At 45.9% G+C, this 55,749-nt stretch overlaps 4 protein-coding genes and 2 non-coding genes across 18 annotated transcripts; 3 read left to right on the top strand and 3 right to left on the bottom strand.

Annotated features, from left to right (window-relative positions):
• Window positions 1–1,375: 1,375 nt before the first annotated feature.
• On the bottom strand, window positions 1,376–23,419 carry bcorl1 (BCL6 corepressor-like 1). 6 transcript variants are annotated; one of them, XM_028960862.1, is made up of 12 exons: window positions 23,361–23,419; window positions 16,366–16,458; window positions 13,724–16,126; window positions 11,919–12,063; window positions 11,353–11,835; window positions 7,982–8,193; window positions 7,507–7,773; window positions 7,248–7,414; window positions 5,477–5,622; window positions 5,040–5,117; window positions 4,631–4,805; window positions 1,376–3,590 (listed from the first exon to the last, which is right to left on the bottom strand). In XM_028960862.1, exons 2-12 carry the CDS (start codon window positions 16,369–16,371, stop codon window positions 3,218–3,220), a joined length of 4,455 nt encoding a protein of 1,484 aa, XP_028816695.1. In that variant the 5' UTR covers window positions 16,372–16,458; window positions 23,361–23,419; the 3' UTR covers window positions 1,376–3,217. The 6 variants fall into 6 exon arrangements, with proteins under 6 accessions (XP_028816695.1, XP_028816697.1, XP_028816698.1 ...); XM_028960864.1 differs by lacking the exon at window positions 23,361–23,419 and adding an exon at window positions 23,208–23,244; XM_028960865.1 differs by lacking the exon at window positions 23,361–23,419 and adding an exon at window positions 22,549–22,761.
• A 1,719-nt stretch (window positions 23,420–25,138) lies between these two features.
• On the top strand, window positions 25,139–25,211 carry trnav-uac (transfer RNA valine (anticodon UAC)). Its single transcript has one exon. It is a non-coding gene; the product is annotated as a tRNA-Val (tRNA).
• Window positions 25,212–26,500: 1,289 nt separating this feature from the next.
• On the top strand, window positions 26,501–26,573 carry trnav-uac (transfer RNA valine (anticodon UAC)). Its single transcript has one exon. It is a non-coding gene; the product is annotated as a tRNA-Val (tRNA).
• A 2,079-nt stretch (window positions 26,574–28,652) lies between these two features.
• Window positions 28,653–35,235, top strand: cstf2 (cleavage stimulation factor, 3' pre-RNA, subunit 2). Of its 6 annotated transcripts, none has more exons than XM_028960207.1 (15): window positions 28,653–28,744; window positions 29,019–29,097; window positions 29,663–29,832; window positions 29,954–30,090; window positions 30,352–30,471; window positions 30,603–30,719; window positions 30,987–31,083; window positions 31,238–31,288; window positions 31,665–31,724; window positions 32,953–33,049; window positions 33,148–33,320; window positions 33,443–33,540; window positions 34,154–34,234; window positions 34,505–34,645; window positions 35,007–35,235. In XM_028960207.1, the coding sequence occupies exons 1-14, from the start codon at window positions 28,666–28,668 to the stop codon at window positions 34,625–34,627; spliced, it is 1,482 nt and encodes a 493-aa protein (XP_028816040.1). In that variant the 5' UTR covers window positions 28,653–28,665; the 3' UTR covers window positions 34,628–34,645; window positions 35,007–35,235. The 6 variants fall into 6 exon arrangements, with proteins under 6 accessions (XP_028816040.1, XP_028816039.1, XP_028816037.1 ...); XM_028960206.1 differs by having other exon boundaries at window positions 33,431–33,540; XM_028960204.1 differs by having other exon boundaries at window positions 32,902–33,049; window positions 33,431–33,540.
• Window positions 35,203–42,138, bottom strand: nox1 (NADPH oxidase 1). 3 transcript variants are annotated; one of them, XM_028960203.1, is made up of 13 exons: window positions 42,078–42,138; window positions 41,779–41,812; window positions 41,255–41,365; window positions 41,084–41,168; window positions 40,131–40,276; window positions 39,666–39,847; window positions 39,456–39,582; window positions 38,582–38,674; window positions 38,265–38,506; window positions 37,624–37,786; window positions 37,356–37,502; window positions 36,584–36,708; window positions 35,203–36,481 (listed from the first exon to the last, which is right to left on the bottom strand). In XM_028960203.1, exons 3-13 carry the CDS (start codon window positions 41,312–41,314, stop codon window positions 36,355–36,357), a joined length of 1,497 nt encoding a protein of 498 aa, XP_028816036.1. In that variant the 5' UTR covers window positions 41,315–41,365; window positions 41,779–41,812; window positions 42,078–42,138; the 3' UTR covers window positions 35,203–36,354. The 3 variants fall into 3 exon arrangements, with proteins under 3 accessions (XP_028816036.1, XP_028816034.1, XP_028816035.1); XM_028960201.1 differs by having other exon boundaries at window positions 41,779–41,874; window positions 42,078–42,132; XM_028960202.1 differs by lacking the exon at window positions 41,084–41,168 and having other exon boundaries at window positions 42,078–42,132.
• Window positions 42,139–42,691: 553 nt separating this feature from the next.
• On the bottom strand, window positions 42,692–53,383 carry xkrx (XK related X-linked). The gene is made up of 3 exons (XM_028960152.1): window positions 52,443–53,383; window positions 45,699–45,958; window positions 42,692–44,539 (listed from the first exon to the last, which is right to left on the bottom strand). Exons 1-3 carry the CDS (start codon window positions 52,805–52,807, stop codon window positions 43,734–43,736), a joined length of 1,431 nt encoding a protein of 476 aa, XP_028815985.1. The 5' UTR covers window positions 52,808–53,383; the 3' UTR covers window positions 42,692–43,733.
• Window positions 53,384–55,749: the final 2,366 nt, after the last annotated feature.

Below are 55,749 nucleotides of genomic sequence, written 5' to 3'. Positions count from 1 at the left end.
CCTGGCCCCACATTTAAAATGTCAGTGCATTTTGCAGAGACGTGCCCTAATTTTAGGCCAATGAAATGCCTCCGGCCCACGGCGGTTGTCCAATGAGAGCGGCAGCAATGCGGGGGCTCGTTGGAGGGGGTGGCACTGAAACCAGAATCTGCGTGTGATGTCACTGGGCCAAGCACGGCGGAAAAATGTCAATCCCTGGAGCAGCGTTCAGAATCCATTGGTGGGCTTCGTTTTACCCCGCACGACTTTGGACGCTGCTCTCGGTGCGGTTTCCGAGCTGAGAATTTGACCTTTAGACCCCTCAACACCCATTCGTCCTCCTTCCATTCCTCATTCCGTGTGATTCTGGCCATTACTTCAATTCGGTTATTTATTTCTAACTAACTAGCCTGTATACCAGGAAATACCTCATGAACTATAGTAACCCTGCAGATGTGCCTGCTGAGAGAACCCAAGTGTGCGATGGCCATGTGTTCCAAAGCTTTACTTTGAAGGAAACCAAACGACCTTCATCGCCACCACTGAAACCATCGGAAAAAATGGCAGACTTTGTTGTATGGATCTTCACGCTTCCCGCCCTGTAGCTGAATAACTGGTAATGACTGTGGCGATTTACTTTGTGGCTTTCTCCGCTGTTGCCAAGGCTTCTGCCGTAAACAGCTTTGTGCTAATGTTCGGACATGTTTAATCCTGTTTTAAGACAATTGAGCAGAGCCGCCCAACAGCCCAGCCCAGTATCCAGTGACCAGAATGAATCAGACAGACCTGAATCCTTCACCACCCATCAAAAGGTCCCGATAACACACCCAACACCCAAACACCCAGCGCTGTTCAGCGCTGTGCAGAAGACTGCAATGTTACTTGCATTTCTTAAAAGCTGAAATCTAATTTTTGCTTTCTGTCTGCAGACCTGAGACTTTTCTGATTTGTATTATTATAATTTGTGTGCGTTTGTACCATATGGTCCATTTCAGAACAATTATTGTAGTCTGACATTTTACCATAAAGTCGGACAGTGATCAGCGTTTATTAATCAGATGAGTATTATGGCTCGACCTATTGCATCACGCCCGGTTTTGCAATTGAATTACATAAATGTCGAGCTGTTTGAGACGCTTGGTGCTAAAACCAGGTAGGCCAGCGCCCCCACGTGGTGGCTGCTGCTGGTGCGCACGTTCAAAGCTCCGGAAGGATCATAAATTAATTCCAGGATAAATTACAGCCAATTTAGATCTCCACGTACTTGAACATGATGCTTTATTCTTGTGGACTTTAATAATAATAATAATATTCTATTAATACTATCATTATTATTATTAACAATAAAAAAGGAGCTTGCTGTTGCCCAACATAACTATACTCTCTATAACGTTTCTGTCTCTTCATTTAAATATCATTTATTGTTTATTTCATTTCAAACAAAACTTCATTGATTGTCAACACAAAATCTATCTTAGCACCAGTACAATAAAACTGTACTCTTGCTCATTAAATACTGTCTGTAATGAAGGGAATAACCAAAACCAATCTCTGGGCAAAGGGATTGTTACATTTTGTACATTTCAAATAAAGCACCAACCATACAGAGCAACTGCAGTCATGTTCATATATAATCTGTGTTTCCACAAAAGTCCAAATATATTACTGACTATTAAATAAACACAAACAAACTCAGCAGTGTACATTATGAAATGAACAGGTAAAAACATTCCACAGAGCATGATCACACACACACACAAAAGGATGGAGGGAATAAAGGTCACTGATGGAGGTGGCTTAAATTTAAATTTCCGTGTGAAGGTTTACAACGCAGTAAGGTGCAGATTGTGGTGTTCCGTCAGATATAGAACCCCGTTGAGAGGGGCAGGGCAGGTAATCTTTTCCACAGGATTCGTCGATCAAACCATGTACAGCTTGAACAGTAACATTCTGAAAAGGAAGAAAAATTAATCCAAGGCCCGATCAAGTACTGGCAACTCTGGATTCTTCCGAAGTAAATGCACTGCAAACACAAGAAGGAGATAAATATGGGGGGAAATGAAGAACGGGTCTCAACACTCGAGACTCGAGTTCTACACGAATGCAGTCGCAGAGCTGAGGTGAACAGATGAGCCAGGAGGAAAGGGAGAGACTCTGGTCTTTTCCCAGCAGTCCTCTCTTCTCCCCATCTGGTCCTCTTTAGAATCAGTGCATAGGAGAAAGCACCACGAATCCTCCAGGTTTTATTTAGGTATATGTAAGATAATAATGCTACTTTAGAGCAAGGAACGGGCCAAGATGAAGAATGGCAATGTGCAAGCAGACGGCCATATTGCTTAGTCTCGTCGCCGTGGCTCAGTGGAGGCAGGCCTGAAGGGCATTTCGGTGAAGTGTAATGAGGTCGCCTCGTCTGCTGGCCTCTGCTCTGCTCTCTCTGGGTCTTTTCTGAATGAAAGCCTCTCCCAGGTTAACCGAGGGAAGCATCTGGCCTCACGGCGCTCCCTGCCACAGTTAGCTGAGTGTAAGCTTCTTAGTCGCTTGCGCACACGCATAAGATCCCAAACATTTCTACACATTTAATAAAAAAAAAAAAAAAAAATTGGATTATTTCACAATGAAAGGAATATTCAACTCAGTTTCACAAACCCCAAAAAATTAAAATCTAAATCAAAATATGAAGTGTACATTAACACCTAAATGCTCACCCTGATGACAAGATATACACATAGTATAGATTTACACTTAAATTTATATATAGATTTATAACTATAAAAAAGGGGCATCGAGGAATAATTACTGAGTCATGAAAAATATCTACAGTTTGGAACCTGAAAGTTGCTTTCCAGAAGTTTCTTCTGTTTTTTTTAATGTCCTTCGTGGTCAATCTGACAGCAATTAACATTCTGCAATTAACATCTCCCCACAGAACCCCCCCAAACATCTGTCCCCCACCCTTTAACAATGAGGAGGTTAAAGGTCAAAGGTGAGCCGGGCCTGCGAGCGAACGTGAACTCATCACCAGTCAGTCTGGGAGAGGAGACCCAGCCTCGCCACTTGACACTTGTAGAAAGTGCTGGTACTGCTAACAAGGGTCTTGGTTGCCACAGCAACCAGCGTCATCTTGCCTTCATTCATCCGGTCCTTCCTTTTGCCCACAGCCACTCCTCTGGACGGAAAGCGAGCCACTGTTTCGGTCAGAACGAGAGATGGGAGGAAGGTTTCAGGATTTGAGGAGGAGCTACCGCTCACTTTTACTCTTCTTCCTGTCTCGCTCCACCCCCTCTTCATCCTCCTCCTCCTCCTCCTCTTCCAATCGCAAGAGATGTAAGGAGGAGCCCAGGAGTCTCTGCAGTTCTGGAACGCAGCGCACCAGTTCCACCAATGTCGCATCACCCTCGTCAGTCTCCTCCTCCTGTTCCTGTTCCTCCTCCTCCTCCTCGTCTGTCTGAAGATCTGAAGGAGCAGAGCAGGTCTGGCTGATGGACACCTGCCTCTTTAGCTCCGCCCTGGAGACGCTTGCCACCTCCATGTGTGGGTAGCGTGCCCGGAAAATCCTGGCCGACATCTTCATCCTCTTCAGAACGTCCGGCATCAGGAACCAGTTACAGAAACTGCAGAGGTCAGATTAGGGTCTTAATGATCAAGGCATAAAAAAATGTAATAACAAATTGCCCCAAATTTGGGATTTACAGTGGAAAACAAAAGTGATCACATCAAGTCTAAATAATATTTCTGCCAATTTCCCACCGTACTTTCTGCACATACACCGCAGTTAACTAATGCACTAAGGGGGAAATCTTCTTTTATTTTTCTCTTCTTATTATTTTTGTGATGTGCTGTTATGAATAAAACCTGACATAAATGTTGTAAACGGATCTCTATGCAAATGAAAGGCCAACGAGAGGTGATCTCTGCCAACACCACAGTCAGTTGAATTTTCACCTCAAATTGGAATTTTCATTGACGCGACCAATAGAAACAGGGAAATGAAGCCACTCTCAAACAAAGATGGAGGTTTGAGGGCCGAGTTTTCTTCAAAATTGAAGTACATTCTGTCTTTAACAATAATGTCCGGAATTATTAACAAGCCACGATACATCGAGTATATGCAATATATCGGCCAGCCCCATTCATAACAATCAAGGACTATTTTAAAATGCTAAATATACTGATCATTAGACAATACAGGCAAAAGAATGTAAAGCCTGCCTCAGGAAAGTGAATTGATTGTCCCTTGTGATGCACAGCAGCACAGCACATGGTGCACACAGTGAAATTTGCCCTTTGCTTTTAACCATCATCCTTGGTGAGCAGTGGGCAGCCATGACAGGCGCCCGGAGAGCAGTGTGTGGAGACGGTGCCTTGCTCAGTGGCACCTCGGATCTTCAGCAACCTTCTGATTACGGGGCCGCTTCCTTAACCACTAGGTCACCACTGCCCCTCGTTCGGATGGTACCGCCACACACCTTTATGAGTTTTTAGCGCAGCATTTGGAAAGATAATTTAAGACCACAAAGCTTAATAAAACCACATGGTGGCAGAATGAAGGCTCTGAACGAGGATATGTACTACATGGACTGGTGCTTATAAATGTCTGGTTACTATGTGATCACTGTGTTTCCAGTGTATTTGGGGCGTGGCCGTTACTCACCCCTGCGTCACTTCTACTTGGATGTGGTAGCAGGGCAGGAGGGGCTCGTCCGAGAACTCAAACAGGAGGCAGTCGCTGTCCATGTCCCTCTCTTGGTCTTGCTCCTTCCTCTCCTCTCCATCCTCTTCCTCGGGCACAGACAACAGGAAGTCCCAGCAGGGCTCCTGGTCAGTTTCTGGAACAGAAAAAAAAATGATTAACAAATAAATAAACAACAAATCACAATGCCTCACATGTTTTATATCTTCCCCCCATAGTCTGACCTCGCTCACTTAGGGCCGCCATAGGCAAACAACAAAAAGGTCACAAAAGCACCCACTTTCTTGTGATTTGTTTGTTGTAAGCTTCCACAATCTCCCTCCCTCCATCTAACGCAGAACGTCAGAAATGAGGCAGTTCTGGTTCTTACCAAACACGGCGCTGCTGTAGAACTCCCACTGTAGCCCAGGGTCCTGGTCTGCGCGACCCTCCAGGTCAGTGAAATACTCTGGGGAGGAACAATTTGTGCCTCAGTGACTTATTACCTCTCCTCAAAACCATGACCATGAAACAATCTGTAAAGCGTTGTCAGCCGTTCTCACTTCCTAATCATTCCCGGATTTGCAATTTCAGTTTCATAACACAGTTACAGTGCAAAATGAACACCGAGCATGTTTTGATCAGGAGCCGGGATCAATATTAATTCAATTGTGCTTTAATTCAAGCATCAGAAGAAAAATAAATAAATAAAAAGTGCTGCTCTTCCGCTCGCTATTAATTTCTCCATCTGGCTGACATGGAATCAAACCCCATCACTGAAACGCAATAACAACTCTGCGTCCAGGCAGAGGGTCCCTCGCCTCACACCTTTCAGGAAGGTCTTCATGCTCGCGCTCTGGGCCAGTTTCACCGCAGTCTGCCCCGAGTAAGTGGCGAGCGTGGGGTCCGCACCGTGGTTCAACAGCATCCAAACCGCAGGCAAGTTGTCCGCTGCTACGGCGTCGTGAATTGGCCTAGGAAATACAATACGAAGCTTTTACGAAGGTGTCTCACTCACACATAGTATATATATAATTATGCTTATCTCAAATTGTTACAATAGTACCAATTATATTGCAGATATTATTAAAACTATTAGAACATTACCTGTGATTATATATCTAAATACAATTTGTGTGTGTGTGTGTGTACACATATATATTTATAGCCTCTAAACAAATGTCTCTAATAAGTACAGACATTTCTGTTTTTAATAGTTTTAATAATATCGGCAACTACATTTGGTAATATTCTAACAACTTGAGATAAGCATAATTTTCTGAAAACAATACTTTTGGTGCACGCAGACTGAATGTATCATACACAAAAGTTTGATTATTTAAATTCAATTATGAAAACAAATGACCTATTTCACAATTCTCCATTTTTGGTGGTGCATTAGTATACTCTTTTCAGTCTGAAGATGAAAGATATCTGCACTGCACCCTGACCAGAAAAGAGCTTTGTGTTCATATTTTTTCTTGCATCCTTGTGATGCTTGTCTGATGCCTCCACAAAAAAAAAAAATATCCCAGTGTATACTGCACTGTTCGGATTATTTCCATCATTGACATTCCTTCCCACATTTAAACAGAAGATAGCTTTTGCCACCCTACCTGCAAGAGATGACCAATTCTAATGAACTAATTAAATGATCAACATCCCCCTCTAATGCCCAGCGGAAAACAGACATGTCTTTATTAGACCGAGAAAAAAAAAAAAAAGTCCACTCGTCTCTGGCTGAATGGATTCTCTGGGCTTGGCTGGGTATTAAGATTGGCTGTTTGGACCGTGTCTGTAACAGGCACAGCTGAGTATGTGCTGACTGTTTTTGGACAAAATTTTGGACACACCTTCTCATTCAATGTGTTTCTTTATTTTCATGACCATTTACGTTGGTAGGTTCTCACTGAAGGCCTCAAAACTATGAATGAACACATGTGGAGTTGTGTACTTAACAAAAAAAGGTGAAATAACTGAAAATATGTTTTATATTCTAGTTTCTTTGCTCTGATTACTGCTTTGCACACTCTTGGCATTCTCTCGATGAGCTTCAAGAGGTCGCCACCTGAAATGGTTCTCCAACAGTCTTGAAGGAGTTCCCAGAGGTGTTCAGCACCCCTTTGCCTTCACTCTGCGGTCCAGCTCACCCCAAACCATCTCGATTGTGTTCAGGTCCGGTGACTGTGGTGGTCAGGTCTCCACTTTTTGATAAGTACATAACTCCACATGTGTTCATTCATAGTTTTGATGCCTTCAGTGAGAATCTACCTATTGACCAGGAGACCCAGGTTCGAATCCCACTTACTACCATTGTGTCCCTGAGCAAGACATTTAACCCTGAGTGTCTCCAGGGGGGGACTGTCCCTGTAACTACTGATTGTAAGTCGCTCTGGATAAGGGCGTCTGATAAATGCTGTAAATATGTGTAAATGGTCATGAAAATAAAGAAAACACATTGAATGAGAAGGTGTGTCCAAACTTTTGGCCTGTACTGTACATACATATAATAAACACTGCTTTTAATAAACAAAAATACATTTCTGTATGGTGTGTGTTCTTCAGTTATGATGTTTTCCATCTTTTTCTCAGCCCATACCTTGTTCCATCTTGGGCACTGCAGTTGACATCCGCCCCATGTTCCAACAGCATTTGTATGATGTGGGTCCATCCTCGGGCGCACGCTTCATGCAGCGCCGTGTAACCTGCATTGTCGCGCCGATTCACCTCCCGCACGTCCTTTTCTAGGCAATACAGGACCACTTCCTGCAGAAACCAAAAAGAGACACAATTAAAAAAAAAATGCTTTTCCAAATCCTGAGGTTCAACATACAGCAAATTATTAAGCAACCAGGTACCTGGTAGCCGAGCCGGGCGGCTCTTTGTAGCAGCGTCTCCCCTGCGTTTTTATTTACAATGAGCCTCCGGACCTCTGGAGGAACTGGACGTCCCGGGGTCAGGTCGGGAGCCCCTCCTTTGCCCACAGATCCCTTCCGATCAGGAGGCGAGGAGGGCACAGATTTGGGACAAGCAAAAGGAACCGCTGGTTTCTTCACCTCCGGGCTCTCCTCGTCTATAATGGCAGAGGTGGGGTGCTTACCCAAGCTGCCTCGTTTAGTTTTTAGCTAGATTTAAAGATAATAATAATGACAATAATATCAGTAATGATAATAAACAGAACACCAGCATTCTGCAGAAAGGAGATTTTTTTTAAAGTACGTTTTGTAGTGAACGTTTAAGCCACAAGATGGCAGCACAAGACCGTAAGAAGGAACTTCTGCTGTGCCGCAACACCAGAGTGACGATTATTAACATCATTAATACGACTCCCACCTTCTTCTGTTCCTCGGCGTCGGAGATTAAATGCTTGCTCTTAAACTTCCTCTTCCCAGCGGGCTTTTCTTTGGGCTCTGGCAGCATCTGGCTGTCTAGGCGGCGTGCCGAGCCCGAGCGGGTCAGCAGAGGTCTCCTGGGGCTGAGGTCCGGGCTGGGGGATCGGTCGCCCGGCGAGGTGTTTAGCCGCGGATACACGCCACTCCTCCCATCTACGGCAGTTCAGATAAACAGATAAATATTCAATAAACAGGCGTTCAGCAGCGCTCAGGAATATACGATTCCAAGTATGTCATTAATCAGGCCAAACAAGGCCTCAATTTAATTATAAATCTTTACAAAACTTATTTAACATCAATAAGCCAGATATTTTGCTATAAGATGCCATTGAGAAAAGTAAAAAAAAAATTTGATATCTTCAAACAGGGAGTGGCTTCCAACGTAATTAAATATACATTTCAGGGGTTTGAATGGCACATGACAAATAAAACTTTTTACACCACAGCTACTTCAAAACCTGCCACTGTGATTACATGATATCACCACTATGAACACAACACTCTAACTATCACTCTGGCATTACTATAATGTTATTCACAGTCACGAAACAACTGCAGACCGAATGATGACATTTTGCGGTAATACCAGCAGGTGGAACGTAAATCTAAAGTTTCTAAGCAAGTTCGTTTTTATCTCGCCGCACAGCACAACCTCCTGTGTAATATTGCATAAGCACAGTCTGAGTTTCGGGCTTTTACACAAGGATCGAACCAAAACGAAGCTTGCTGGTAGACCCACACCAGACAGAACTTTTATGTCGTCAGTGTTATTTGTCTAAAAGACAGAATGAATAAAGAATGAATGCGAGCAATTTATGGAATTTGCATACCCTTCTTCACATCGATAAACTCAATAATGCTCATATTAACTCACATACTGGTTTAGATTCTGATATCTGTGTTCAGTTATAGCCCTTTACAGTTTTTTCTACTGTTGCAAGGGCTTTCAAATTAAAAAGCTCTTCCACCGAAAACCTACTAAAATATCTATAATTATAAAATTACAAAATACGAAGAAAAAAAAAAAATTTTTTTCCGTGTAGCAAAAGACATTCAAGAAAGTTTGCATGCTAAACAACGCTGGCCCAACCATATTCTAACCTCCAGTGAGTCATGTTAAAGGTGCTGGTTATTAATCGGTAGTCAGTAAACACATTAAAGGCTCTTGTTCCTCATCCTATATTCCCATTCAAGTAAACAGGTCATTGTGAAATCTAACAATAAAAAAAAAAATACTTAATCGCTTTTGAAGGTGATGACGAGTGCTGCCCGATTTTTAAGTGACAAAGTGAAGTGATTGTCACATGTGATACACAGCAGCACAGCACACGGTGCACACAGTGAAATTTGTCCTCTGCATTTAACCCATCACCCTGAGTGAGCAGTCGGCAGCCATGACAGGCGCCAGGGGAGCAGTGTGTGGGGACGGTGCTTTGCTCAGTGGCACCTCAGTGGCACCTTGGCGGATCAGGATTCGAACCGGCAACCTGATTACGGGGCCACTTCCTTAACCGCTAGGCCACCACTGCCCCTTTATCTGCTGGCTATGCAGCAGTTTCATTTTTGATTTTGTCTTCCGGTGCCCACAGTTTACAGGTTTGAGCATTTAAACAGCATCTACTGATAACGGCTGTCTCAATTCACAAGATAGGTCCTTCAAAGGACACGATCGATGAAGGTCTGGTTTCGTGGACTGCACTTTTTTTTTTTAAGCTGCAGGCTCCTGTGCATTGTTAAATTAGTTCATCTAGCTTAGAAATAATTCTGTGTCTAGACCCTAGACCCAGAACACAATCACTATTGTGTTTTCCCTTTTTGTCTGAAGGAACATGCAATATAAAAGTGGTTTATTAAGCTGATGTTCTGCCATGTTCAGAAAACTCTCTGCATCGGACAAGTCTTCTTGACCTAGGAAAAAATTTTGAAGGACCCTGCCAATGGAGCCTGATTCACTCATCGATGGGTTCTCCGAATTTAGATGTGCAGTACATAGGATCCTGTTTTGTGAATCTTTATTCACCTTTAATGTGACCTATAACCTGTACAATTCAACAGAAAAACAAACAGACCAGTTGGGGGCAAAAAAAAATAATTAAAAAAAAGGTTGCATAATTATTCATACGTATAAAGTAATACTTTGTTGAAGCATGTTTTGATTTAATTCTTCGGTCGAAATCAATCAGCATGGCATATCTTGTCTTAGCAATATTTGCCAACTTGCAAAAGTCTTCCAAATCGGTCCGATAGCGAGGGAATGTCTTGTGCACAGTCCTCTTCACGTCACCCTACAGATTGCTGTTGATTTTGGTCTGGGCTCTGGCTGGGCTATTCCAAATTTTCCATTTTCTTTTGGTGAAGACCATATTTTGTTGTCCTGTTGAAAGGTCACCTTCCTACCAAACACCTGTAGTTACCGGTATTTGGAACTGTTCCCTCCAGCTGAAGAAAAGCAACCCTATGATACTGCCACCACCGTGCTTCACCATGGCTATGGTGTTCCTTTGAACCAAAACACATTTTCCACATACTACTGGAACATTTTTTGGAGGAGACTATATTTTTTTGCCAAATGTAGCCAGGCCTGGAATTTAAAGGCTTCCATCTAGAAAACATGTAGTACACAACCAGTACTGTTCCTGCTTCGGTGTTACTGTAGGTCTCTTGGCAGCCTCTTTGACCTGTTTTAATTTTGTCCTTTCACAAATTTTGGAGGGATACCTACAAATTAATTAGGGGTTATTTTCATTTATGTTAGGTATGTACCCATAACTGAATGCTTTGATTGAGTCAAAAAGGTGCTTCGCTCTGGATAAGGGTGTCTGCCAAATGCCGTAAATGTAAATGTAAATGTATTCGTTTTTTTTGCTTGTTTTTCAGTTGAAATTCAGTTTTTTTTTCCATCATGAAAACCTGCCGTTTTATAATGGTTAGGTAGGTCCACCATACCTATATTACCCTATATAATACGACTATAAATGACACATTACACATTCGGTGTAATAGTACAAAGCACAGCAATGTAATCACTCACAAAAATGTATATAAGAATTACAAAATTACAATATTGACCCAAATACACGGAATATAATACAACCAACCATTTTTTGCAATTCAACACAAAATCTACCAAAATCTAACTTAGTAAATATAACACACAATATTTTCGAATCACTATTTCTTTCAGAAACTTCTGAACTACTTCTGATGTTTTTCATTGTACAAAAAATAGATAAACACATTCAGCGATGTTTATATATTAACCAAAAGACTATAACTTGATTGAATTTTAATAAACAAGAACGCATGGCATACCTGTAATCACTCGTGTGCTTTGTCTTGTGTTCCTCTCCTCCTTGTCTAAGCAGACAGCTTTGTCCTTCTCCACAATGTACTCCCCATTCTGGTACTTCCTGTTCCGACATCGTCTCCTCTTCTTACTCACATGGGTCTCCACATCAGAGTGTTGGGCTAGCCTGCCTCTGCCCACCTCGGTATCTTCGGGCAGGGGGTTGACCCGCGGTCTGCCCCTGCGCCGACGCAGTGGCTCTGAATGGGTTTGGGAGGGCGGAGGCCGTGCAGCAGAGAGAGGATTAGGGTGGGGGGGGAGAGGAGGAGAAGGAGGGGTGGTCAAGCTCCACTCATTCCTTAGCGCCTCCTCTGGCCGCTTGTGGCCCCTTCTTGGTCGGGGGCTGGGGCTCTTCGGGGAGTCTGCGCCTGGCAGAGCAGGGCTGACCACGGACCCCAGCTTGTCTGCCAGTCTCTGGGGGCTCTTGGCCGTGCAGGTGTCCCCACCTGCTGGAGCGCGGAGAAAACCTCATGCATTTAATGGCATTATGAGAGGTCTCCTTATTCTACAAACTCATGGGTGACTGTGTTACCTGCGTTGGCGTGGGAGGGGGAGAGGGGCTCGGTGACGTCCCGACCTCCACTCTTGCCCTTACAGGTCTTTTCTGCCTGCTCTTGAGGGGCGGAAAAGGCCTCCTTAGAACGACTGTTTTCCTGCGCCAGGCTGGGAGACTTCTTCTAAAGGAGTAACACAGCGAAACAAAAAAAAAAATACAATTACAGCAGTTACAGCCACTTTCCCACCAAGGGTGGGAAAAAGGTTACGGTCAGGGGTCACGCTGACTTTTAAAGTTTGTCAGACGGGCCGGGTCAGCACCAGATTCATACATATCAGACATAAACATAAAAAAAAGCCATTACAGTGTTAATATGGACATTCACATTGCGTTGCCGATCAGCCTTTGGAGAAACTGAGGAAGAAAAGGAAACGAGCGGGTTGGATGTAAATAGTTGAATGTTGAGATGTGCGTTACATGGGGGTGCGTTACACAGTTTAGTGTAGGTGGGCGGTTAGGCTCCGTCTCCATTGCGTGGTGCCAGAGAGTAAGAGCAGCGGCGTTCTTCCTAGTCAGTAAGTAAAAAATGGGCGCGTTGAACTGTTCAATTCGGCTACCAGCTTGTACAAATAAAAAGCTCTTATTCCAGCCAGAATGAGCACCGTGCGAAAGCCCGCCACGTTATTCCAGCTCTCTTACTGGGTCAAGAATATGTCGTTCATACATTTATTAACATCATGGTCAAAGTTGTTGAAACCAAAACGATCGGCAGAGGCTAGAGTCCGTTTCAAGTCTGGTTTTTACACGGCCCGGTTCAGGCAAGGACCTTCAGCTCCATCTGCGCCTGATCAGCCACCTGGTGGAACGCCAGGCATTACAGGACGAGTTCAAATGAGAGCAGTCATAATTGTGACTTTATTTCGGCAATCCTACTCCAAACTTCAGCGGGCCGGATTAAAAAGACCCGCGGGCCGTAGTTTGTCCACCCCTGCAGTAAACTAACAGATAGAAGAACATGGAAAATGCATAACTCAAAATATGTTGGGTTTTTTTTATTTCACACTTCTCAGGAGTAGACTTTGGTGGGAAACTCTAAATTGCATATTCTATACCAGATAGTACTTTAAACATATTTGACAAACCTAAATGATGCCATGTTGGAACATTAAAAGTCTATATTCTCACTTAATAGTCCATTTGGTATAAATTCATTCACCGTTCTGTTCTATACCTGAAGACACGGGCAAAACTTACAAATTAGAGACTAGACTTCATAAAGAAAGTTCAAATAAGCACATTCCCACCCATGAACATCATTATAATATGAATTTCTCTTCATCAGTTTGTGCGTGTCATCTAAATACAATGCACACTTTTGGTGCACAACAGTAGATATTCTGTACACACGAAACGATGTTCTGGGTCAGGAATCCCAAGGTATTTAATTCTTTATAACAGTTTAGCCTGCTTTTTTACCACAAATCAGCCATAAACATCACCATTACCCTGTTCTCTAAATAACAAACCGTCTCACTACCCTCCGTCCCATTCGGTTTTATTCTCTAAAAGCCTGGTGGCATTTATGTAAAAAAAAAAAAAAAAAAAAAAATTGATTAAACAGAGTGGAACTGTATAATAATCCAATTTGAATAGTGATATTCATTCTGTCTTTTCTTTACATACAAATAAACACTTAACCCTTGCGGCTGAACTGTGTCACAGAACCATTTGAATTTCCACGGGGAAATTGTCAAATCTGGGAATGCCACTCGTGAGATATTGCTATTTGCATGCCTAATTCCAATAGAGAGCTATTATATGCGATCGGTCTCATTACTTACTTTCTTGGGAGTATTTTCCTGTTTGCCGACCGGTTGCTTCAGCACCGCCGTCTTCTTCTGATCTTCCGACGTGGTTTTTCCCTTGGAAGTCTTTTTAAGACCGGGGTTCTTCTGTTTGGACGCTGCACCTTTTCCTTTGGAAGCAGGGTCGTCTTTGGTGCCGTTAGTTTTCCCCTCTTCCTGCGTTTTCTCTATTGCACTTTTCCCCTGAACGACAGAGAGCCCGAACCCCTCAAGCTTCCTCTGCGAGGGCGGAGCCTCTTTTTCACTATCTCCACACAGCTGTTTAGGCAGGGACCCCTCCGCCCCCTCCCCGAGACTGCCGCCACTGCCGAGCGGAGTCGGGGGTGGAATTTTCTGGAAGTACGGTCTCTCCTCACCGTCTCGCAGGTATTGTTTCTCCTGTCGCTTGCCGCTTGGCGATGGATCCCCCTGAAAGGCGAGCCTCTCCGGCTTTGGCTCCCTTTTGTCTGCTGGTCTAAACGGCAGGAATCCAGTGGCTGCCGTCTGCTGGAACCCCGAAATCAAGCCGGGGTTCTCCGGCCTTCTCGGCCCGGGCGTCGCCAGGCGACTGCGGGCCTCGCCGGTCAGGGCAGAAGTCTCCATGGCTTTCTGCTTAACTATGGACTCCAGATTGGACAGTGGAGACTTGTTACTTCCCCCCCATGTCTCCTCCTCCGTTCGGGTTGGGCTGGTCGGCCGAGGGCTCCGGAAGACGCCGCCGTCGCCGCCACCTGCGGTCCTCTTGACCTTCGGGGTTCCCTGGGGGACGTCCCTCGGGGCCGAGGTGGCCAGCCACGACGGCTTGGGGGAGAACTGGACGCCGGCTTTCCCGACTAGGGACTTCCGATGGCCGTGGGAGTTGGCAGGACCAGAGGGGGCCGAACAGGCGCTGTTCGGAAGCTTGGAGCTTTTACCGTGCTGGGTGCCCTTCACCGGATGCGGTGGCTTCTTGGCTCGGGCAGACAGCTGCTCCCCTTGGTCGATGATGGAAATGGTCTCTTGCTTGGCGAGAGCCTGGAGGTCGTCGAGGAACGCCGCGCCTTTGCCGTCTCTGCTGCGCAGCGTGGACGCCAGGATGGGGCTGGCGACTCCGACGTACGTGCCGGGCGGGCCGGCGGCGGGGAGCTGGGGCGAGGCTTTGGCGCGCGACGCAGCGGCCTCGGGGGTTTGGTGATTGGAGTGCTTGGCAGAGTGCGGCTTCAGAGCGGCGGCGTGCCGCTGGGCGTCAGGTGACAGGGGGAAGGAAGGTGAGACGGCGAAGCCGGCGGACTGGGCCCGCTTCCTCTGGTGGGACTCCGTGGCCACGTTATTCTGGAGCTCCTTGGTGCCGCAGCTTTGCCGTTTAGACTTCGAGGACAAGTCGAGAGGCGCGTCCCTCGCCTCGTTGGGAGGTGCGTCCGGGTACTCCTCAGAGGGACGCGGCGGCGTCTTTAACTTTAAATACTGCGCCGTATCAGCGGCGCGGTACGGCGAGGCTCTCTCCGCCGAGGCTCGGCTCTGAGGGGTGACGTTGGCCAGGACGGCGGCAGAAGGTGAAGGCGCGAAGTGCGTCGGGGGGGCGGAGCCCGGAGCTTGTGGCTGGACTGGAAGGGTGACGCTGGGCGGGGCCACGGACGCGGCGGGGGTCTTCACCTCTGGCGCCAGCTTGGAGCTTTTCCCGCCACAACCAGAGCCGCCCCGGAGCTTCGACGCCGGTAGCCTTTTCTCCGAAGCGGGGCCCCTCCCCACCGAAAAGTGATACGGGTACGAGCGGAGCAGGGACGCCTCCGTCTCCGGGACTTTTTGGAACTGGCTGCCCACCGCCTCCCTCAGCGTGGCGATCTGGCCCAGCCCCGGCGGCAGCGTGATCTTGCAGAGCGGCGAGGGGAAGTTGGTGGACGGGAGGAAGGCGACGGGTTGGCCCGGTTTGAAGAGCGCTGAACACTGCAGGCCTGGGGGCAGGCTGATGACCGACGGCGCTGCCGCGTGCGGCTTCTTGTTCGGGGCCACGCCGCCGCCCTGGCACGAGTTCAGGGCCGCCTCGGGGGCAACCTTTTTACCGCAAGTCCACTGGTGACCGTGGAAGCCTGGCCCGCCCTCGGACTTGGGCTTGAGGCCGCCCGCTCTTTCGTGCTGGGTGGCGTTTAGAGGGGGCGAGCTGGGGTCGCCGTTGCCCGCCTGGGTAGAGGGCGGGACTTCGGGGCAGTGGTTGGAGTGACCTGCCTCCGAACAGATGTCCGGCATCTTGCAGTCCGGGGCGATCCTCAGCTTGCCCTGCTGGCTGTGCGGCACGTCTCCTCTGAGCTGGGGGGGCAGTGTCTGTGGGGGGTTGCCCACCATGGCCCCAGATACCCTGTTTGGAGCTCCGCTCTCTCTGCTCACTGTCCCTCCATCCCCTACATTCATTGGAGAGGGATCAACCTGTGCCAAGACAAGGCCGCAAGCTGATCGAACCGAAGACATTAGCATTTTAATAGGCTTCATTCCTGATTGGACGTTTTCTAATATATACAGTTTATTAAATCCTAACTTCCTAAAATCCCCGGGCTTGGGCATAAACCCGAGTATTTACTGAAGAAGAAATGATCTGTTTTCTGCCTTTTTTTTTGTTAAATTTGCTCCCTGGCAGCCATCATTTCACTTGGGGTAAAATGTGTTACCTGCATATGCGTCTCTTTAGCACAGCATTCCTCAGGTGAGGTGGAGCTTCAATCGTGAACAGAAATGGGATTTCTTCTGTATCTGGCACAACGCTGGAAGATAAATGGACCGCATTAAAAAAATGAAGGAAAAAAAAAAAAAGTTTTTCCTCCAAGTGACACTGGACACTTGAGAACTTGCAATTACGTCTATTAATTGGCTACGAATACATGTGCTCTTAGTGTAAAAAGCCTGTTTATGGTCCTTATTGTCGTTAAATGGCTCCACTGAGAATATTTGTGTTCTTTTTGTGCTGATTTCTTTTTTTGAAAGAAATGCTGACATAAGACTGCATGGTAACCAATGGGCCCCTAAATAAAGACTACGTTAAGCAAGCCTGATGAGATAAGTACCACAGGAAAACAGGGAAGGGAAAGTAGCAGAGATTATAAAAGCAGACAGGGCAGGGTTCTAGACTGGGCCAGAGGGACAAAACAAGACTGAACGTTCAAAATGTCCTGAAAGGGACGCAGACATGAGCAAAAGAAATAACTTCTCACAGTTCAAAAGAAAAAGGCCGTACAGAAAAACAGAAAAACAAATTATTTGTCCACAAGAACCTTGTGAAAACAAGCAAGGTCATTTTAAACTCAATATGCTGTATGTCGATTTATTTTAAAATGTAAAAAAAAAAAAAAAAAAATTAAGTCGTCCATTAGTAAAAAAGAAAGTAAAGTGACTGTCGTCACACAGCACAGCACATGGTGACACAACGAAAGTGTGCCCTCTGCATTTAACCTTCACCCTTAGTGGGCAGCCATGAAAGGGGAGCAGTGTGTGGGGACGGTGCTTTGCTCGGTGGCACCTTGGCGGTTCGAGATTCCAACCAGCAACCTTCTGATTACGGGGCCGCTTCACGACCCGCTAGGCCACCACTGCCATTAGCAGCTAAATCCGATTACACTTTTTCCTAAACAGGGAAAAACATTCACAGCATTTACATTTCTGCCATTTACCAGATGCCCTTATACAGAACGATCAGTAGTTACAGGGACAGTCCCCCCAGGAGACACTCAGGGTTAAGCGTCTTGTTCACAGACACAATGGTAGTAAATGGGGTTTGAACCTCTGACTAAGTTCTTATGGTTCATACAAATGTTCAGAATGATCCAATTAAAATGCTCATAATCATTCGGCACGGTTTGGTAATGGATGTGGCCCGCATGTCATGTTTTCCCCAATTAGGAAGCATGACATTTCTCAAACTTCCCAACGGGCTCCTCCCAGTTTAAACTTTGTTCATAAAAAACATCATTAAAGTTCATGCAAAAGTGGGTAGTTAGTTCCTCCCCTCACTAACCAGATAACCAGCAAGCAGTCACCCCCTGTTCTCTGTTCATTTCAATACAGACTTCGCTATTGCTGAACTATTCACGAAAATCACGGCACAAAGCCAACATTTCACTCCCCTAAAAAACAAAAAAACCGATCGGCGCTGCAGATTCTTTCGAGCGCTTCGGATGCTCCTCGCCCATTCTGTTTGATCAGCGGCCCCGTGTTGGGGGATGTGATCGGCTGGTGACCTTGCTCAACGCTCCCCCTCCTGTCTCCTGTGCAGGTAGGACTACAGAGGCTCGGCACAACCTCGCTCTTAACCCCCGAGCCGAGGCAGACGGAGAACCAGCCCTGCGCAACGACAGGAGGGCCGTTCTCTCAATACGTTCTGGGTGCAGCATCGGTCCAGAAATTAATACACCGACGTGAATAAAATCCAGCAGTCAGCATGCGATCTTCAAAACATCGGAATAAAATAAGATTCATTCGTTAATAATAATAATGATGATGATATCCTGAGTGGGTGGTAGTAGCCTAGTGGGTAACACACTCGCGTTTGAACCAGAAGACCCAGGTTCAAATCCCACTTACTACCATTGTGTCCCTGAAAAACACACTTAACCCTGAGTGTCTCCAAGGGGGGGACTGTCCCCGTAACTACTGATTGTAAGTCGCTCTGGATAAGGGCGTCTGATAAATGCTGTAAATGTAAATGATAATGATAACACTGACAGTGGCCTACGCGCTGGGCGTAATATGTTACTCGCATGGTCCTTCTCGTTCTGGTCATAGTCATCATCTTCATCGTTAAATAGTCGCGTTTCGAACTGGGACTCGGATCACCCGCACAAAGGCGACGCGGCCGGGGGAGGGTGCCGAAAACGGGGCGGGCGTGGAGAGGCGGGATCCCGCGAATAATCGGACGTTGAGAAGCCCGGACCGCGCGAGGGACGCACGCACGCTCGCGGGGGTCTTCGCGCAGCGCGACGCGCGTTTATTTAGAAGTAGACGATCGCTCTCACACACACACAAAAACAGGATTTCCTTTTTACGAGCCCCGAAAGCACATCGAACAAGGGGGGGGGGGGGGGGGGGGGGGACTACGGACACGTTCCTTCCACGCGGGAGGCGCAGCGCTATTATGTCGCGAAATAAACGTGGAATAAAAACCGAGAGAGAGGCAGAGCAACGTCAAGTCGATATCGGGGAGGCTGACATCCCCCCAACACACACACACACACACACACACACACACAACCCCCCGCCTCGAGGAGTCCTCAGACTCGACACGCAACTTATTATTTCACAAAAACAAAAACTTGTTATTACCGCTGCAGACGGGAACGCGTCGGCGGCCCACGGAAAGACGTAACAGCACTTCACACACACACACACACACACACACACACACACACACACACACACACACGCGGTTCAGATCCCTGCGCAGCGAAGTGTCCCCCGAAGCGAGTGTCGGGCTGCGCCGCGTATCGCTCGCCACGTCCGACCCACGGAGACAATCGCACGTAAAAGAGCTTCAAAACGACACGAGTCCCTTTATCGGCCCGTGTCGTGTCGTGTCGCCTTCCCTGTTCGAGGCGGGGGGGGATAAGACCCAGACGGCTGCGCCGCCGCTTTCGTCCACGGGCTCCGAATCCCGGAATTATTTCCAGGAGGTGATTAGCGGCGGGCAGCGGTGACAAATGACAGAAAGGAGCCACGAACCCGTCCGTCCGTCCGTCCGGCGACGCGGGGGGGGACGCGGACATCTGGAGGCTGGACGCGAATCGCCCGGCCGCCCGCTGCGGTTCACCCGTCTGGTCGGGGCTTCTCGGTTCTGAAAGTCCGGGGGGGGGGCGGCGGAGAGGGGAGGGGGGGCTCGCCAAGACGGTCCGCACCGTACCTACTGTCTGCTGGTCTGGAGGGAGGGGCGGGGGGGGACCGAGGACCGGTGCAGCATGGGATTTGTAGTGTTCCGGCCGTCGCCGCGCGCGAGCAGGGAGGGGCGGGGACTGCAGGTACCGGCATGCAACGCTGGAGTCCAGCCGCTCAAGGGGAAAGGGGATCGCGACGGTGCGCTAAACTGAGAGAGAGAGAGAGAGAGAGAGAGAGAGAGAGAGAAGTGAAAACGCACGCGGATACGCAAGGACGTCGCGATTGTCACGAACGCGCACGTGGTGTCGTGAAACGCGGACGGCGGAATTGCCTTCGTGCACGTCGGGGACAATTTCGACCCATGCAATGCAAAGCGAATGAACACACACACACACACACACACACACCAACATAAAAAAAAGAAAGAGTTTTGTGAAAGCCAGTGTGTTGTAAGGCTGTAGCAGAATAACGTGGGGGGCGATGTAGCCTGTATGGGATACATGTTGCTTTAACACACACACACACACACACACACACACACACACACTATTATTGTTCCAGTATAATACACAACAACAACACACACGTATTATATACACACACGTACGCATGGAACTGGTGGCTCGGTTTCTCCGATACGATAAAATCCGCTTCGCGGGGTTCGACCCGAAGACGCCCAGCGCGCACCGATACTGGTCACACTGGAGAAGTGCTGCAGGGCGGGTTCACTACAGTGGGGTGGCCAGGCCGGACAGGTAGCCCGGCTGCAGGGCGGGTACAGTACAGTGGGGTGACCAGGCCGGACAGGTAGCCCGGCTCGGCGTTTGATTGAATCGGCGCATGCGCGCCAGCGCCCTCTTGGGTCGCGGGGACGTCGACGCTTCGATTGCGCGACGTGATTGGTGGTCGCTCGAACGGCGCAAATTTACATTGCAAATAGAACATGAGAACAATGGAAGTGAGTGGGTTTAGGGGGGCGGGCGTAACGAAAAATCGGGTGAGGGTCGAGTTACTTTTTAATCGAATTTTATCGAATTATCGGGACGGTTTCTCAAGACGCTGGTTTTGTTGCATAGCATCCCAACTTTGTTTAATCCATGGTAATGGATTTTAACACATTGGATAGGTTCGCACACACTTTTCACAACGCAGGCTCGTCATCATTAAAATTGCAACAAAACAGACGATTTATTGCAGCCATTATTATGCAATGTTTTAACCAACCTAATAAAAAATGAAGTGAAAAACAGTGCTTGGATGCTCTAAAGTTTACCGTGTTGAAATTAGACCATCACCATCACTGGCCATACGTGGCGCTTTCTTCCCCCCTTGGCTTCAATCTCTTCACATCTTTGTGCTGGAAAACAGGCGGCCAGGCAACCGAGCAGCTGACATTTTTGTGTCGTCCTACACAATAATGCATTCTGACCACCGGGCCCCCTGCACCCAAACACAGGCCGCGGACGCCGGCTCTGAATAATGGATACGGGGTAAAGACGACAGGAACCGGCCGTGTCGTCCTCACACAATCCAAACTCACCGCAGCGGTTGCGAAAAGTGAAATGACTTTAGGCAAAGTCGCCAGCTTGAGCCTGGTGCTACGCTGTTAAACGTAAACGCCGGGAAGGGCACGTCAGCCCTCGTAAATCAGTCCGGCAGACAGGGATCTACGTGCCGACGGTCTCCCAGAGGCCCGAAACCTGAATTTATAAACGCTGCGTGCTCGCCGAGAACCGCCCGCTCGGCCTCTTCCATTCCCGCTCCCGTTTGGTTCATTCGTCGACTGTCCCAGCCAGGCTCCACGAAGGAAACGTCTCAAATTTGACCCGGACGGCTTTCCACGTCCGTCTCCATTTCCGCTAACCCTCAAACTCCTCAAATTGGAACTCCGGATGGAAAAGAATATTTATAATAGATGAACGTATTCGCTAGCCTGAGGCGCGTCTACGCATCGCTGTGACGTCTGTGTTTGAATCGACGTTTCAACAAGGGACCCGCTCAGCCATCTTACTACAAGGCCCCCCACACCTGCACGTCGCCTCCATTACCGGACCCTGTCGCCGCCGCCGTTCCCGTAACTCCTGACCTTCACTCCCTCGCGCTCTCCCCCCTCCTTCCACGCCATTGTGCTCCTCCTCGCCGACGGTAGCAGGTTGCATCGCTTTAAACTTGACACACGGGGAGGTTCTCGCTCCGGATTCGGCCAGGGGAGACAGATGGTGCATGTAATTCTATATTTACACGTTTCGTACCCACCACCACCACCACCAGCCTGGCCACAGACCTGCTCGTTTTCTCGGTAGTCGCTGATTGGACTAGATATTCCTCCACAGCCTCGGATGCAGTGAGATTCAGATACCCGATGGTGCTGAAGACCACGTTTTACGTTCAACGTTCAAGAAGAACGTTCCAGAACATGAAGTAAAGGACGTAGAACCTCGGGGAATCTGGCGGCGCAGACGTCCCGAGGTCACTCGGACTCACGCCTGCCCTTAAATAAAACGGGGACGTGCGACGTGGAAACAGGACCCCCACCCACCCCACGCGGTGGAAAGTGTCGAGCTCGGCCGACGGCGCGGCGGAGCTGGCGGGAAACATCAAAAAAACAAAGTACCGGGTGGAGGGGAGAGGGGGGGGGGAAAGAACAATCCCGTGAAAGGGTGACCTATTTCTCCACGATCCACTCCCGGTTTGCGGCGCGGCGCCGTGGGCTCGGTGCGCGATCGGCCACGATAGCAGCGCAGGCTACATGAACACGTTTTATTTATTATTATTATTATTAATTATTATTCTGTAATTAGCAGGCTCTCCGACTCGGGGACGTTGGTGGCGCAGGAGACCCCCAAAAAACACGACGACGACAACAAGAAGAAGAAGAAGAAGCAGCAACTGTTCCGGAGCGGATGGAGGGCGGACGGTCAGCGGGGACTCGACTCGCGCCACCCGGTCACCGCCTTCAGGAAGCCCGCGGCCGCCGCACAGCCCCACTCTACCTGCTGGTTGTTGTTTTGAACACCGTGGGCTGGGGCGTGGCGTGGCGTGGCGTGGCGTGGCGGGGCGGGGGTCGGCCCGGAAAGTGACTCCGTCGCCCCCGAGCAAGGCCTCGTCAGGACCGAGTGGCCGCGTCCCGACGTCGGCGCCGGAAGGCGCCAGGTGCAGCCGGCGGGACCGGGACTCTCCGTCCGGGCATCTGTCGGGAGCGGCGGGGAAACGAGAGCCGCGAATCGCGCCGCCGCTGCGCCGGGGCCGCGGTAGGAAGTGACAGGTCGTTAAAGCTCCCCGGTCACCATCCCCGCGACCCCGCTCCCCCACGTCCCCCTGGCTCCGCTAGGCCGAGCTGGTCCGGCGGCGCGAGGTGTCACCGTTTTCGGGACCCCGCCCCGCCCCGAAAGCGGAATTAAATAAAAAATAATGAATAAAAGCGGGTCGCCGCGTATTGCGCGGTCGACCTTAAATGACACGAAACGCGCCACGCGTGGGGTGGGGTGTGGGGGGGGGAACACCGACGTCGGGCGCGAGTTCGTCAACTTCCACGCGCTCGGAAAGTTTCGGGAGTTGACAGCCGCCCTCCGTGGCGTGGCGCGGTGCCCCCTTTAATGCCCCCCTCGCTCGCCTTTGTTATTAGTGATCGCATGGTGTCGCGGCGCCTTACCTCACATCCCGAACGGGCTCCCCCCCCGCCGCCACTTTCAAAAAATCCACGCGTGTCCTCCGGCCGGCTTTCCGTCCCGCGGCCTACCCCCACCGCGCGCGCCTCGCGGCGTGGCTTTCGGCTCGTGTTTTAACAGGGAAGAAGGGAGCGTACCGGATCCGGCGTGAAATTCGGGCTCCTCCGCGCAGTCTTCCCCTCAACGCCAGTTTTCAGACCGCAGCAGCTGGAGAGGAGAATCGCGCACCCAGGGTCCTAACGCCGACCCGCCTTATACCTGCGGGCTCGGACCGACGGTCCCCGAGCACTCCGGTCAGACGGCGCCGTGGGCTTCTGGGTGGGTGCATAACGTGCATCACCGGGGTTAAGCCGTCCCCAGACGGGACACACGCCTGACTTTTATAGTAACGGTACACGTACACTGTATTATTATGGGTTTTTGCACAATAACCCCAATTTATGTGTGATGATCCTTGTGGCCACTGATCTATATGGGAAATTATAAGGGAAATTCAGTGGATTGTAATTACAACCAGTGGACCGATTTGTTACATTTTAACAAGAGAGAAGGAAATTTCCAGCTTCTTGTGGACTGTTATGGATATGTTAATCTCTGATGTGTTTACAACTAAAGCGCTGTTCTATCATGTTGTCTTTACTGCTAAAAATAAGCTTGACCCTATAGGTTGGTCTGGCTCATCCACAGTGAAGGAAATCTGTTTTGTGATTGAATTTTCTGTCTATTATCAAACATGCATGCATGCATATTTAATGTAAACAATTCTGCCATTACCCCCCTAACACCCATTATTATTACCCAAATTGTAACATGGGAAACATCACAAATGCAAAAACACTGAAAAATCATGAACAAAACAAAATTATTGTAACATCACAAAAACTTTGTAACATCACGAACAAAACAAAATTAGGGATTTTTAAAAGTACAAAATATACAAATATAGTACAAAACGATTTCTACCTCATTCTAAAATCCTCATATCTTTTAAAATTAGACAATGACCCAACTAAACAAAAAATACTGTACTCATTTTATGTCGCTCTCACTAGAGGGTAAGCTTTGGTTCAGGTGGTCAAAGACCCAGGAGACGGGCTACAGAGCAGCTAACATGAAGAGTAAAGCTTCCAATTTGCAGCCTCATATAACACTGATTGCATCTGGAGGAAATATGGAAGGACCTTCATAGGTCCTGTCTCCTTGTGGACCTCCTTAATGGGCAGCAATGTGCCAGTGGAAAATAAGCCATTAGTGCAAATGTGGCCAAGTGTGCGGAAGGCCTTGTCTGGTTTGTAGGCTCCTTATCGTTGTGTCTCATGAAAGACGTATGTTGGTTACATAGATCTTTAGAAAATGCCAGTCATTAGGAATGCCTATGCTTCTGGAAGCTTGGATCCGTGGTATTGGATCACCATTGGTGTGGGTGTGTGACCCTGTCCTCATTTGGATCTTGGGTAAAGGACCAGAGGACCTGAAATTAGTTTGGGAACTAGCTTAGATGTAAGCCTGCAGACCACTGGTACGGGTGGAAAGTAGTAAGATGTGTAAGCTGAAGCAATGGTGGGCGACCCATGGCACACAGTCCTTCTCCTAATCTGCTGATCCAGCCATAGCACCTTTGTAAACTAGCACTATATTTTTCTTTTATAGGACCAGGGGTGTGCCTTCCTGGCATTTGAAAAAGACGAAGAGGAGTAATACAGCAAATGTCAATATAATCAGATGTATGACATCTCAAAAACCAGGAAAAAAGGCCAGGGAAAATCATCACATGTGATGAACAAGTACTAAAACATGGGATTTGAACCAACCAACCAAACCAGTTTGGCCTTGTGGATCCAGAAGGACGGGAAGTGGGATCGCAGAGATGATTACCAGGGACGATCCCCCTCTGGAAAGTGCACTGCCACCACCTGGTTCCATAGTGTAGCGGTTATCACGTCTGCTTTACACGCAGAAGGTCCTGGGTTCGAGCCCCAGTGGAACCAGCCTGTCTTTTTCCATCAGTTCTGCATGCTTAACCTGGTCATTGTTCAACATCTAGAATATCTCATACATGTTCACTTATTAAGAAGTAGCATCAGAATTGAATATATTTTTAATGGTTTTATGTATGTATTTATGTTTTCAAATCCTTCATTAAACCAACCGGCGTCAATGAATTCAGTCATATTGATAATATTGATCCTGCCACAAGAAATGCCAGCAGGTTTACTCACCTTTACATGTAATCTTGGGGTCATTTTTGAGGGCGTTTTCATGTCTATCATCATGTAGGGTAGTGTAGTGCTTTATGGTGTGAGTCCCAGTGGAACCATTGTGTCCCATTTTCTATGCTCAGTATGCATACATTTAAAAAAAAAAAAAAAATAGTTATTGAACATTCTATAAACAAAGTGCATACGTTTCAGGCAAGCAGAAAGACCCTTTTATATCAATTTTAAGAAATGCAGTTCACTTAGAATGTGTTTGCTTGTATATTTAAGGTAAATTCCTTCTTTAAGCCAACTATAATTGTTTAGAAGCATCTTAGGATCCCTCTGATCTACGCATACTGCATTCAGTAATATTTCATTATACACACACACATATAAAGTATATATACAGTACAGGGCAAAAGTTTGGACACACCTTCTCATTCAATGTGTTTTCTTTATTTTCATGACCATTTACGTTGGTAGATTCTCACTGAAGGCATCAAAACTATGAATTAACAAAAAAGTGGAGTTCAGCGCTCCATCACTCTTCATAGTTTTGATGCCTTCAGTGAGAATCTACCAATGTAAATGGTCATGAAAATAAAGAAAACCCATAGTTATATATATATATATATATATGTGTGTGTGTGTGTGTGTATGCAGTGATTTAAGATGGTGATGTGAGAGCAGATTTTTAAAAAGCTCAGTTTATATGGTACTGAGATCAAGCGTATTGCATTCTTTGGAAATTAATTCCCTTGGCCTGGCTGGAGCCTAAAGGCCACATACAACACACGCAACATCCAGTGGCTGTTAGATGCCAGACATCGTTTCATGACGAAGACGAGCAGCCTTCATCCCATTGTTCTCGCATTCTCCAAGTCGACTGCATGGCCAGCGCGGAGCCGGTTAGCCGGTAATTCGTGCTCCTGATCTGACGCCGCTGCAACGTGATCGCGCGATCAACACGTGTCAGGCGACGTCGCCAAATGCCGCTCCGGTCGACAGAAGTTCGGGGCACAAACGACGGACCGGTGCGCGCATGGCATCGGGGCTTTCCGCCGCCAGCCCCGCCGTCTGGTTCCATAGTGCAGCGGTTATCACGTCTGCTTTACACGCAGAAGGTCCTGGGTTCGAGCCCCAGTGGAACCACGGCGCCGCGCGGCTTTTCCGTTTTCCGTCGGTATCGTACGTCCAGCAGAAAGAGAGAAAGGGTCTTTCTCTAATTAAACCTCTCCTCGCTCGTCCGGCCTGGAAGCCCCGGAAAACGGGGGACCGTCCGTGCGACCGTCGTTTTAAAACGACATTCCATATTATTTAGAATAAAATGTCACCGGAGCATGTTCGATACGATTAAAAAAATTGTAATTTCATCCGATGGCGATGCGCTGGTTGTGCCGGGCCTTTTTAAAAAATGGACGCAGGACGGGGGCCGTTGTGTCTGTGCGCCCCCTGGCGTCGGGCTCGGGAACCGCGACCATCTGACCAGCTCCGCCTAATGAGCCTCGAGTTGTGTGGCGTAATGGCTGTGAAGTGTTGGGATGCAGCTGAATTATACAAAAACATTACGCAACAGTTACGAGAAAACATAAAGAATAAATAAATGTGCTAAATAAATGTAACTGCTTATTTAACACATTATTTAAACATAAATGGAACAAGACGACTGGTGTCGTCTTTGTTGCACTGACTTTGACGATGCATATGAACATTTGCTTTTTCAAATAATTGATGGGAATCTTTGAATCATCTGTAATAAAGGCATCAGTTCGATTATACTTACATCACATGTTAGCGAAACATGCATGTTACATTGTTTTCTATTTCTGTTTTCTTCGAAGGTGAAATGAGGGGTGTGAAGTGTTGTGTAGCATCTGCAATAAAACACGTACAATTGTTCTGGCAGTGCCAACAGGAACCCTGAAATGCCATATTCAGTCAAATTCACTAAAGCACCAAATGCTTTATTTACAGGTTATAATAATCGCTCCCTGGTCACGCTCAACTAAATGGGACCTTCCAGCCACTTCACACAGCAATCGCTGCATGAATCTCTGCTGGACAGTGTAACCTCAAAGACTCTCTTCATGTCTAGCTATCTTTGTTGGGACTCCATGTCCTTTTTATTACAGACTAATTAAAAAGGGAAGGACCCCTCTGCTTGGCTGTATAGTTTTCTTGTGCTTTGGCTGGTTTCTTACATTCACATTTCACTAATAAGTTAAGGGCACTCTGGGCTAAAAGTAAATCCAGGTGTTTACGAACTGTCGTTGCTGCTATTTATCAGAATATCTTTATATTGTCGTTGTAACAAGCACAACGATATAAGGCGAGTCAGAGATGTATCACAAATACTGTGTGTAAAAAAATGCAGGCTTAAAAACAAGACATGTACTAATATAATACAAAATATAAAATTAAAGGCTGAAGTAGAATCCTTACCAGCCCCAAAGGATCCACCTATCTGCTGCTACCCATGGTGGCTTAATCAAATTCATGGGAAAAACAAAGGAATGGCTGTAGAGTAACTTTATGGCTGCACCAACCGAATGGCATAGGATTCTAATCCTTCTCAAACACTGTGTTTTGTTTTTCTTTGATTGACAGGGATATTTTGCTGCCTGGTGACTTTTCCAAGAGCATATTTTTTATATTTCAATATTTTGAAAATATATTGTGAATTTTGTGTGTTGATGAAAGTGAAGTGATGGTCATTGTGAAACACTAAAGCGCAGCACACGGTGACACAACAAAATGTGCCCTCTGTTTTTAACCATCACCCTGAGTGAGCAGTGGGCAGCCATGACAGGCGCCCGGGGAGCAGTGTGTGGGGACGGTGCTTCGGGGTTCGAACCGGCAACCTTCACTTCCATACCTGCTGGGCCATCACTGCCCCAGTTATAATTCATGCAACACTTATGCTGACAATTTGCTTTGAATATTAGTATTAAAAGTAAAAAGTGACTGATCCATGCATGGCAACCCTCCTGGGGATTTTACCAAAACTCCTGATGGGAGTTTTTTCCTCTTTGTTTTTGGTGAATAAAAATAGTTTTAGTTTGTATTCAGCATTGTAAAGCACACTACTCAGTATGGTAAACTTAAAAAAATATTTACGTTGGGGACCCTCAGTCTTAATTGAGCGAAACAAAGCAAAAAATGTATAATAAGCGGAAACGCCCACCCGGAAGTAGTCGCAGACGGCGCGCTATTGTTTCCGGGTGGCCGGTCTCTGCTAGGAAAGATGGCGGGTGTCGCAGCCGCGGTCGCCGCAGCTGCTGGGAGGGACCCGGCGGTGGACCGCTCCCTGCGCTCGGTCTTCGGTACGCGCTTCTCTAATTCCGGGGACTTGCTGTGACATTTACGCGTTTATGTCTTGACTTGTTGTTTGCCTTTGCTGACAGTAGCGGCCAGATGTTACCCGGTCGTGTTAGCCACGGCGCTTGTTAATAACAAAAAAAGCACGTGATTTGTGATATAACTCCGTGTAACCGGGAGGTTTCGCTACCAGCAGGGCTCCGGTGTACCTGGCGTTCCTGCCATGCTTTGACCGCTCCTGTTGCTCTTCACGTGTTCTGGCTCGTCTTTTTGTTGCAGTGGGGAACATCCCGTACGAGGCTACAGAGGAGCAGCTGAAGGACATCTTCTCAGAAGTCGGACTCGTGGTCAGCTTCAGGTTAGCGCTTGTCGGGTGTTTAATGCGTCGCCTGTGTAGATGCGCCCCCGAGACCGTTTCTCTGGAGGCTTCGGCCGATGTCTCTTTATTTTGTATTTATGTCGGGAATGAAAAAAATACAGCTTTTTTACTCTATTATAGTGTAAGAGGCTGTCAGCTTTCTAAGTCTGAACATTTTTGGCTGACTCAATAGTCTCTTTATCCATGATATGATTTAATGTATAGCTAAGATTGTGGCTGGGCAATTAAAAGATAAAGATAATTATATGGAAATGGATTTTTTTTACTTGATTGATATATAATTAGGTCTAGTTTGTGTCATTCCAAGAGAAAAACCCTTATTGGACTCCAACAACAGGCCATTGATTCCACTTTTGCTAGCTCCATGCCTTTATGGCAAAAAAAGCAGAGATGTCACAATTACAATAGCCTGCTTTAATGCAAAACACCTCTGTTAGAAACTAAACAATTGTAATACAAATAGATATTGACTGATATGGATTTTTTTTGCATAACACCCAGTTCCAGCTATTTTTGATAAGTGTATAACTATATATTCTTTCAGGCTTGTGTATGATCGAGAAACTGGAAAACCCAAAGGATATGGGTTCTGTGAGTATCAGGACCAGGAGACGGCCCTCAGTGCCATGAGAAACCTGAATGGAAGAGAATTCAGCGGTAGAGCCCTGCGCGTCGACAATGCCGCCAGTGAGAAGAATAAAGAGGAGCTGAAGAGTAAGTCTAATAACAACCATTTCAAATGTACACCTTTACATTGTGCCGTCTCTGTATGATCCTTAAGCCTGCAGGTTCTGTAGAACATTTATTGAGTGGTGACTTGATCTGTTGCCTTCAGGCCTGGGAACTGGCGCTCCCATCATTGAGTCTCCTTATGGGGACGGCTGTGCACCGGAGGAGGCCCCTGAGTCCATCAGCAGGGCTGTAGCCAGTCTTCCGCCTGAGCAGATGTTTGAGTTGATGAAACAGATGAAGGTGAGATCATCAGAGTGGCACCAGCCACTCTGTAATGACTATTATTCCAGACCCATGTTCATATATTACTTGGTGTATTGAAATGCTAGATTTTGTAAACTCTTGTCCTCTGTCTCCTGGGGACACTCGGGGTTAAGTGTCTTTCTCAGGGATTCTGGTTTATTGATGGGGGTCTTCTCCACTAGGCTACTCGTTCTTATGAAGCTGAGATCTTATAATCAGAAGACATATATCTGTTGTTTTTGTGTGCCGTATCTTCAGGTGTGTGTGCAGAACAGCCCTCAGGAGGCCAGGAACATGCTCCTTCAGAATCCCCAGCTGGCCTATGCCCTGCTGCAGGCTCAGGTGGTCATGCGTATTGTCGACCCAGAGATCGCCTTGGTGAGAGTTGGCCGGACGTGCTTAGATTTTGATGTGAATGGTTACATTTTTTTTCCTGAGCTGAAGAGTCTGTTTAAAATTCAAATGTGAAGAATGTTTTGCAGCAACTTTGATTCTGCTTTGGTCCATAGAAAATGCTCCACCGTCAGACCCCAGTGCAGCCACTCATCGGCAGCATCCAAGCAGGGGAAGCACCACCCTCCAACCAGCCTCTGCCCCAACCCACTGCCCCTGTGTCTCAGCCGGTGGTCAGTTGTATTACCAATTTTATTTTCTTTTTTAAACTACAGAACTATACAACAACTTGCAGTTGCTTGGTTCCAGTAGTGTCTAAGATATAGACAAGTGTATAAATAGCACTAATACCTCTGGTAGTGGACATTGTATGCCATGTGCTATGTCTTATGTAGCTTAATGAAAATATCCATCTAAAGGTACCTTGGCGTTGCTTCACTTGATAATCTAATTTCTTTTGTATAGTGTGTAACTTTAATGTCCTGCTGTGTGTTCCTCAGCCGGGGATGCATGTGAACGGAGCCTCACAAATGATGCCCCCTCAGATGGGTGGTGTACCTGGACCCATGCCAGGACAGGGCCCAGTGGGGCCGTCAGGTACTTTTTTAATTTTATTTATTTATTTTTTCATTCGTTCCTGAGGGAAAAAGTACACAATTCCTGAGGTCTGTGTTCATGGTTCATTGTTTAGTGCGGTACGGCTGAACATGTTTGTTATTTTTTTTTTTTCCTTCCACTCTGTGCTCTTCAGGAGGTTTAGGGATCCCCCAGGGAGGGCCTATGGCTATAGAGAGGGGGCAAGGTACAGAGTCACTTGTTTGTGTGTTAAAAATATAAGTACACTTCATCCCTCCATCCCATCACTCAGACTCATGTTATAGCTGCTTTTGTTTGCATCCATGTAATGTCCATTAGGGGGTGCAGTAACTCCAGTCGGTATTATCGTTTCTCCGTCAATGGATTCTTATTCATCTGTTCACCCTGGTAAATTACTTGTAAAACAACTCCCCTTTTGCAAAACCCAAATGGAAAAGCATGTGTATCTCTGGAGGAGTACCTCATTTGAGGCTCTTTACAGTGTGGCTGTTGTGCCTTCGTCCTGGACTCGTTGGTTTGTGCGTCAGTTCTTAACCATCTCAGCCTGTTTCTCCTCTGCTCTTTATTTAATGCTGACCCAGGAAGCCTTCAGGACTCTCCGGTAGGAGCAGCCGGTCAGGTTGCTATCGAGCGGCCTCAAGGTATCACTGTCCAACTTTGGCCATGTGGCAGAGTCAGACAGCAATATAGAATTGGACAGAAGAATCAAAGAAAACAATTGTGGTTCCATGTAGGGTTTCCAACAAGCCTTAAAACACTTAAAAATAAGGTTTTATGGCATTAAATAGCTTTTAAAACACACCAGGTCTTTTTTTTTTTAGGTGTTAAATGTCATGTGTTGACTTTATTCCCATAATCAAATGCCAAGCTCGATAGTTTGTGAAGTAACATGGCGTTTTACTTTTCTTTTTGGGGAAAAATGTTCCAGTTTGATAAATGTGATCAGAATTTTCCATTCGGGAAGTTTTTAATTGTTGAAAGCTTACAGAAACCCTATAAAGGTAGTGATATATTTACTACATCAGTGTAGCATGATTTTGTATTAAGCACTTCAGTTGTGGATGTTATTTATGGGCATGTATCTGTTCAAATATGTCCTACATATGGTGGTCAGTCTTTTGTCTCAGAATTCTTGTAGAAAAATTGTGCACTTTTCGTTTCTTTTCATTTCTTTTATAATGAATTTTTCAAATTCATTAAGGTGGTGTGATTCCAAGTGCCAAAGCCCCACTCAATTGGCTGGGAACTGAATCAGTGTTAAAAGACTGGTTTAGTCTGATTTACTTCCTCCACTGCACATAATAAATATTTGTGGTGCACCAGAAACCAAAATTGTAATGATTAATCCACTTTTGACATATCGTTGTTATGTGTGTGTGCATGGTGTGTGTTTGGTTGAGAGCCCCTTTGTGAATCATAAACTCTTTCCTTATTGACACAAACAGTATATCTGGGAAATGACTACAAAGTCCTATTGAGTCCTCTGTGATGAATGCATGGAAAGTGAAACCGCATCTTGTTTTTTCAGAACATGAAATCTAAGAGAATAAGGTCCTTTGTGAAGGGATTCTTTCTCCATGAGGTGCCTACAAGGTCACTGAATGGACAATTGAAATCTATATTTTCTTCCCTTAAAAGCGCTCTTGGATGTTGCCGGACTGGTGACTAGTTTGGGTCAATTGGAAAATTATTTTGGGTTGAAAGAAAAAAAGAACGGGAGTAGCGTAATAATTCTGACCTAACGATATGTAGTCTAGATTTTCAAAGTGGTCCAGTGGAATCAAAGCATTTTCACTGGATACGCTTTCCTCCCCGCAGTGCCCATAACTGACCCCCGGGCACCAATGCGATCTGGTGTTCCTCCTCCAGGACCTACAGGGGTTCCTCCCAGGGGCCTGCTGGGTGATGGACCAAATGACCCTCGCGGCGGCACGTTGCTGAATGTCACAGGAGAGGTGGAACCCAGGTGAGGGTGGCACGCCGGCTCTTATGCACCCCTAATTTGTTTCTTGGCTCTAGTAGGTCATTGTGTGTTTTGCTTTTTTTTTTTTTTTATGAACACAGCCGTGGCTTCATGGGAGCTCCGTCCCACCACGGCCCGCCTATGCACATGGGCCCACCGGACATGCGAGGGCCACATGACATGAGGGGTGCACCCATGGTAGAACCCAGAGGAATGATGGGAGAACCCAGAGGACCCATGATGGATCAGAGGGGCCTGCCAATGGAGGCCAGAGGTACCAAGTATAGACAGAAACCAGCCACTTCTGTATATGAAAGTTTTTCTTTCTTTTTTTCTATATATGCTTGAAGTATGACCTGTTGTGAAACATAACCGAAACTTTAGCACCAATGCCAGGCCGTGACCCTAGAGCTGTGGATACTCGGGGTTCGGTGTCAGGCCAGAGGGTCCCTGTAGCGAGCGGCATGCAAGGCCCCGTTCCCCACTCAATGCAGGCAAGTGTCCTCCGTCAGTTCGGCAGTTATAGGACCTTGTAAATGGAGGATTCCCTTAAAGGTCCCCTGACATTATTTTTTTTTAAATTTTATATTAGTGGTCCCCTAATACTGTATCTGAAGACTCATTCAGAAATTTGGTGTGTGTAGCTTTAAATGCAAATGACGAGGAGGAGAGATCGTAAGGGGAAAGGTTACCTCCCGTAGCTCACACATTTCCCCACTGGTTCTTCAGAGTCTCGTGTGACGGAACTAAAAAAACTTGTACTCATATTTACATCCCATCACAAGCAACTGCAATGGAGATAATATTTGGGTGGGAAATGTGTGAGAAACGGGAGGTAACCTTTTCCCTTTCGATGTCATTAGGGGACAAATTCCATTTCTGACCGTCTGAGCTGCCTATTACTGTTAAATAATCTCACAAAGTGAAATTTCCATTATACGGGAACTTTTAGATATGAGCGTGTGAATATTACTGTGCGTATGCATAAATGATACAAGAAGCTAATAGTGTATTTTTGGAACCTGTGATAAATTGTCTTATTTATTTATTTATTTAAGCCTGTATTTAGCCATCCAAACTTAATGATTTAAGTGTTTGTACTTACAGGGTCCAGGCCTCTCTGGAGTCCCACAGTCAGGAGGATTCAGTCCAGGCCAGAGCCAAGTCTCATCTCAGGATCATGAAAAGGTGCTGAATAGGCTCGTTTGTATTTTATTCATATATTATGCCTGTTGATTTCTTCAAAAGTCAAGTGTATCACGCTGCTCTCAGAATGGTGATATAACAATAACCTCAGCCGTGCAGACAAACTGGATTACCTGGCTGCTTTTGGAATGCAGTACTGGGAATACTCACTCTGTGGCATTTCATTCTCGCCTTTTCTTTTGGTTGAGTTTAGCATCTTGTAACTTTTTTTTTTTTTTTTTGGTGTGTGTGTGTGTGCCCCCCTCCCTGCAGGCTGCCCTGATCATGCAGGTCTTGCAGCTGACCCCAGAACAGATTGCCATGCTGCCCCCGGAACAGAGACAGAGCATCCTCATCCTGAAAGAACAGATTCAGAAAACTGCAGGAGCACCTTGAGGTGCATCTTGGACACTGGTACTGGCAGCTCATTCATTATAAATCTAAATAAGTACAGTAAGCATAAATTGTAAATGAGTTATAATATTTGTACACGCGTCACAAACCTTGCGTACTACACAAAGCAGGGAATGCAGAACTCATTTATGTCTTCAGCAGCTCACGCAACTCCAGACGTTGCTTTTTTTGTTATTATTCCACAGTGGATAAATAGGTTTCATTTGGGAACAGGCAGTCAGCACAGTGGAAAAGGGGTAGCGCAGGTTAAACCGGAGTGTGTCTGTGTGAGTCTAGTTTTCATTGAGGGGGTTGTACTACATTCCTGGAATGTTTTTTTTTTTTTTTTTTTTACTCTGCATTTTGTTTCTGTGTTTTACAGGAGTATGATGCCAATATTTCTATCACTGATGTCGTAGACTTGTTTTGTACTGGCCAGGAGGCATATACCTTTTTTTTTTTTTTGTAGCTTTTGTTGTCTTTAGATTATACATCTTGGAGATGGTGAGAATTGAAGGCAGAATATGAGCACATTGTGGAGTTTACATCTGGATAAACACAAAGCAAATTATTCCATGTTCACACAATAAAACTAGTTTTATTTCTGGAAAGTTTTCTCATTTTAAACAGTAAAAGATTGTGTGTATGTGTATTTGTAATATATATATAATTACACACACACACACACACCGTAAACAAGTTTAGTTGTCCGATCAAAGGGCTTTTAAGTGTGATCTCATCCATTAACAGGTAGTTATGTCAGATTCCTGATGGATCGCTTATTGGTTGTTGAGACTAATTTCCAGTAAAATGAGCACCACTTCCTACTTTCCGTACATTGAAAGCACGTAAAGGGACTCTTTGCACAGTTAAATAAATGTCAGTCAAACGCTGTTTCTTTGCAGCAGGGTGTTGCCCAAGGGAGCATGAATCACTCACTACAAAGAAGATAGTAGCCGATATACAAGTGCCAACACATACATGTAAGTGAGTGATGCACAGCATAGCACACAGTGAAATGTGTCCCCACACAATGATCATTGGACACCATTCATGACTGCTCATTAAGGGTGATTGGTTAAATGCTCTGCTTTAAAAATGTGTGGCACCTTGACTGTTAAGGATTTGAACTCACAACCCTATGGTTACACGTCCACTTCCTTACCCTCTACGCCACCACTGCCCTATATACAGTACCAGTCAAAAGTATAGTCACACCTATCCATTAATGGGTCTTGTATTTTACTGCTTTTGCTGTATTTCACACACTTTGCATCTCTGCACCACCTTAAGATGGACAATGGGGGCAGTTTCCAACAGTCTTGAAGGTTTTATACTGAACACTTTATCAGTCACTCATGCTCATGAGCATCTCAAGCGCCGTTTGATGATGACAACAGTGAACAAAGCCGCCATGAACGTAAAACGAGGCAACTGATAAACATGCTCAAGCATACTTCACTTACTCCTGATTCAACAAACAATAAATAAATTTGTTTCTTGCATCGAATTCTTAAAACGGGCTCCATTTTTGTCTCCATACCCGCCACAGAGTAGATGCATACAAACTTTGGTCTAGTAGTGTAAATATGTGGTCTAGTGGAGGCTAATTATCTTCCAAGTTCATCACCTAAAGATTTTGTGGAATCCAGTTCCATTATCATGGAAGTATGTGCTATTCAGTCCTCTGCAAAGATCAAAGCCATTTTCTTTTTGCACTGGCGTGCTGCTTAAAAATTCTCCTTGTTGAAGTAAAACTTGGTTTTCCGAGGATCTACGTTTGAGTACTTCACACATTTCTTCTCCAGAGTTTTTGCCAGAGCTTCAGGGCCACACAAGAAAGTTCCCACCACTGACCTGCAAACATTGATGGAAAAATAGTCAACATTTCCCGATACATCACTGTAATAGGGATGTTGTTTTTAATGTAAAGGTCTAAGCGAAATAAAAAAAACATACGTGGGGTTGTCTTTGCGGACTTCTTCAAATTCTTTGTCCCAGTTTGGTCGCCCATAGTGCGTCTTCTGTTTGAGTCCAGTGATTACGTCCGTGTCCTCGTCGAAATGAACCATCACATGAGCAGCCTAGAAAAGTGAAGAATCTTTCAGCGGTCGAAGGAAGCTGGTAAGGTCCTTGCAAAAAGTTGCGCTTTTTGAAAATATTCATAAACAAACATGCAGATATGGGTCTTTGTACTTTAAATAGGACTAGAAAGATCTTTTGATATATTTTCTTCTGAAGCATTTGTATTTTAATATAGCATGTTATTTCTCATGTGCCTTGAGAAGATGACATGCAATTATCTCCTGATCTGGAACGATCTGCGCTACCAACTGCTATTTGAGCAGCTCCATCACTCTTATCTTCTACATTTTATTCCCCACTGTTGCACTCTCTTCACTTGCCTTCATTTACACACACTTTCATGAATAAAGAAACTCATATGCCCATCTCCTAACCTTTGGATAAAAGATCTATGTGTAAGTAGGTGGTAGAGGCCTAGTGGGTAACACACTCGCCTATGAACCAGAAGACCCAGGTTCAAACCCCACTTGCTATCATTGTGTCCCTGAGTAGGACAGTTAACCCTGAGTGGAGAAACCCTGGGAGGGGACTGTCCCTGTAACTACTGATTGTAAGTCGCTCTGGATACATCATGTACATACTGTAACATGATGAGTTAACCGACACTTGAAAGTGTTAAGAACGTGTGGGGCGTTCTTGTACGCACGTGACTCTGGTCCCAGCCAGTGAGGTAAAGTTTGTAGGTGAGGAAGTTTCCCATTCCTCTCTCCTCCATTTCCTTCTCCAGGCCCTGCAGGAGATCGGCGAACCACTCGAAGGAATGTGTCTCCCTGCACAGCCAGTAGAAGTAGATCTGGAATGAGGAAGAATACACAGACTGCGATAAGAGGCCTATTACAGGACAAAAAGGAAAAAAAGACCTTGTCCTTCAAAGCAGTGATATGGCAGGTCAACTGCAGAAATTGTCAACGTACTTTTCTGGTGCGAAGCTTGGGGTTTGAGTCCTTGAACTTGTACCATACGGATTTAAGGATGGATGCAAAGGGTGTGACGCCGATCCCAGCTCCCACCAGCATACTGACCTCGTAGTCAAACACGTCCTCACTGGCTGTGCCAAAAGGGCCGTCCACCCCCATTCTGGGAAGACCAAGAGAGCGACCCAAAGATGGTTTTTCATACCATGTACACTATGGAATTGTTGGTTTTGTGCATGGCAACAAAAACAGGTAGAAGAACAGGAGGAAATATTTGGTGGACAGATTACTAAAGGAAGTAGGTTTCATTTGTACCTTGGCATAATGCATGTGGCCTTAAGGCAAAAAAAACCCAAAACATAATTGCGGTTTTGAAAAAATCAAAGGTGTGACAATGGCTTCACATTGAATACTGATCCTCCACAATGGTGCTGGATGTATTCAGCCATTTTATTGGCACACTTTTAGTAGACTATGCAGATAAGGATCTACTGTGTACATAATGTGAACTGTGGAAAGAAACCAAATCTAACTATACAAATGAAACTAGAACACTCATCTTTTTCTGAGAGCAAATCATTTCCAGTTTGGAGCAAAATACAACTTTTTTTTTCACTTTCTGAAGCTAAGCTCTGACTTACGTAGGCCCTTGGCTTCCTTCAGGCAGCTGCTCTGCCATGGTGATCAGCTTTTGGGTCCAGTCCCCAGCAGAGCGAATGTGCACACTGAAGAAGTCCTCCTCTGGGGCAGAGGTCAGGGTAAACGGGTGCCACTCCAGTGGCGAGATAGCAGGACAGTTGATGAAGATGTACTGGCCAACCTCCATCTTGAAGCCATTCTTCACCAGCTGCAGTTCAAGAACTTTGGATGGCCGAATCACAATCTGATTCAGGGAAACGAAGGCCAAAATGTCAAAAAGGAAATTCAACACTTCCATATCTATAAAACGTTTGCTCACCTTTCTATATGTCACTTTCTGGATGTAGCGGATGAAGCGTAGAAGACGCTCAAATAAGTAGATGACCATGGGACCGATCACAAACATCCATGTCTAAGTGGAAAAGAATACTTTTTATTTTATTCTTCCACTGATAGCCAAAATGACACCAATGGTTAATTTTTTAATTTTTAATCTGGTCTGTTTTAAAATGGATTTGTAAGCATTGGTGCAGGCCTATGAATATTTAAATGGATAGGGGCTGAGTTGCCTTGCAGAAATGTTCAATGAATGCAAACCAACCAGACCTCTGAGATCTCTGGTGATTGCAAGTGGATCCCCCTGACTAGAATATCATCTGAATCACCGTCTGTATGATACCAGATCTTCTCAAACACCACACATTTTTAAACCCAGTCACAAAACAGTCTTGTTCACTGATGCATTTATTTCGTCGCTTTTTAATAGTTTAATAGTTTTCTTTTTTCTTTCAGGCTTTCTCTAAATTATTTTCAGATTTGTGTATGACTGAAGTGCTCCTGGGAAGGAAATATCCTACAGATATACACTACCAGTCAAAACTCATATTTGTGTCTTGCATTTTTGACGTTATAGAACAAAACTGAGGATGTAGGACTATGAAATAACACGTCAGGTATATGTGATGGACAAAAAAATAGCAAACTAGGCAAAAAGTTGAAGATTTGAGTCTCTCCAAATCAGGGATCTTTTGCTGTGATGGTAGCATTTCACACTCTTGGATTCTCTCGACCACCTAGTTTTCTAACAACCTGCCAGCACCTGATCTTCAATGAATATGAGACAGAAGGAACCTCAGGAACCGAATGCAGAACCCATGGAACTGTATGTCACTAGCAAGAACAGATCTGTTTACCTGAGGGAAACCTCCAGCAAACTGGGGTATGGGACACGATGGATCTTGACCCCACTCATCTGGGATATCTTTACAGTAAGAGGTGTTGTGTGGAGGATCGGTGGTGACCTGACCTCGTACAATACGCCTGAATGAAGGAGAACAGTGGGCCATTAATGGGTATTCTACACCCAGAATTCCTCCCCAGGACATCCAGCATTCATCACTTACCCAGCACCGTGGAAGACCAGTCCTGCAAAGAACACGATGAACAGGTGGTGTGTGTACCAGAACACCTCAAAGTAGTTGCGGCGGATCACCTCCATGGAGGAAGTAACGATGAGGACGAGGGCGAGGGTGATCACCACTCCTGTCAGACCCGCAATCGATGTAAACACAAACATGGTAGGAGTCTGTAGGGCCAATTCAGCAAAATCCATCAGTCACTCACTCGTTCTGCAAGCTGGGGTTAAAATATATGACGTCTTTGCCATGTTTTCTGGCATTGCATGATCAGCTTTAACTCGAACACACAATGCCATCTTACATTTGTGTTCTACAAAGCCTTGAAAGAGCGGAGTCGTCTTATATTCGGTTTAATACAGTAAAAGTCATGCAGATAGCATCGCTGGTACACAATTTTGAAGGTTCTGGACCAAAGCTAAGAGCCATACCACCGAGGACAAAGTGACATACAGTGGTGGTGGAGCGGATGGGGTTGAGGTAGCTGGTGTTTTGTTCATCTCCAAGCTCGGACAGAGTTGTGCTGAGCTCGTCGTAAACGCCATGCCTGCTGTTGTTCAGCCACTCCACATTCAGCAAGTGGGCTATCGTGTGAACAGCTAAAAAAAAAAAAAAAAAAAAAAAAAAAAAAACACAAAAGTTTTTTTTTATATTTTCTTTTTAGAAGAAGAAAATGAAGAGATTGGCAACCTTCTGATTACGGGGCCGCTTCCTCGTCCACTTTTAAGGTCCACTTAACAGAAATTTATGAAACCAGGGAGGTAGTATCCTAGTGGGTAAGACGCCTGCCTATGAACCAGAAGACCACCAGTCACAGGTTCAAATCCCACTTACTACCATTGTGTCCCTGAGCAAGACATTTAACCCTGAGGAAAGTAAAGTTTCTTCAGGTGCCTGATAAATGCCTGATAAATGCTACATTTGCATATTATTGAACATGTAATGAAATAAACACTCTTACAAAAAGACAAATTTTTTTCATAGTCCTACATAAGATAATATTTACCTATTCTAAAAATTATTGAGGACAATGTGCCTGCCATCATTTGGTCAATGGTGGGGCAGTGGTGGCCTAGCGGTTAAGGAAGGATCCCCCGTAATCAATCAAGGTGCCACTGAGGTGCCACTGATAAAGCGCCGTCCCCACACACTGCTCCCCGGGCGCCTGTCATGGCTGTCCACTGCTCACCAAGGGCGATGGTTAAATGCAGAGGACACATTTCACTGTGTGTACCGTGCGCTGCGCTGCTGTGTATCATAATGACATTCACTTTATCTTTATTTGAAGTTTGTGGTTCCTGCGTACTGGAACCGTGAGTAAACCTAAGTAGTCACGCACAATGTCTTGAGTTTTGAGTCACGAGCAATAAAAATATTTACCACTTGCAATGCAAATTTGTTCATACCTGTCATCAAAGCAATCATGTACGCCACCAGCTTGTGGAAAGTGAGATTTTTATCGAGCTGTTTCCGCAAACTTCGCCCGCAACACTACAGTTTTCAGAAGGAAAAAGTTTTAATCTTCCTAAAAAGCGACTTGGTCATGCTGTAAGGTTTTCCCGCCTCGCTCCACTCACCATGAAGGATCCTCGTATGAGAGACAGCAGGTTGCGGCAGACGGGCAGGAGGATGAGCATGCAGTTGAAGTTGAGGACCGCGGCCGGGGCCCGCGCCCAGGACAGCGCAGACTGTGGAAGGCCACACATGACAGGTGACATGTTTGACAGTGCCGCAGTCCTGCAAGCTGCTGCCAGTACATTTTAGAAGATTTGTGAAGTCATCCTCACAGCTTAACATTTTCTTACTGTGTGTAGTTCAATGTTGCAACATTTCATACAGAATACTATTTTAAATATTCTATTTTCCCATAAATTACTTTGCACAATTAGCATTTCAGTGCAAGTTCCACTATGTATGACTGTGTATGTGTAATAAAAAATGTATTTACCACCACAGTCTACTGTCAGTTCAGTTCTACTGAGATTTCTTCCCACAATCACTGAAATCCTGATTCACTACTGAAATGTTACCACCTTTAAAATGACACATTTTCCCAAAGAAAACTGCACAAGCATGCAAGTGGAAATGGTGAGAAACTCACGCCCAGAAGGTGACGTGTGTACAAGAAGCGGTCGCTGGAATCGTAGAGCAGGAAGAAGTAGACAAACAAGAAGATATTGATGCCCATCCAGACCACCTAGAAATACAGTCACTGAGTCAAGTGTTTTTAAAAAACGTAAGGCTAGATTTATTTAGTACTTTAGTACTATTACAACTATTGTTACAGCATTTACTCCTCTTTTAATAATAGATTGTCAATTGATTACAATAATAACGTTTAAAGAGAGTTTTTTTTATGAATTATATGCCCAAAAGATAAGATTTGGGTAGAGAACTCACCACTATAAAGGTACTTAATCCGTGGTTAACCACCCAGTTGCCCATCTCTGCTCCCTCAGGCGTCCTCGAGTGCGCCGCATCCTCCTACCATTAATATGCCGGAACGAGCCACGCCCCGTCGCCACCAAACCCCGCCCATTCCGCACAAGCCCCACCCACCACGCACACGAACGGACAACGAGGAAGCGCGAGATTTTAATGTACATCCCGGTTGCGAAACGAGGGGTATTTTCTGTCCTTTTCGAACGGAAATTGGAGCGTCCACCAAAACGAGGATTGTTCAAGTGTCTCTTACACTGTTCCGTCGGACAATGTGGCTTTTCATACCCGGAATGGAGAACAGGTTTTCCCGCACCACAATATAATACTTTTCTTTACAAAAAAACAACAGCCGACGTCTAAAAACTCATTTATTGAGGTGGCGTAACAATCCTTCCAGGAAGGGTTTATTCATATTTATGAATATATTTATTACAAAGAGCCACTTTATTTCTTTATGTATATGGTTGAGAGTATATAAAATATTCTTAAACGGTAACTGCACTCAAAATGTCTTTTATTATTAATTTATTAACAGTTATTTCAATCAGTAAACATACATTCAATTTTAGCAGTTGCAACCCAGTAGTTTTTTTTTTTTCATATAGGCACTTCACAATAAAATGACAGCATATTTACACAAACCAAAAGCAACAAGGACACAATATCATTGTCACGTTAAAAAGAATTGTTGCATAATTAGATTTAATAATCGATCAATAAAAAAATTAAGGCATAAACATAGCCTACAGTTGCTTGCGGTGTGTGTTCATTGTAGAACCTTTTTTTAATGCCTCTCCTGGGTTCTGAAGTTCAATCTTTCAAAGTTCTGCATAGTTCACATAGCTGCAACATACAGCCTACCAATTCTTTTCTTTTCCTCTCATAACTTCAAAGTGTAGATTAGAGGATTTCACCCTGTTAGGACCTATGCAGGTAGATGATAGACTAGGGGAAGCCCCTGGTGTGACATGTTATTCCCTTCAAATTCCGAGACTCACTTGGCACTTTCCCCACACACCTGGACTCAAATTCCTGGTCCCGTTCTGCCCAGTGAAGGCCACCTTTGTGTATCTTACAGACCAAACACACACACACACACACACACACACACACACACACACACACACACACACACACACACACACACACACACACACACACACACACACACACACACACACACATTAGGGTCTCAGGGTGGCATTTAAATACTTGTTTCCAATATTTGCACCTTGAACTGGTAAACAAGAGGACTGATCATTAATAATATACATTCTTGACTATTTAAGGCAACCATTAGTGTACTCCCAGCAGCTGTGGTGCTGTTTCTCTCGCAGTCCAGAAGGGGGCAGCAGAACCCAACTGAGTAGAGACCGGCCACTGGTACCTTATTTGGACTTTCTTTGCCCGCCTCAAACTATGTTGGACGACACGATACCACAGTTCATCTCTTTTTCCCTGCTCTTAAATGGCACCACTAGATGCGAAAATGTGCGAAATTAAACACCCAGTTTCAGAAGTAGTGAAAAGTGCAGGAAATGATCCCCCTCTTGCCCGCAACGAAGCATCACTGAGGCACGTTTTTGTGCAAATCACACTGCTCCAAAGTCAAGGTCAAACTGCATCTAACAGATCATCGAGAATGTCCGTTTCACGATCAGTCATCAGAGGGTCGCTGTTGGGCTCCGGCGGGGCCGGTTCTCCGGGCGCGTCGGGAGCCGCGGGTCCAGGCCGGGGCTTCCGCCTGCAGCAGCAGACACAGCGCAGGCAGTCCTCCACGTTGTGCCTGAAAAGGCGGCGGCAGGGGTGGCAGAACTGGTAGAAGAGCAGCATGAAGAGCACAGCCAGGGCGTAGCACACCAGCAGCTGCACCACCAGCAGCGGCGCGCACACGTACTCGTAGAAGTCGGTCTTGAAGAAGTACCACAGCACGGTGAGCGCGGCGTTCTCGGCAAAGCGGCCCGCGTAGTAGAGCGCCACCTGACTCCAGCGCGGGCGCTTCTCGATCAGGTCGTGGTCGGCCAGGTTGAGCTGCACGGCCGACCAGCAGAAGACGTTGATGCAGGCGTACAGAAGCGTCACCATGACCAGCACCACGGTGGTGCCCAGCTTGCTGTAGTTCTTCTCCACGTTCTCAGGCAGCGAGCCTCTACGCACCCAGAACTCCACCCAGGGAAGGAAAAAGAAGAGCAGGAGGTTGAACAGGCCCACCGGGATGATCCAGCGGGGGACGGCCGTGCTGAAGAGGACCAGGGTGGTGACCCGCGTGGCGATCTCCAGCCCACGCCACAGCACCATGCAGAGATATGCCATGGGGCGGATGCGGAATTTGTACTCATCGTACTTGATGTTGATGGCGAGGACGGTGCAGACCAGGGCGCCGTAGGTGATGGAAATGAGCGTGATGACCATCAGTGCAACTGAAAGGAGAGTACATTTTTACAAACTTTTTTCAATGGGGGCCACATATAGAAAAAATGTAAAACAGCTGGGCCACCCAGTAGAGATGAGGGGGGGTAACACACTCGCCTATGAACCAGAAGACCCAGGTTCAAATCCCACTTACTACCATTGTGTCCCTGAGCAAGACACTTAACCCCGAGTGTCTCCAGGGGGGGGACTGTCCCTGTAACTAATTGTTAAGTCGCTCTGGATAAGGGCGTCTGATAAATGCTATAAATGTAAATATTGGCTCACGTACTTGGCTTCGTAGTGTTGGTTTCATAGGTGTAATTTTTGGGGGGTCATGACACCCCCCAATAAAGCGCATCATTCCAATCGATAAATATATGAATCATCTTGCATTAATAATGTGTTGGTTTATCTTTATTCATTTCATTTGCCAGCAAAATAATAGCACGATATGGGCATTTATTTAACATGTCATATCATTAGCTACACGCCTAATCCTGTTAGTGGATTTTTTAACACAAGAACGCCGTTCTGGCATTTAATATAAAAACAATGTATTTTAAGCCACTATTTCAAAAAACTCACTTCGTAAGTGGTGAACTGTGGCCGCAATGCCGTACCGTACATTCAACTCAACACGACCTCGCCCCATTCACACATGCTGAATCCATATCACTATATTATTTTCCCACCACGTCTGGAACGTTCTGCACATGCTTGCTATTCCGCATTTCGTTTAGTTCTGCTCGGCTTCAGTTACATTTTTCTGTGATTTCTCTGCCTTGATCAGGGCAAACGCTCCACCTTGTGTTGAAACTAGGAAGTGCAGTTGAGAACAAATTTTATGTGTGGGCCATGTTTCATTATATTTTTTTTAATATGCTGCCGGCTAATCCAACATGGATCACGGGGTGTATCTGGACACGCCTGCTTCAAATAGTCTGATCGATGCTCCCTACAAGGGCCAAACAGAAGAGCCAATTCAAAGCAGCTTCAGAGCATAATCAGGCATTTGAGAGCACGAATACGAAAAGCAAGCCGAAGCATGATCTGCCGCAGAATATCAGAATATCGTCTCAACATCAGAAGCTGCTTCTTTGAAATGCAGCCGCAGCATGAGACGTACTTAGTGTCATAGGCTTTAGTACGGAGGCATTGTACGCTTACCCCTGATTTTGAGGAAATATTTCTCCTGGATGGTGGCGTACATCTGGAGTGTGAGCTGCGGGGTGGAGCCCAGGAAGGCCTGAATGACCGCGGCGCGTTTGAAGGCGTTTCGGTGGACGGCCAGCTTGCGCTCAGAGTGGCCCACCTCCCACTCCATGGGCAGCCCTTGCCCTTTTTTAAGCGCCATCTTCCTTGAGATGGTGACGTACGGCTCCTCTTTCCTGCCGGCTTTGAAGTAAACCACCAGCGCCTCAATGCACCTGAAAGGGGAAATGCAGATTCCCATCAATCACACACACTACCAGTCAATAGTCTGGACACACCTACTCATTATGGAACAAAACTGAAGACGTAGGACCATGAAATAACAGACATGAGGTTATGAAATAAACAAAAAGGCAGCATTTCACACTCTTGGCTTCTCTCCACCACCTTAAGTTACACGATGAGGACGGTTTTCCAACAGCCCTGAAGGTTTATACTGAACACTTTCTTATCATTCTTCTCATGATAATGAGCATTTTGATGATGACAATAGTGAACAAAGCCTCTGAAGGTAAAAAGAGGCGACTCTGAAAACCACTCAAACATACTTCACTTACTCCTGATTCAACAAATACAAAATATGTTTCTTGTGTTGGACTCTTCAAAATGGCTCCATCTTGGTCTCCATAAATACCACAGAGTCAGTGCATCAAAATTTCTGACTGGTAGTGTACATAACTGCACTACGCAAAATAGGCTCAAAGAATGAAAATGTGAACACAAAAACAATTAATTATTTTATATATAATTCCTAATAACTGTGTGTTATTGCACACGACAAATATGCACCTCACTGCTGCACGGTGAAGTGTCTTCTGGCCCCGGTGGGCTTTTTCTAAAACATTAGATCCAATTATTAATGAGAAAAGAGGCTTTACATTCACAGCATTTATCAGACGTCCTTATCCAGAGCGACTTACAGTCAGTATTTACAGGGACAGTCCCCCCCCGGAGACACTCAGGGTTAAGTGTCTTGCTCAGGGAGACAATGGTAGTAAGTGGGATTTGAACCTGGGCCTTCTGGTTCATGTGTGTGTGTGTGTGTGTGTGTATTTGTGTGCCTGTTACCCACTAGGCTACTAGCACCCCTGTTTTAGAACACTGGAATAAAATAATTTCTGTTTATGCCATCGTGTGATTTTCTTGTTGCGTCGTTACTACCAACAGTCACAAGAGGGCACGCGTATGTAAAAGGTGTCCACAGGGTGCTGCCGTTACAAATGCCGAAACGCACGGCCTGCTCGCCCACACAGCTCGTGCCGGGTCAGTACCATGTCGTCATTTTTCTGACAGCGAAGAGCCTGGTGGTACCCAGAAATCAAATAAAAAAAAAAAAAAAACGCTGGAATTCCTTTCTTCACAGTTTACATTTTGGCTGGAGTTTGTTTTTTTCTGTAGATCGCATACGTCTTTCTGGATATTCGAAACGATCACCCTCTATCAGGGCAAGAAATGTCAGCATCAATAATTGTACACAGGCACACACACATGCTTTCATATTAGTATAGTTTCAGATGATTCCGTACAACCGGCTGCACCACAACAAACTTTGAAGTCAGCAGAAGCCCGGGGTGAGTGTGTGTGTGTGTGTGTGTGTGTGTGTGTGTGTGTGTGGTGTCTGGGAATGCACATGTGTGTGTGCGAGGTGGTGTCAAGTTCAGTGCCATGCCCTTTGCTATCTTTGTACGGATCTGGGTCATCGTTTACTGTATTTTACGGTGTGCCGCTGAAGGTCTATTTAATGCACGCACCAGACTGGGCTCTGCGTTCTCCTGGCCGCGCAGACTGGGACGAACCAAAAAGAGACAAGAAGAGAGACAACCACTCAACAGCCTGTCTTAACAACTCAAGACAACCGTCGCATCAATCGAGGTTATAAAAAAAAAAACTATTTACACAAAAAATTTAACTTGTTCATTCAGTCCCCATTTAAACTGCATGTGGGTGAATTATGAAATCTGCCATATTCATTATAAACCCATTAAAGATGGGGTTGGGGTTTGACTATGCATGGCAGCTCCGCTCGCAAGATGACGCAAGATGCTGGGTTCACAAGAACGAGGCGAGGCGAGATTTTTAACACAATTTTCAGCACCAACTGGCTGTTTGTCTGGCCATGTGAGGTGCGTCTGCAGTACAACATTAACCACTTCCCCATCACTGTCCACTGTTCAGTTCGGATGCACCTACTCATTTATGGGTCTTGCATTTTTTTTTTTTACATTTTAGTACGAACTAAATGCAGAAATGCATGAAACAACACGCACAAGGTTACGTAATAAACAGACAAAACATTTTGCTGCTTTACTTACTTTACTTTACTTTATTTAGCAGACGCTGCGATGGCAACAGTTCTCGCCATAATACATGGAAGCCATGCGGGCCAAAGATCAAGTGGAGGAAACTTAAAGGCAACATCCACACGGCCCTGCATCCTTCCTTTAAGAAGCCACCAGGGCGTACATAACTTCCCCAAGATGCATTGTACGAAGCTCCACTCAACAGAACAAATATAAAGGGAAGTTGGGAGTTCATGTGGGATGCGGTCTGTACACCCATGGTTTCAATTCTGCAAAAAAAAAAAAAATTATAATAATATCCTTACTGCCCTTGACCTGAATATGTAGAGTCTGTATGGAAAGTATTGCGCATCACTTTTTCCTCATTTTGTTATGTTACTGCCTTATTCCAAAATGGATTAAATGCATTTTTTTTCTCCATTATAATTTGTGAATAAATGTGAATAAAGTTTACTTGCGGTTTTGGCGTATTTATTAAAAAAATAAAAATTGGTTGAATGAGGTAGGTGAAGAAGTGGACGTGCGTTTTTTTTTTCTTAAGCACCCAGCGCTTGGCTCCTTGTAATTCAGCATGGACCATAACTCACGCCACGAAATCACGACGCGCCGGACCCCGCCAATGTGATCTGGACGCACAAAGCCAGGCGCAATTTGAATGAAATGAGTTATGGAGCAGCCGGCATGTCAGGCTGCATCAGAACCTTTGGCCCACGCGGTTGCCGGGGCAACAGGTGATTATAGAATAAGAGGCGCCAGGGTGGCTGTGCCGAAAGCGGAGCTCCAGCAGACAGACGCGTCTCTGGACCAGGCGCTTGTTTGCGGAGGAGACAATCACGACCACCAAAAGGTGTTCATTGAAAAAGGTGCGACCACATCGGCCTTATTTAAATCGAATCAAAGTGGCTGATTTGGAAAGTCTGGTAACGCGAGAGGAATTCATCAGCCTCTTAACTCAGGCAAGATATTCTTACCTCAGTTAATATTTAATTGCCATCATTTTAATCACCCATACATCACATCCCATGATCCATGGCGAAACATTTCCCTTAAATTCTGCAACAAGGTCAAGATCGCAACTCTCCAGCGGCTTCTGTGTTTTAGAATGTATTGCGCTCAACAACGAATGCCTCTCCGTATTTAGTGCACATGTAGTCGAGGGAGCAGCTTTCCAGGGAAGGGTAAACGATCAAGGGGACAAAAATGATCCAATGATCCCTGAGGATGCGTTGCAAGAAAGAAAAAGAAGAATGGGTGCAGCGACCTTAGGATCGTCTCTTTATCTGAATATTCAAATGATCGCTGGGAGAAGAGGAGGAAAAAAAGAATAAAAAAAAAAGAACCAGATTTACACATGGAAATCCTCCACCCAGCCACAGTTGTGACATGTGACACATTGTGACAATAAACCTCAGCTGTGGGGTCACATGGGCTGTGGATCTCTGTGGTGTCCACGCAGGAAGCTCACCTTCACCTGAACTTGGGTAGGGCAGAGTTGAGATTCAGGCCAAGAATCTGATCAGGCCAGACACACAGACACACACACACACACACACACACACACACACACACACACACACACACAAATTGCTGTCAACACAGGGTGTCGTTCTGCCATTTTCTGATGCTTCACCCCTCAAGGTGACCACCCCCAGGGTGGTAGTAGCCTAGTGGGTAACACACTCGCCTATGAACCAGAAGACCCGGGTTCGAATCCCACTTACTACCATTGTGTCCCTGAGCAAGACACTTAACCCTAAAATTGCTCCAGGGAGACTGTCCCTGTAATACTAATTGTAAGTCGCTCTGGATAAGAGCGTCTGATAAATGCTGTAAATGTAAATGTAAATGTTTATCAGAACTGCCCAGCATTATGCAAATACCCCAGGAGGTAGAGAGGGGCGGAGCCAAGGATCCAGTCAAACATCCTTGACCTCAGGAGGCAGACGGACCCGAGCGTGCGGGAGGAAAGCCTCATTACATACAACAATGGGCCCGATCCGATACCACGCCATTCTCGCCGGTAACGCAAGCGGTCATTATCGGTCAGATGGAACGCGACACCCTCGGCATTACATCAATATCACATTTCACAATTAACAAAAAGCACAAACGAATCAGCCGAGCCAGCATCAACATTTGAATATAACTAGCGGCTAAAAGGTCACATGGAGGAATAATGAAAGAAGGTAACAATAAGCTAGAGGACAAGCGCCCGGAGCTCCGGGACCAACGCGAGGCTGATGGTGGTCCAGTAAAGGTCCTGCAGCCCAAAAAACGGGAACACGGTTCGAGGAGCGTGGGCGTCACAGCGTGGTGGGGAAGTGAAGCACCGCGGGCGCGAGCGGCCTCCGCCGCAAGCCCACCTTCCACCTGCTGCTGCCATGCGTGTAAAACGCTCAGCTTTTCTTCTTTAGCTTATTCGATCATTATTTATGTGGATTATGGATTTAATTAGTCCCTCTCTCGCACGCCTCATCTTTTCATTACAAGTTTGAAGGGCTTAGACTCACAATGGAGCAACAGGCGTGAAATTACTGCGGCTGTTTTAATATTTTATTCTACAACAAAGACGCTTTGTTTCACGAGCAAAAAAAAACACACAAATACAATAAAAGAAAAATTGTTATGGCCTGTGGGCTAAACTGTTCTCTTACCGGTATCAGCGCATCTGTATTAGTTGGGAAAGATATTAAAAAGCAGAATTATGAATATTAGTGTGGATCCAATCAAAATAAGTGCAAGAACTGGGCCTGAAAGCTATGCAAAAAGTAATTCAGGAAACGAGTACTTAATTATAAAGGGCGCTTGTATTTGAAATTTACCAGTCAGTTATAAAGTACAGGCTAAAAGTTTGGACACACCTTCGCATTCAATGTGTTTTCTTTATTTTCATGACCATTTACATTGGTAGATTCTCACTGAAGGCATCAAAACTATGAATGACCACATGTGGAGTTATGTACTTAACAAAAAGTGGAGACCTGGCCTCCACAGTCACCGGACCTGAACCCAGTCCAGATGGTTTGGGGTGAGCTGGACCGCGGAGTGAAGGTAAAGGGGTGCTGAACACCTCTGGGAACTCCTTCAAGACTGTTGGAGGACCATTTCAGGTGACGACCTCTAGAAGCTCATCGAGAGAATGCCAAGAGTGCAAAGCAGTAATCAGAGCAAAGAAACTAGAATATAAAACATGTTTTCAGTTATTTCACCTTTTTTTGTTAAGTACATAACTCCACATGTGTTCATTCATAATTTTGAGGCCTTCAGTGAGAATCTACCAAAGTAAATGGTCATGAAAATAAAGAAAACACATTGAATGAGAAGGTGTGTCCAAACTTTTGGCCTGTACTGTGTATCTCTTCAAATGTAGATTAAAGTTCTGTGACAGTCTCCTATTCAAACTACATAAAAATATGTAAAAAGAATTTGTATCAGAGATTAATCCAGGCCAACAAGAAAGTGATGGCTGGAGAGCAAGAGAGGGGGAGAAAAAGTTAGGAAAACTTCCAATTATATATATTTTTTGTCTTTGTACCATATTATTCATTGAAACTCCTGTACATGCCTGAATCAACAGCTTGTGAGGTCATGTGAGAATTTGAAAAATGCAACTCATTAAGAATTGATATGATTTGTTCATTTTAATAATAAACCTAATACAAACACACCAGATCAAAACCTTATTCTTTCATTTTAATTCTGCTCCCACATCTCCTGTCCTGGGGTTAAAAATAAATAGCAAAACAAGACACCATCCAGGTCAAAGGTAAGTCCCGACCATTCCACCTGGAAAGGCCCAAGACTCCCACTGTTTACATCATCCCTCTGAATTCCAGAGAAACCGGGCTGAGAGATCCACGCCGCTTCTTTGAACTACCTGGCGAACCTGCCTAGACTCCGCCCCCCGCCCACACCCCGGCTGAAACTGGCTGAATTAGCATAATAACAACACACAGGGATTGTGAATTTATTTTTTTATTTTTTTTTACATTTGAAAAAGGCCTGCAGGGCCCTCTGGGAGTTTGAGACTGAACACGCCCAAAAACAGAGTTTTGGTGTAAAGGCGGGCGTGTTAGCCACTAATTTACAGCTGGAATCTCGGATTCTCAGATTCAGCTGGTGTGGCTGCAAACTAGAGGGGAACACGCCCGCCTATACACCAGAAGACCACAGAGACCCAGGTTCAAACCCCACTTGCTACCATTGTCCCCCTGAGTAAGACACTACACCCTGAATGTCCCTGTAAATGTCCTCCAGGCTCGGAGTCGGAAAGCCCAGAGAAGGTGGACTTATTTAAACTACACAAAAATGTGTAAACCGACCCCTGCAGCTGTCAGGCCAGCAGCGCGCATGCGCACAGCCACACGCCCCAAATCGCACGTTTTCGACCCCGGTTTACCTGATGACGGGTCCCAGCAGCAGCATGTGCATGAAGAGGACCAGCGGCCGGTCCATGCCCAGGTCCCGGTGCACAAAGGTCAGCGTGAGCTGGGTGAGCACGGCCGGCACCAGCATGAAGGTGATCGTCAGCCCCATCCACACGTAGTCCTGGCTCCTGCTGTAGAAGGCGCAGAGCACGGAGGCGCACACGATCTCGGCGCAGTACAGCGCGGCGGAGAGCAGCCCGCTGAGCGGCGCGTGGACCCGGCGGCGGCGGCGGTCGACGGCCGCGACGACGCACCCGTTCTCGGCGGCGGCGGCGGGGGGCGGGCGCGGCTGGACCTCCACGATCTCGCTGTCGGCCGCTCTCCCGGCCGCCTCCATGGCTTGGCTCAAAGTGGCATCGCAGGTTCTCACTTGTTATGTCCCCGTGACCCGCTCCACTGCCGCATCCCGACCACGCCGACAGTCCGCGGGCGCCGGGATCTGGAATAAACGTCGTTCCGGCAGCGACAGACGAAGCGTTACGCCGCCCTAGTTCTCCCGCTCGCGTGGAATCAGGCGTGTCCACGACCACTCGCAGTGCACGCGCCCAGGCTACGTCACCGGCCGACGTCCAATCGGCTGGAGGTGGTACTGCACCTCGAGCCGAAGCAAAACTTCTTATTTTTTTTTTCCTGCCCCCCTTCAGGTGCTTGACTGACAGGAAGAACGGACTAGTTACGACTTGTTTACTGAGTTACTCGAAAGCGATAGTTTGACGGGAGGCGGCGCCACGTCACCACGCGGTTTCCGAACTGTTGCGATTTCAGGCCTGACGAGCGAAATACCCTACGATCGTGTTTATAATTATTAAAATAATACGACTACCACTAATACTTCCACCGCCACCACCACTGCTTGTAATAATAATAAAATGTTAGACGTGTTGAACCATATCTAAATAAATAATTATTCATATATATATATAATCACGCTAGTATATATTCTTACAAAAAAAAACAATAAACAATAAATGCGCATTAAATGATTGCGCGCTAAATTAATTATACAACCAATCAGATTCCGCGCCGTCGAGCCCGGACCTGTTTACGCTTCAGACGCGGCTGTGCGTCGGGCGCCGATAGCGCCAGGGAAACGGTGTCCGCCGGGTCCTAACGCCTAACGCCGCTGGTTCTGTATGGGTCCATGCTGGCGTGGGTTTGCTCCAGGATCTCCGGTTCCCTCCCACTTTGCAAAGGCATGTAAACTAAGTATGTTAGTCACTTTTATTAGAGCGTCTTCTAAATGCTGTAAATGTGAATTTGTGTGTGTGCCCAGCACTGCACCCTGGGTGAACTGCCCTGTGTCCAGTGTCCCAGGACGGTGTCCAGCAGCAGTGACCCTGAATAACAGGGTTGCATAGTGGTTATGCCAAGTAAGTGAGTGGTTCTCTATGGCACATTCAGTTTAATTTTGACAGGAAGAAGCCTATATTTGCCATAACATCCATATTTATTTGGGTGGGACACATCAGTCAATGTAATTTTTTTTCTTGCAACACAGATGTAACACTTATGTAAACATAAGTCCAGTAGACCCATTCAGAAAAAACTACGTGTAGAAACAGTTCTACTAATAACATGTTGTTGTTGCACTGATACATCTGGGTAGGATTTCTTATCTGCATTCCTCACTTGGTTTCATTCTTGACATTTTATTGGCCTTGAGGCTTCAAATACAGTTTCTGTTGCCTGTTTTGGGTAACTGGGTAACTGTGGGTGTTGGTCTGGAGGTAACCTTTTGCTCTGTCCAGTTGTGCCAGTGGACACAGTCGGCTCAGGATGTGAACAGGTATAACTTGTCCTCAGACTGGGTTTTGGGGTTTTCTCGGCTTGGCTTGGCTCGGTTTCAATCTGAGTGTCATTCTACCGAATTTATGGTTTAAGTTTTTCTTTTACAGAATCGAAAATGTCCATTGAAGTTGTGCAAGGAATACAACTTCCTCTGTTGTTCATTTCACATTCTCATACACACCCCTAGACATAGCGTGTTTTCTGTCTCCACTGTTGTATGCTGCATGCATCACAAGCTGTCTATAACATGAAAAACATGCCTCATCGTAGTATAGCAGGGGAAGAAATACAAAATGAGAATTTAGAATTTTGTACAACTCTTATATTTCTGGTGTCTTCTTTTTGCTGATGTTGCACATGTTTTGCATTTATTGTGTCATGGTCCCAAAGAGACTTCAAATTGCCCTTTTGATTCATTATGACACTGTACTGGGTGTCGATGGTACTGTTGTTTTCAGTGCAATCCACAAAGGATAAATTCTAGTGCTGAAAAGCAACCTTGTCATAAAAACAGCCATTTGTAACCTAGTTATGCCAGTTACTAGCCTGAAATAGCACACTTCTTGCTTGTGAATGGGATCCGGGCTGCTGAGTGGGTGTTGTAGGTCAGTGTAAGTCAGTGCCTCGGTGTGGCAGGGTGTGGTGCTGTTTGAGGCCTGCTGGGCTGAAAATGTCTGGTCTCCACCTCCTCCCATGAGTCACAGTGCAAGCAGATAACAGTTCTGTCCCGGTTATAATGTTCAACAGAGAGGGACCTTTCCGGATCGGAAAGTAATCCTGAAGACCAGAAGAATGGATGAAATCATGAGCTCATCATACAGCTGGTTGACTGAATGTAATCCTGGTTTGGATTCTAACATTCTGATCCTGAATACTCCAGAAATTATTCTTTGGTTCAGAAAATTCCTGACTAAAGCACCCCTAAATAGCCTCTTACCCCAGTGAGTACCAGGCTGATGCAATTCTGACCCCAAGTCTTAAAATGTGGCTAGTTCTGTGCAATGTTTCAGTGTGACAAAAATAATTTGTAATCTAGTGGTAGTAGCCTAGTGGGTAGCACACTCGCCTATGAACCAGAAGACCCAGGTTCAAACCCCACTTACTACCATTGTGTCCCTGAGCAAGACACTTAACCCTCAGTTTCAATATTTATGTATGAGTACATTTAAATGGTTCCTATTCAAGGCTTCCTTTATTATAAAGTGCAATGAGGCGTCCAACTTTCCCAGATGTCTGTAATACATTGGATGTTATAAAAAAAAACCTCATGACTATGGTAGCTGAAAACGGCTGTGTCTACATGTATGCAACAGGGAAGCAAAGTATCAGCAATAATTAGTCTTGAGGTCCAGTGGAATGCTGTATCTGTCATGTTAAAAGGTTCATTGCTTATAAGAATTGCTTCTACATATCCTGGGACACTGAGCGCAGAGTGGGGACTTGCCCAGGTCCGAGCCAGGATTCAAACTCTCAGCCTTGGAGCTGTGAGGC

The sequence above is a fragment of the Denticeps clupeoides genome, chromosome 18, assembly GCF_900700375.1.
Source record: "Denticeps clupeoides chromosome 18, fDenClu1.1, whole genome shotgun sequence".
Classification (NCBI taxonomy): Eukaryota; Metazoa; Chordata; class Actinopteri; order Clupeiformes; family Denticipitidae; genus Denticeps; species Denticeps clupeoides.
This window is presented reverse-complemented; position numbering and strand designations above follow the sequence as displayed.

Coding starts and splice junctions, on each gene's coding strand:
- bcorl1 (XM_028960862.1), bottom strand. Junction 11,836..11,918: donor CCCCTCCCACGCCAACGCAG/GTAACACAGTCA, acceptor TCCGCGCTCCAG/CAGGTGGGGACACCTGCACG. Junction 5,118..5,476: donor CATGAAGACCTTCCTGAAAG/GTGTGAGGCGAG, acceptor GTTCCTCCCCAG/AGTATTTCACTGACCTGGAG.
- xkrx (XM_028960152.1), bottom strand. CDS start 52,807: ATGGAGGCGGCCGGGAGAGCGGCCGACAGCGAGATCGTGGAGGTCCAG. Junction 45,959..52,442: donor CTGCTGGGACCCGTCATCAG/GTAAACCGGGGT, acceptor TTCCCCTTTCAG/GTGCATTGAGGCGCTGGTGG. Junction 44,540..45,698: donor ATATTTCCTCAAAATCAGGG/GTAAGCGTACAA, acceptor CTCTCCTTTCAG/TTGCACTGATGGTCATCACG.
- nox1 (XM_028960201.1), bottom strand. CDS start 42,122: ATGGGCAACTGGGTGGTTAACCACGGATTAAGTACCTTTATAGTG. Junction 41,875..42,077: donor GATTAAGTACCTTTATAGTG/GTGAGTTCTCTA, acceptor CTGTATTTCTAG/GTGGTCTGGATGGGCATCAA. Junction 41,366..41,778: donor ACACACGTCACCTTCTGGGC/GTGAGTTTCTCA, acceptor GGCCTTCCACAG/TCTGCGCTGTCCTGGGCGCG.
- cstf2 (XM_028960204.1), top strand. CDS start 28,666: ATGGCGGGTGTCGCAGCCGCGGTCGCCGCAGCTGCTGGGAGGGACCCG. Junction 30,720..30,986: donor CCCCTGTGTCTCAGCCGGTG/GTCAGTTGTATT, acceptor TGTGTTCCTCAG/CCGGGGATGCATGTGAACGG. Junction 31,084..31,237: donor GGGCCCAGTGGGGCCGTCAG/GTACTTTTTTAA, acceptor TGTGCTCTTCAG/GAGGTTTAGGGATCCCCCAG.